A 72,089-nucleotide genomic window follows, 5' to 3' on the forward strand; every position below is an offset into this window, starting at 1 on the left:
TGAGAGTTTCTGTTTGAGTCCCTGTGTCATTGACTTCTGGGTTATGTCTGAAACCTAATGAGTATGTAGTGGTGAAGAGTAGAGCTCAGCTCCATCTTCCTCACAGTGCAACTCTGAGGATGTGACCTCATCATTCTTGTCTCTAGGCTGTAAAGATGTAATTTGGGAATCACAGTAATAACTTTATCTGTGAAGTTTATAGTAGGGACTCAGCACTGCTGGATATTATCATCACTATTATCAGTGGTACTATCTCCCTCGGGAACTGGAAACGCCCTCATCTCAGGTTGCACAGGGAAGCGGTGCTCTAGTCCTGCTCTGACGTGTCACAGCTGTGCAACTGGGGCAGGTCAATCCACACCTAACCCAGTGCCATCACATGGAGGGATTTAGATCCATTTGTCACTGAAGATCCCATTTTTCTATATTAGTACGAAAACAGAGCCTTGAGTGCAACACATTATCACCTAGCTGTTTAATAATATTAGTGGAGTGAATTGAATAATAAATAATCCTCATGCTTGAATGTAGGTAATAGAAGAGTCACCAGAAGCTGGATGAGCGAGATTAATAGGACCATTATTAACCATCTGGTTAGGACCTGGACAAGCAGGCTCACCTGCTGTGGGACAGTGGAAGGGATGAGACAGCATCCAACATCTGTTCATCTTGAATAACTGAAATTTGTTACGCACTGAGCAGCTACCAGCCATTAACACCTCCCCCCATCATGTAGCAACCACCATTCTGCTCTGTGCTTCTGAGTTTCACTATTTTAGATACATCATATCAGGGAAATCCTGCACTATCTGTCCTTGTGTGAGTGGCTTCTTTCACTTAGTGTGATGTCCTCCTGGTCCATCCATGTTGTCTCATGTTGCAGGATTTCTATCTTTACTCAGGTGAATAATATTCCTTTGTATGAACATATCACATTTTCTTTATAAATTCATCTGTCAGTGGACATTAACGTTGTTTCCACATCTTAGCTATTGTGAATAATACTGAAATGAGCATTGGAGTGCATTTATCTCCTTGAGATCCTGATCTCAATTCTTTGAGATATATAGAAAAAAGTGGGGTTGCTGGATCAGCGGTAGTTCTATTTTTAATTTTTTGAGGAAGCTCCATACTGCTTTCCATAAGGGCTGTACCAATTTACATTCTCACCAACATTTTACAATGATTCCCCTTTTTCTCCACTCTCACCGACACTTGTAGTCCTTTTTTTTTTATCATAGCCATCTTTTAAGGTGTGAAATGCTATCTCATTGTGGTTTTGATTTACATTTCCCTGATGTTTAGTGATCCTGAGCACCTTTCATTTACCTGTTGGTCCGAAGACAAGAGTAGGCATTTCTCCAAAAAGTAGTGAGCTTCAAGAGGAGAAGCTTTTGGAGGTCACCATGATTCACAGCTCAAGATGAACCAATCACTGGTTGAGAGGGAGAGGGAAAGATGGCGGTGGGCATCATGTTGAGGGATTGGCAAGGTCCCCCTCATGGCTGCTGAGGTTCCCCTTGAAAAGAGGTGAGAGTATGAACTGTGAATGGAGTGTGGACTAATGGGTCATGGAGGCCAGATATTTGAGGATTATTTACTGCCTTTGTGGCTTTCATCGTGAAAGTGAAAGGAATCCTGAGCTACACCTGGAACCACAGGAATGTTCCTGGGTAATATTCAGTCCCGTTTAGTTTGGTGTTGCTGGATATACAGGAGATTCACTATCCCATTGTTTTATGTGACAGGTCCAATTGTAAGCTCTGTTTCATCCATAAGGGATATGAATGGAACTTACTCGTTATGTAGTGATGAGTTCATGAAGTTCTGGGGGTACAAGTCAAGGATTTGGAAATCTGTGATTGGAAAGGTGGATGTAAATAACTAACATAAAATAACAGAATATAACAAAAACACTTAGTGTTCTAAAGAAGCATAAATTTTCTCCTCAGCCAGTCCTTAAAAACCACAGAATAATTCAAATCATTACCCTGTTAGATTATGAGCCACCTCAGCGTAAAAAGTTAGAAAGTGGCCAGCCTCCTGGATGAAGTCTCATTCTTCCCATCAGGGTTCTGCATCTCTGTGACATAGTTCTTATAAGCATGGCAGGAGAAAGGGTCTGTTGGGACATTCCTGGTCATTCAGAAGAATTGCCCCCTCCCTTCACTCAGCCCATTGTCATATCTGCATGTAATTCTTGGCACAGCTCTCATTTTGTCCACACGTAAAGGCCTGTGTGCCCCTGCCTATATAAGCCAACCCCTCCCACTTATTGTTGTGGGTGCACATTTCCATCCAGCCAGCCACCACTCGACATTTCCTGTAACTCCCAATAAACCCATATGTCTCATTCACTGTCTCTGGGTCTTTTCTTCAGTCTCTCTGAAACCTATTTTGCAATGCTTACCCTACTGGGCACACAGCCGATTGCTGAGCTAGCCAGTTAGCTGAGGAAAGCCCTCTGAGTGTTGACATTATGGGCAATAGGAAGGGTAAATCTGTGGTTACAATCCTGTGTTGGCCGGTGTCCTTCCTATGGGGGCCGTTCACCACCATCCCTGATGGATGAGGCCCACCGTGTGAGTATGGAGCTGCTCCTCAAATGCCAAAGGGCCTCAGGGAAGTCCTGAGGGTGATAGGTTCCAAAGCTGTTGCTACCACTGTAGGGTGGGCCCTCATCACTGTGGGATGGCTTACAACCAAGACAGGGTAAGTCCTGGGCATGATGAATGGTGAGAAAAAGAAATTGAAAGCTTGGGCAGTTACAACTGCTATAAGATGTCATGTCCCAACCATGGGACAGCTTACAATAGACTCTTAGATGAAAAAAAAGAAAAAGGTATTTATGGGTGGAGCCAGTGGCTCTGATCTTGCTCTGACACTAGTGCACACACCTCAGTGACTGGTGGCCAGGGCTCCCTGTCTCTCCCGCCTCTGCGGTGGCTGTGCAGCTGCCCCTGAGCCAGCTCCAAGCCTCTGTGTTCTCCTACTCCCTGGGTTTCCCCCAGCACCCCCAGTGACAGTCTGGGAACTATCTAGCCACCTTGAATACGGGAAGGCCGAGGTACCCCATCTCAGCAATGTTTTGCTGGTGGCTTGGCTATTGGGGCACCAGAGGCCACATGTGGAAATAACAATGTGTTGGTCTACAGGAGCAGAAGGTATTTTGCTTTTATGGGTGGAAATGAACAAAATGGCTTCTAGTGTTTCTTACTCTCCCCTGCCTCAGTGCCTTTGTAGCGCCACCTGGTGGACAAAGCCCCCTGACGTTGCCTTGTTTCATTACATTGATGATGAAGACTTTATAAACTCTGACTCTTTTGGAAACCTCCAGGAAACCTCCCACTCCTTCATCGCCAACCTATGCCAATGAGGATTGAGTGGCTAATTACAACAAAGTGCAAGGGCCTGGGTTGTCTGTCAAATACCCAGGTGTTGTCTGGTCAGGTAAGACAAAAGTGGTTTCTGGTGCTGTTATAGAAAATATACGGGCTTTCCTAACACCCGCCACACCAGAACAACTACAGACCTTTCTGGGTTCATTAGGTAACTGGCACCCTTTCATTCCTCATTTATCCCAACTGCTTCATCCTCTTTATAAGTCGGTGGGAAAAGGTGCTATCTAAGACTGGGGTACCACCGAGTCAGAGGCCTTCATCCTAGCCAAATTAGCAGCAAAACAATTCCAGTCCTTGAGTGTTCTAACACAAGGACATGTGTGTGAATTGTACAGTTCCATTTACTCAGAGGGGTTTGGATGGAGTCTGTGGCAAAGGCGAGGCAATCAATGAGTGTCTTTAGGCTTCTGGTCCCAATTGTGGAAAGGGGCTGAAAACCGATATAATGCCGTGGTGCAATTGAGTGATGCCTACTTGGCCAGCTAGGAGTTGGAGCCCATAACCTGTTATCTGCTGTCATAGTCTATACTCACCTGCAGATTGTGAGGTGGCTGTGGGGTGCTTTCCGGAAGCCCCACTCAGGAACAACGCAAACAAGGTTGGCAAAGTGGTATGCATGCTTACAACAATGAGGGGCCCTGATGAATAGTCCTCTCAGGGCAGAACTGCACGCCATCCTGGGTCCAGTAACCTACACCACAGAAGAAACAACCCCATTGGACAAGGTGCCCATGCCTGACACCCTGTCAAATGTACAGGAAGGAGAGGGACTGATTCTGGGGGAGGCCTGGCACACAGACGGCTCCACGAGTGTCAACCCCTGCAGCCCTCGAACAACAGTATGTGGTTGGACTCTGGCTCTGGGGACAGTAGTCAATGGGCCAATTTGTGGGCTACCTGGATGATGCTGACTTGTGAGTCTGATACAATATCTCTGTGCAAGGACAATTGGACAGTCTATAAGGGCTCACCCCGTGGATGGCACAATGGGAACAGCAAATGTAGACTATTAATGGTTGCCTTTGGTGGGGGCGGAACTCTGGGATGATATTTTGCAGCTGATCTGTGGAATCACGATAACAGTATATCACGTGTCTGCACATCAGACGACAATGCCACCAGGAAACCAAGAAACACATGAATTAGCTTGCATCTGCTTCATAGAGGAAGTGCCAGTCAAGAGACCGGCAGAATGGCTACCCAAGCAGATTGGACACAAAGGAGAAAGGACCCTGTGGGCCTTCACCAAGGCTTTGGGCCTCTCCCTCTGCTATGCTGATGTGGTACAGGTCTGTCAGGTGTGCTCTTCCTGTTCCTTGCAGAGACCATGGCCAATTCTCTGGGACACAGGTCAAACCGTCAGTGGCAACCGGCCCACTCAATGCTGGCAGGTGAACTACCTCAGGCCCTTGCCTTGTTCTAATGGCTGCCAGTGTGCCCTTACTCGTGTGCACACATCTAAAGGACTGTTTCAGGAATAACCTAGCAAGAGGGCCACACAAAGACCACCATACGAGGCCTGGAACACCTCAACACCATGTAAGGTGTCCCCATGGACATCACTAGTGACCAAGATATGCATTTTACTGGTCAGCAGGTACAGACCTGAGCTGACCAAATGGATATTCATTGTCATTTTCACCTGCCATACAATCCCATGGCCACAGGGCTGGTGGAAAGAATGAACAGCTTGCTGAAACAACAATTAAGGACACAAGACAGGACCCTAGCCCACTGGATGAGATGCCTGTAAACTTCAGTATGTCAACTGAATGGACATGAGTGATGTATCTGACCCACTGCATATCAGATGTTGACGCAAGGACACAACATGAGAGGACACCCGCAAACAAGTGTCCACCAAGCAGAAAAGCTACAACCACTTGCTCTTGTCTCTGCCACAAGAACTCCCAACCAGGACCCATGTGGTCACTTAGCCCTGGGACTGGCAGGTGGGCACCGACTGGTGTGGTCTCTTAACCCCTTGGGGGAACAGGCTTAGAACAAGCTGTCACAGTAACACCCTTCATTGTGGGAAGCATACCCAAAACCTCAAAATTTACTCATCTAGGTCCTCTGATTCCCCAAGGCACTTTCATCCCTTCCTTCTGGTGTGTTGTTGTTCTTCTCTTATCCTATACAACTGCCCTTGCAGTGCCCACACCAACTGGACAGGTGGTGTGGTATTCTTGTCCTGGTCTGAAACCACAGGCTGATACCATCCTGAATCAACACTGCCACTGCATGTGTCTTCCTCGATGGTCATGACCTCCCTGTTCTAGTCCCCTCTAATTTTCTTACTTTTTGTCCTTATGACAATTTCTGCCAACCTCTTTGCTGCTTGGGCACAAAACATTGTTAACATACAAAATCACTCAAACTGCTGGGTATGCAGCAAGCTCTCTCTCTCTTTGACCATGACGCTTGGATTCCATCCCTCCATTCAACACGGTGAAAAGTGTTATTCGGCACTGTTGTCTTTTGAAATTGAATTTGTTCTCTTGCTGTGCTTTCTATTGCTGCCGTAGTATCTTGTTACAGTGCTACTCTATGTGTCTGTCTTAAGGGGATCCACGGAAAAATGGTTTGTTAAGATTGAGGAATGTGGGGTGGAGTGTAGGGGCATTAACCTGCATGCCCTTTAACAGGCATGTATCCTTCTGGCCCGGTTTTGTGCGCAATGTCAAAATCCTGGCAGGATGCCCCGTTGATGGGATTTGTAATTATCCAGGCCCAGGCCAGCCTGGATCTTGCCTTATCTCTCTCAAAGACCATCATGTCTTAAAGGAACATAGAGCCCCTCCACGTGAACTATTGTTCCTGGTAATACTGCCCGTACCGGGGCCAGGCCCTCTTGGCAAGCACATAGAATTGTGCCCCTTGACTGTATAAGCAAACCCTACCTACCTGTGGTTGCAAGTGCACGCTTTCCTCCAGCCAGCCACCACTGGGTATTCCCTGTAAGGAACTCCCACTAAGCCTACGTTCCTCTTCACCATCTCTTGGTCTTTTCTTAGGTCTCTCCACAACCTGTCCCACACCGCTTACCCAACTGGGTGTGCAGCCAGACAGCAGTAAGTCTTGCCTTTTTCATAATTTCCACTAAACTAACCATACATAGTAATGGAGAGGTACTAAAAACACATGAGATATTTAACCCAAAGTCATTAAGAGTACAAAATAACTGTGGTGTCTAGAGGGACATGCAGGAGGCTGAATACCAAGCTGGTGCTCACAGTTGTGTCATCTCAGTTCAGGCATCTTCTGTGCATCTATTGTAGTTATTATAGACTCCCATGGAGAACCTTGACCCAACATCACTTGTGGATGGATTCTACCTCATATCTGAAACTGGGTGTTATCAAGAGGGTTCTACTGTCACTAATTTAAGTGCTCATTTGAATGTAGACTTACATGCAGTAAACGCAGCCCAGTCGGCAGACTCTATTGCATTTATAAAGACTGTCAATCAGCCAAAGAGCAGAGCATAAATAAATACACAGAGAGCAGGTGTGTTTGGAGTAGCGCAAGACTCTGTGATGCTTTGGAAATAAAGTTTTATTTTGTTCTTCTTTACTCTTCCACCGAAACACATGATATTTTAGGTTGAGTCAGAATTTAGGACAAAGCTGGTGCCATGTGCCCGCTCAATGGCAGTCAGCCAGGAAGAATCCTCTCACTTGGGGGGGGGGTCACCTTTTATTCTATCAAGGTCCTGGACTGATGCACTGTGGCCCACTCGCCTTCAGGAGGGAAATCTTTTGTATTAAGTCCACCAATTTCAAAGTTAATCTCATCTTAAACACTTTCACAGACACACCCAGAATCATGTTTGACCGATCTCTGGGCACTCTATGAGGCAGTCAAGTAGACTGTCTGCCTTCTGTTAATGTGACTACAGTTTTGTTTTTTGTTTTTTGTTTTTTTTTTCTGTTACAACAGATGCTTCTTATTCAAATGCTAAAGAGGTAAATGTAGGATCATGAGTCCAGAGAAGTCCTCTCATGGAAATCACTATATGAGGAGGAAGCCCCGGACCCTGACAGGAAACGAGCCCCTACGTTCCATCTGTTCCTGTTCCTGGAGAGAAACACAGAATTGGAGGATCCTGAGGGCCCCGTGCAGACCAGCACCTCTTGTCTCTCTGCAGGGAGTTTTGTGTCTGGGGTCACGGTGACTTCCCCTCACTGTCTCCTGCACAGCAATATACGGCCGTGTCCTTGGCTCTCAGGTTGCTCATTTGCAGAAATAGGGTGCTCTTGCTGTTGTCTCTCGAGATGGTGAACCGGCCCTCCACAGAGCCAGCACAGTTAGTGCTACTTCCACCATTATTAATTCATCCAACCCAGCGCAGTCCCTTCCCTGCATCCTGGTGCATCCAGTATACCAAGGAGATACTGGAGTTGAATCCAGAGGCTCCCCCAGACTCCACCAGCTGCACCTCACACTGGACACCTGCAAACACAGAGACATCCTGGTCAGGAAACTGTCTCTCATCCACTTGTTCTGTCACTTGTATCCTCTCACATACTCAATGTCTCTTATTCTCTGTAAATTACCTCTTAAAGTAGTAACAAGGAAAACCCATCTCAGCCTAAACTCCAAGGAGAGTTGTCTGCATTCAGTCGTGATTACTGAATGGGAACACCTGGGAATCCCAAGGCCGGGGCTCCTCTCCCCGAGCTTCTGGGTCTGGGCTGGGCTGGTTGTCATCAGCAGAGGGAGGGGCCTATTTCCTCTGATTATATAGCAAGTCCTAAGGCTGGATATCTCAGAGAGAACAGTGCCCCAGAGCATATGTGAGCGTCCTGGGGGAGTTTTGTGACAACTGCAGCATTCAGGGAAATACGACCTTAATATATGATTGTACCAAGATGACCACAGTGCTTGTTAGATGATTTTACTTTTACATATGTATACAGATCGTGTGTTGTCGTGTCACTTTTAATTATATTATGCAGCTACAAAACTACACACAGAAGAACAAATGGGTTGTGCAGTGTGTTGGAGTGCACACACCTGAAATGTTTCTGAGACTGTGCTCATCACTGGACCTGACTGCTCGCTGGCCCAGCTCCAGGACAGAGCTGGAGACGCCCAGTGAGGATTGCAGAACCCCCTTCCTGTAAGGAGAACGCGTGTGATCCTGCTGCATCCTCCTCTTACCTAGAAGATGTAAAGAGATCCTATTTCACACAGGTGCATTGGAGTCTGCCATTTCAAGTGGCATCCTCTGTGCCTATAGCTCTCCTTGTCTACCAGTATACGCATTTGCTTATTTGTAAAAATTGTATCCACGTATAACTGACAGGTGACAAACTACACGTATTTACCAGGCAAATTTTAAAAGTGTTGATACATGCGTACACCTGTGCAACCATCACCACAGCCACACAGTGGTCTGGTTCCCACTGAAACGTTTCTGATTACCCCTCTGTCATTTCCCCTCCACACTGCCCCTCCTCCAACCTGGACACCAGTCAATGCATCCATGTTGTATGAACCAGGAAGGAGTGGATTTTAATGCTGAGTAGTATCCCAATGTATGAATATTGCTCAAATTGATTTTCTGTTCCCCTCTCAGTTGGCATCTGGGTTGTCCTCAGAGACGGGCTTTCTAGAGAAAATTTCTACTCAACTTGAAGACACAGAGAACTGAGTAAAAATTGGTTTTATTCCCTTTTTACTATATGTTTCAGGTGTACAACAATATATTTTGACATCTGTTTACACTACAAAACGATCTCCCCAAGAAAGTCTAGTTACCATCTATCACTCTGCAATTGAGCCCCTTCACCCTGTTCACCCTCCCCCTGATCCTTTCCCCCCAAGAACGCACTGATCTCTTCTCTGTGTCTGTGAGTTTGCTTTCATTTTGTTTTGCTTCTTTATTTGTGTTTTTTACTAGAATCCACTTTTGAGAAATCATATAGTACTTGTTCATCTGATATGTTTTCATTTAGCATACCTCCCTCAAGTTTCATTCATGTTGTCATAAATGGCAAGGATTTATTATTTTTCATGTCTGAGTAGTATTTCATTGTGTAAATTAACCACGTCTTCTTCATCCACACATCCATTGATGGGCAGTTAGATTGTTTCCATGTTTTGGCCACGGCAAATAATGCTGCAATGAACATAAAGGTACATACATCTTTCTGAATTAGTCTTTCATATTGGTAGGAATGTAAGTTTGTGTAGTCACTCTGGAAACAGTATGAGATTCTTCAAAAAATGAAAAATAAAATTACCATATTATCCATTCCGTTATTCCACTGCTGGATATTTGTTCCAAGAATGCAAAAACACTAATTCAGAAAGTTGTTGTTATTCTTAAAAGAAAAAACAAAAGTTAATAAACTTGGAAATCTGCCAAGTAACAAAGTATCTTCAACACATCCGAGATTGAAGGCACTGGGCAAACAACAAAGAAGAAATCTGGAAAGACAAGTGCCTTCAAGGAGAAACAGGAACCATTGATTAGCTCTCCTGGGTCATAGTTTGCCAGATTACATGCAATCCTGAAAGAAGTTTAAAATAGAAACATTTAATGAATTGCTAGATGACAAGTATATTAATCATGATTCTTCAGAGAAATAAAAGTAGGAGATATATATCCAAGAAGTAATCCCTGAACCCACAGGAAGCCCCTTTTCCACCCCTCTTTGCACCTGCTCCTGGGTCTGGTCTCTGTGCTCTTGGGTGCTGAGCAGCCCTGGTGCTTCTGAGCATCCCCTCGTAGTCATGAGCACCACCTCCTACATTCAGCCCCTTGTGTCTCTCTGCCAGGAGGTTTGAGTCTGGGCTCACACTGACTTCTCCTCACTGTGTCTTGAATAGTAATACGTGGCTCTCTCCTTAACAGTCATGGAGCTCAGCTTCAGGGAGAACTTGTTCTTGGATGAGTTTCTCGAGATAAAGATGCAGCTCTTGAGGGATGGATTGTATGCTGTGCTACCAGCAGCATTTATGTACCTCATCTACTCAAAGCCCTTCCCTGGGGACTGACAAATCCTCATCCATTCATAACCACTGGTGAAGGAGAATCCATAGACAGGACAGTTGAATGAGATGGTCTGTGAGGTCTTCACCAATCCTGGGCTCAACTTCTGCAGCTGCACCTGAGACAGGACACCTGGTGACAAAGGGAATCATTCCCTGTCAGTCACATGCAGTCTCAACCATCCACAATGACCCAGGTATGACATCTGAGACACTCCTTTTGGAGAACTGTCACCAGCTAAATGAGGTCCAACAATTTCAGCTTCTTCTAGACCTCATCCTTGTCTACTCTAGAGAGTGCATCTTGTCTAAGCAGAAAGCTATGGGCTTCCACATCCCAAGAGTGGCTTTGACCCTAGAGCTTGAAGAGAGATTTGCATGTTCAGAGCCCTGTCCTTACAAGAGGGGAGTGATGTCAGGCTGCCCATGTTCCTTCCTGAGTTCTTCCAGGAGATTCTGAGAGATTCCTTGGCACTTTTCCCCTCTACCCCAGACTGTGCCAGCTGCACTTGGGTGCAGACAGCTGTGTGGCAGATGCAGCACTGAGGTCATGAGCTCCCTCCTCCCTACCCTCAACTGGACACCAAGCTTTCAGTATTGACTGACTTGGAGAACAGCCAGGAGGAAGGCAAGGGCAGTGGCAGAGTCCATCCTGGAGGAAGAGAGGAAGTGACAGCACTGAGGACCCAGCTGGGTAGTAAGGGAGATTCCACTGTGAGGGGGAGCCTGAGGTTTAATAGGTGGTCTCCTCACATGGTTTTGCTTATGTACCACCCTAGACTCCAGGAGAAACTCCAAGGGTTCATAACCCAGAACTCCAAAGCACAGGGAGAGATGCTTATCTGAGCCTCCTGGTAGAGTCAGGATATGGTCCAATAACCCCCTCCCTCCCCACCCCCACAGTCTGTAATAACACCTGGGGGCCCTGGACAACACAGAAATCCTGGACTGAGAAGTATAACTATCAGTGTGCACAATGTCCTGAATACTGGTGGGTCTCACTACATGGTCGTCATACCAGCATCTCCTGAGATCCTACTTGGGTTGCAGAATCTCAGGTCCACCCTAGATACCCTGAGTCTGAATCTCTGAGAATGGGATCTAGGCATCTCCATTCTAATATATTCTGCAGGTGAGGCTTGTTGCACAGAAGATTGAGGAATACTGGCCAACTAGTAGCTACGGACTGAAGCTTAACCTTCAACTCCCCACCCCAGTAGGAACTGAAATAAACAAAACATCACTTTTTATGTGTTATGGGCTGCAATGTGTTCTCCCCGAAATTCATATGTGGAAGCCCTACCCCGAAGACCTCAGAATATGACTGCATTTAGAAATAGCATCTTATTGGGTGTAATCAATTTAAAGTGAGGTAAATGGGATCGAATCTAGTGCAATATGACTGATGTCCTTATAAGAAAAGGCAATGAGGACACAGGTGCTCACAGAGGGAAGACTCTCTGAAGATAGAGGGAGAGCACAGCCATCTGCAATCCACTTAGATAGGCCTCCTGAGAAACCAACCCTGCAGTCATCTTGATCCCAGACTTCTGGCCTCCAAAATGTACAAAAATAAGTTTCTATGTTTAAGTCAGCTACTCCACATTCCTTTGTTATGGCAGCCCTAGCAAATAAAAAACTATCCAACCAGCAACTTTTGACTCCTCTGGTGTTAGGTACTTCAGCTGTAAGGAAAGTGAAAGGTAATCAGAATGTGTTGGGTGCATAGACTCTTGGAGTTTTCCTCAGAATGCAAAACAGGCGTGGATGGGACAGGGACATGCCTGGGAGCAGTACATGCTACACAGTTTAGTCTTTTTCACTTTTTAAAATTCTCTGGAAGAAACATTGTCAAGTGCCTAAAATAATAAAATCATAAATATTGAAATAGAGGGCAGGAAACTGTTTCCTTCCATCCCTGCTGATCTGTGTTGTATAGTTTCTCAGTGAATGGTATTCAGATTTAGGTCCCCAGGGAAGGATAACCCAGAGAACTTCAGTAAAATCATGTACTGGACTAAGTTTCTATGTTTCATAATAGCAAATTGAGTGGTGAGGAGGCCTTGATGTTATGGAGGTCACTACCCACGAGGAATGGAGCTCATGTCCTCCAGGACTTTTTGAGAAACGACATGATGACCTGGGTCCCTGATGCTTGGCCACTTTTACCCTGTTGCAAACTCTGTTCCTTGATGGTCATCCCCTGGAGGCATAAGGTCCCTGTACACCAGGGCTGCACTGATATGCGGCCTCAGAGTCATGCTGCCCTGGAGAAGGCTGTGCAACACCTGGGAGCCCTGTCAGCTAAGGGTGAATCACATTCACACAGAACTGTCAAATACAACTGATGTTGAAACCTGTGTTGGCCCCTGAGGTCATGAATAGAGCACCAGCAATCCACTATAGGCTGTCTTTAAATTTCAATTTTTAATGTGCATCCATTGAGCCTCATGTTCAGTCCACTCTGTCATAAATTCTTTGATTATTTGAGACAATACCCAGCCCCAATGTCCATGGAAGTCATAATGTGAATCTTGGTGGCTCAGGGCACATTGTCCACTGCTGCTGGTAGCACTGAGGTTGTAATTGACATATACCAGTCCCCTCTCCCACACTCAGTCTGCATTTCTCTAGGACCTGGAAAGCACTTCTGAGATTGGATCACTATGGTGCTTGCCCAGTGGGAAACAGTAGGCCAAAGGATGGCCCACACCTTGAACACTGAGTGTCCATTGCCCTTGGAACCAGGCTACCATCAGGTGTTTGGTTGATGCAATTATCCATCCTAGGGTTGACTGCAATAAAGAAACTCACAGATGCTGCCCAGTGCAGAATGATTACTCTGTCCCTGTGGGTTGTGACAACCTGAGCCCCAAAATGGAAGAGGAGTCACTTATCACCACACATATGATAACACTTTCTTTAGGGGCTGATCCACAGTCATGAGGAGTCCAATGGAGGATGCAGCACTCACAGCCTCAGGTTCAGTAGAGCCCTCAGTGTGCCTGCTGAGGAAGTATCCTCCATGGGAACAAGGATCTTTAATCCACTGCAGCCTAAGATGGCAGAGACAAGAAGAGAAATTCTGCAAGTGGTCACCATGTGTGTTAAGAGGAAATAACCATGCTCTACCCACTGGTCTCCCGATCCTTGTGTTCCATCTCCTGGGCTGCGCACCCTGTACTCACCATTGTCCTGAGATATTCACAGCATCTTTGAGGGCACAGATACCTATAGTGGACTTTGGTTTAGAGCTTATATTAACTCCTGGAAAGAAATGTCCTAAATTATCTGGAATCAAATGCACAGAGTCTCATTTGTAGACACTTGAATCACTCCCTCTGTTTTCCTATCAGGGATCTGCTTCTGGGAAAACCAGAAAGATTCAAGACCACTGGAATCCATGCTCATGTTCTCCTGGTCAAACATTCTATACATCACTAACAACCAGATCCCTGCATCGTGTCATCCTGCAGGATCTCCTAACAGGGAAGGAGTCATTCTTCACACAGGACAGTGGTTCTGGCAGAGACACTATGAGCATAGCAAACCGACGTCAGGATGCAGATCAATTCTGGTTGTGATAGACTGCTGCCTCCCAAAGTGGATGTAGTCCGAAGTAATCAGTTAGATACCACACGGATGGTGGGTTTTCTCGTGGGATGGGACTAAGCTGTCAGATAGGTGTAATATCTCTCATGATTAGCTCAGACACTCAGTGGGAGGAGTGTTAAAGAAAAAAAAGAAGTATTCTCACACTGGTTAAGAAGAGTAAGGCAGACAATTCAAGGGTGCTGGTACAATGGAGTTCTTCAGGAGGGGAGAGAGATTGGGTTACACTCTGAAGGAAAGAAGGAAAAGTAGTAATTTACAGCCAAGGAGTGGGTTGGAGGTTAGTGGATGGAAAATTGCTAAGAGGGAACAGCAGGGGTGAGGGGATTTCTAGCTTATCTGACCTGGGACCATTCTTGCTGAAGGTGGGCCAGGATGACCAGACGTCACCTTGTGGATTGTGGGGACGAGAAACTCAATTAGCTGTTGAAAATAATCAAATACTGAAGGTGGGAGATTCTGGTCAAACCAACTTAACAGGATTTTTTCGAAAATTTTTCAGTGAAAAGATGGACAAAAACATCCAAAAGTTGAGGCCTTTTTGGGAAGGATTCAGAGTAGCCTGATTAATGTCTGTTCCAGGAGGGACGCTTCACGAGGAGCTAGCTGAGCTTAGTTGGAGGGAGCTCTGCTCAGCCTCCAAGGTCCTAGCTGATATGCACACAGTGGGCCCAAAATATTTAGAGCAGATCTGACTGTACTCCAAGGACAACACACTTCCCTGGACCCTCTGGGCCAGCTGATCAACTCTTTCTTCATGGATTTGATGACTCATTTAATGCATGAATGCATTTATCGGAATTTGCAGTGTTAATTGTCCTGCAGTATCATAACACAGATAATGAAACTAGGCCTAGAGATATTATAACATTAAATGTTCAAGAAGATGTGGAAGAAACATAAAGGGATATGATGAAGAGGCCAAGCAGAGAGGCAGTGAAAGAGAGTGAAGAGATAATTTCCAGAAGATGTTGAGAAAGGCCCTCCCCAGCCACCTCTGCACCTGCTCCTGAGCCTAGAGCCCTGGGCTCTGTGCGTCCTGAGTGACCCTCTAGTCCAGCCCCTGCCCTGAAGGGAAGCCTCTTCTCTGGGCTCACGGGAACTTTACTTCTCAGTGTCCCTAGTCCAACATTAAAGGGCTGAGTCCAACAGAATAATGCTCCCCTGGTCACTTTGGTTACCAGCAGGTGTGCGAGCCTAGGACAGAAGCTGTGAACAGACAGGGAAAAGTCACCCCCTGAGCACTCTTGGGCCTGCAGCTGGGGGTCCTCTGGAGACTACGACTGCAAGAGGGGAGACTACTGAGATGCTTGAGTAGAAGGAGGCAGCATAGTAGCCAGCTGATTCGGGTGAGGCTGCTCTGCAGGGTCACCTGGCGGACGAGGCAGCACACCAGGATGAGAATAGTGCCACCGCCCTCTACACAGAGATGTTTGTACACTTATCACATACTCACCACCAATCCAGGGGCTCCAGCTCATCAGACAACCATTCCCGTCCACTTCCCTTCTCCGTTGCCTTGTGTCTAAAGTATTGGATATTCAAAAGCTGTGAGGCTGCAGCTCCATATAAAAATTGCATTGATTTGAGACCAAGCTGGATCTACCCCACTGTTTATGATAATTCAGAACAGCTTTCCTGGCTCACTTAACTTGAGTGAGCTCTTCTTCATTGAAACACCTTCACCACCAGGGATGTTCAAGTGCTGCCATGAGCTTTAATTTACTCATGTCAACATGCAGTTTATTTGGAGGACAAGCTAGACATTTCTTATGGAGGTAATGACGCCTATCATCATTGAAATGGCTGCCAGCCCCTAATCTTCCTTCTGTCTGTGCAGAGCTGAGTGTCTTCAAGAATATTCTGGACTCCAGACTGTCTCCTTGAGGGAGAACATTGAGAAATGCAAACGCCACTCAGAACCACAAACGGACAACTGGTGTGGTCCCTCAGCTTGCTGAAATGCTGAGTGAAATCACTAATATGTTGGGGCACTGAGTGACTATGAAGTTGTGGCCTCACCCCTTGTGTTTCTGTCTGAAAATTTGTAGATGGGAGACTGCAGTCGGAGCTTTATAGGAAAACTGTGTAATAGGATGGCAGCGCTCTTAGATGTTGTCATTACTGCTATTAGTGTTATCTCTGTGGGAACTTTCTCATGTTTTAAGGGTTTGCTATTTTTCTATCCATAATGGTTTATATCTCTTTGTCCATTCAGTTTTAAAAGTTATTGAGTGGAGTAAGTTGTCAGACACTGTTTTTTGATGTTTGACTGCTGACACATCAGGATTCACTGTTCCCTCTTCTCATTCTGCCCACACATGGGAAATCTGGTAAGAAATTTTGGGTTCTCCCTCTTTTGATGCTATTGGGAAATTAAACCGCAGATGCCCCTGCTATGTTCAGGACCTCACCCCTCTCCACCAATGAAGCACAATAAAAACCCTGAGCTAGTCTCCTTTCCAGGTTCTACCAATCATTTCTGACTTGAAAGTCCTACCAGGCTCTCAACATACACCTCAGTAGTGGAGGTGACAGATGTTTTACGTTCCCTTTGTGAACGTGAGTGACCTCATCTGACTCAGCTTAATATCAGGCTGTGTTGACGCCCCCCTGCATTTGCATGGTGTCAGCTGGAATAGATGCTGTGAGTGTGGTGGGAAGACAATGACCACCATCCCTGGGGGTTTTCTTCTCTTGCTTTGATTCGCAACGCGTCTGTTGCCTGATGTCCAGCCTGCACTTTATGCTGCTGCTTGATGACTGGTTCGTACTCTGAGCCGTGTTGGGCTGCATTGTTGAGTCCACCTGAGTCTCTTTTAAGATTTAAATTGCTGACTGACATCAGAGCTTTGATAATTCACTGGAATTTATGGACAGGAATAATCAACTCTAAGTGACTCTCTGCCTCTTGTACATGTGAGTATAGTTTTCTCCTATTTTACCAAATGTTTCTAATTCAGAGCCTGAAGAGGTAAACACAGAATCAAGAGGCCAGAGAAGAGAACAGCTGTATTGAGAGGAAGCCCCAGGCCCTGACAGGAAACCAGCCCTTAATCTCCATCTGCTCCTGCTCCTGGTGGTCCAGAGGAAGGCGCACTCTCCGATGCACGGAGAAGCCAACACTATGGCCGTGGCTAGTGAGAAAAGAAAGAGGTTTGTTGTGAAGTTAAGCAGCAAGGAGACGGGAGGCAAGGCTCTCAAATCTGTCTCCCCAGTCTAGGGTCAGGGTGGAATTTAAGGAGGTAGCGGCTGTAAGCTACAGATGGATGTTGGTTGATCTTGAGTCAGTCCCTATGTGGTAATAAAGACACTTGGGGCATTGGAACCCAGATTTTCCTTCTTGAAGGCCACAGTCAACCTGGGGCTATGGGTTCCTGACTGTCACATGCCAAGTGCAGGCCCTGTTATTGAGCAAGGTTTGAGTCATGAACAACTTGTTTTAAGGAATCAAAGCTAGTTTAAGATGGTCTGTTTCCCTGGGGCTGAAACACAGAATATGTGGGTTGCAGATTACTCTGGTGGTCCTGAGTGCCCCCTATTGTTCTTGAGTGTCCCCTGCAGCCCATTCCCCTGTCTCCTTGAAAAGACGTTTCTGTCTGAGCTCACACTGACTTCCCCTTACTGTACCTCTCGTAATGTAATACATGACCATGTCCTCGACTGTCAGCCTGTTCATTTGCAGACACAGAGTGTTCTTAGTGTTGTTTCTGGTAGATGGTGAATCTGCCCTTCACAGAGTCTGAATGCGTAGTATGCTCTAAAACTGCTACTAAAGGATGAGACCCACTGAAGTCCCTTTCGTAGAGCCTGGTGGAACCAAGTCATCCAGTAGCTACTGAAGATGAATCCAGAGGCTGCACAAGAGAGGCTCAGGGGCCCCACAGGCTGCACCAAGCCTCCCCCAGGTCTCCACCAGTTGCACGTCCCACTGGCCACCTGCAAACACCAAGACATCCTGCTCAGGAAACTCACACAGACACTGCTTCTCTCACTCACATAATCTCACATAGCTAATGTCTAAATTTCTCTACTGTTTACTTTTTAAAATAGAAACAAGGAAAGCCCAGCTCAGTCCAAACTCCATGGAGAGCCATCTGTGTTCGGTCCCAATCACTGAATAGCAAAAACTGGGTATCCTGGGGCTAGAGCTCCTCTCCCAGAGCTGTAGGGCTGTGCTGGGCTGGTTTTCATCAGAAGAGGGAGGGCCCTCTTTGCATGTCCTCTGTCTATAAAGCATGCTCTGTTTTAGGCATATTAAGAGAAAGCAGTGCCCCAGAGCAAATGTGAGTGTCTTGGGATGGTTTTGTGGCAATGACGACTTTTAGGAAATATGATATTCTATTATGAGATTGCTCTGTTATAAACACTTAGCACTCATTATCTTATTCATTTTTACATATGCACACTAAACATATGATGCAGCTATCAATTTTACGTCCATTTCAAAGATGAAAAACTACAAACCAAATCATAGACAGTTTGTGTGATGTGTTTGAGAGCACATATGAGGTAAGAGTGAACCCGGTATCTAGGATTTTGCTCCCGCCTGGACCCAATTGGTCTCTTGAACCAGCTCCATGACAGAGCTGAACTTGCCAGCGAGATTTGCTTAACCCGTTCTTTTGATGAGAATATGGCAGTTTTGCTGCATTCTAGTGTTTACTGAAAGAATGTAGAGAGGACCGGGTTTTATGCATATGTACTTCTAGGAGCCTCTAAGATATCTTGTGTCATTATATACGATTCTATCAACCTTTCCCTACTAATTATCAATTAATTTATTTGTAATATTTTTAAGGAGGAATACTTGACAAACAATGCCCTAAAAATATGTCAAGTGTACAATTTGTTAAGTATTGCCATATGTGCACACTTCTGGAATGATCATAATAATCAAATTTCTTAAGGAATCCATCACCAGTAAAAGTATCTCCTTGGTCCTCCGTAATTCCTCCTCCCACTTCCTCCCTTAACCAAACGTGGACACAAAGTCATCATATTTGAGTTACTTTAGATTAGTTTTCATACTAAAATTTATATAAATGAATCATATAATGTGTATTTTATTTGTATTTTTTCAGTCAATATCATTGCTTGTGAACACAACCATTTTTCTGTGTACCCAGCATTCATAGACTGTAATGACGGGAGGTATTCCCAGACTTATTATATGACAATGTGTTTGTCTGTTATGCTTCTGATTGATATTTGGATTGTTCCAGATTTGGATGCAAGAAATATAAGGGCTGCTCAGCTGTGGGCTGTACATGGCTGAGGACAACGTGGTTCCTCTTCATACGAGAACAACAACAACTATGCTGGAAAACTGCAATGGAGTGAACTGTCTTCAGTACATCAGATGATCGAATTTATGTTTCAAACAACAAAACTGAAATCTGGAGACAAACAAGTAGTCGACAAGAGAAACAGTATGGGGATAATAGCTTATCTGGGGCAGAGAGTGCCAGACGGCTTATAAACTAGAACAAGAATAAATGAGAAATACTTAACGGATTTCTTGAAGTGGAGTGTGATGAAGTTGCTGTAGTGGGAAAAGTTTAGGCCATGTAGTTAGGGACATTTCTATTCCCTTTAAATATTTCTCCTCTCGGATTGAGAAGTTTCCTAGAGAGCCCTTCACCCAAGACTGTTCTGTCTGGGACAGAGGAACAGCACCTACCGCTGACATGCATCCAGACCCACCTCACTGATCACCACTAAGTACTAAGTAATTAATCTGCAGAGAGAAAGCCACCAAAACTACTATCTGAAGACCCTAGTGGAAACCAATAGGAACTGCGAGAGGAACAGAGAAAACTACCACAGAGGAAATTTTAGCTCAGACTATGGTGTGACTTTTCATCCTCTATATAGCGCAAAAGAATTAAGTTTAAATTGCAATTAACTTTTCTTAACATTTCTTTCATGGGCCATGCATTCGTATCATGATATTTGTTTTTGACACTTCGTTTTCTTCTGAGACATATCTTAAGCCTCAGATTCCTCTTTCAGCACAACTTTAGGGATCCACCATCATTGTTGAGATTGGTTATTGAGCCTGACTCCTGTCTGCACTTGGTGGGGTACCTGGGAAGAGTGATTAGGGCTGCAGCCTGATGAAGTTGGAGTCTAGGGACATTCAGTGACAATTTAGAAATAGAAAACAGAGGGAGATGGTGGGTGGGCTACTGGAGGGAAGCAGAGAGTGGGCAGGGCTCAGGACTGCGTCCAGCTGGTTCCCATGTTCCTGGTCTATCCCGTGGGGAAGCTGAGAGATGTGGCCCCAGAGCCGCTTTCAGAGGCACATCCAGAACATGGCCCAGCAAAGCTGTGGGTCTTTTCATCCTTTTCTTATCCTCATGCTCGTTTCATGGGAAAATATGAGTGCTGCATCCCCTTGCTGGTTGCTTTTCCATCCAGGAGACTGAGATACAGCTACAGAAGGAGGCAATCCTTGATCCTCAATGTCCACCCAAATGGATAATTAGCAATAGCTTAAACTGTAACAAGGAGAACAAAGAACTCCATGGGGAAGACGTCCTAGGGGGATGCTCACAACATGTGAGGTCAGTGTTCACCCCTCTGAGGGCAGAGAACATGAGCTCAGCACACAAAGTGCCTGGACTGTGCTGGTGTTTCTCAGGGACGAGGATAATCCTCAATGTGTTGTCTTTGTCAAGCCAGAAAAGCAGTGATGTGGATTAAGCCTGCCCCAGCTAGAGAAGCCCAAGGTGACCTGGCCTACATGCCAAACTATATGACCCAGTGGACTTTTTTATGGTATGAATTAGGACTGCCCCAGGGAGAGAAGCCCGGGGCATCCTCACCTGCATGCCGATCTATATGGCTAGATTCATATCTAAAGTTATATGACCGCACAATAACCAGACCCCATCTGCACTGAAATCATTTAATGACTTTTTACATCATCTTTTCTTATTTCCAGTAAAAATAAGTCACGTACCCATGCCTTATAAAATTAGCCCTAACCTTCAACTCAGGGCAGCAGAAGCTCTGACTGCCAATGGGTCGTGTCCCCATGCTATTCCACACTATTCTCTAAATAAAAGAGCACTACTGCCAGATCTTGAGAGTCTAAGAAATCTTTCTTTCAACTCCTCGGCTCACCGACCCCGCATCAGCAGAACCTATAGGAAGTTGAAGGAAAATTTCCTAGTCTCTAGTTCTCTCTCATCTGCACACAGGCAAGTTGACAGCCTTGTTTGTTGGCTGCACTGTGAAAATGAGAAAATAGAGAGACAAGAAGAAAACAGGAAATTTCCCTGAAGGCAGCTGAGACCTTGGAGAGGATCTCCCTGATCCCAAAGGAAATCCCTTCCCCACCCTCCTCTGCACCTGACCCTGCCTCCAGTCTTTGTGTTTAGTAGGTTCTGAATGCCCCCTGGTGTCCTCAGCACGCCCTGCAGCCCAGCCCCTCCTTTCTCCTTGTAGGGAGGTTTGTGTCTGGGTTCACACAGACTTCCTCTCACTGTGTCTCTGGCACAGTAATACACAGCTGTGTCCTCGGTGGTCACGGAGCTCAGCTGCAGGGAGAACTGGTTCTGGGACGTGTCTGTGGAGATGGTGATGCAGCTCTTGAGGGATGGGCTGTAGTAAATGCTACCACTATAATATATGGAGCCCATCCACGCCAGCCTCTTTCCTGGGGGCTGACGGATCCAGCTCCAGTAGTAACCACTGGTGATGGAGTAACCAGTGACAGTGCAGGTGAGGGAGAGGGTCTGTGAGGGCTTCACCAGTCCTGGGCCCGACTCCTGCAGCTGCACCTGGGACAGGACACCTGGGAACAAGGAGAATCAGTCTCTGTAAGTGACATGCAGTCACAACCATCCCCATAGACCCAGGTATGACATCTGAGAGACTCACCCTGGTAAGCCGTCACAAGACAAAGGAGAAGACCCAACAGCCTCATCTTCTTCTAGACTACACTCTGCCTTCCTCAGAGACCCTAGACCTGTCTGAGCAGAGAGCTGTGAGCTCCCACAGCCCAAGAGTGGATTTTAGGCTAGAGCTTCAAGAGAAATTTGCATATGAGTGAGCCCAGTCCTTATAAGTGGGGAGGGACTGATCAGGGTCCACAGTCCTTCGAGGGCCCCTGTAGGGTGTCTCTTCAGTGAGCCCAAAAGGCATGTTGGTCTCAAAGGGAGAGCACTTTCTCTAGGAAGTTGGGGTGGAAACATGTCAAAGACAGCCACACCTTTCTGATCATTGTTGGAACAGATGAGTAAATCAAAAATCAATTTAATCCCAATATCTATGAAATAGATGTTAAAAAGGATAAACGTTATTTCCCAACACCTCCACAAATCTAAAGAAAGATTAAATATGATAAATGTTAACAACTAATAGAAATACAATTTCGTGGAAACATAAATTTGATGTCAATTGTGGTGTAAATGCAATGACAAATAAAGGCCCCTCTTCCCGGAGATCAGATTTATTTTAATTTAAGCTCTTTTGACCTTCTTTTGATCTGAACAACAATGTCCAATGCACAGATTGGCTGGGGCTCCTCTGATTCCTGATGTTTCACTTGGAAGGGATTTGATTGCAGAAACCACTCTGTAAAGAATGAAGGAAGCGCCTCCATCCTCAAATGCACTTGCACCACTGCCAGGCCACCCTCTGTGGGACCTGCAGGAATGGTTTCTGTGGTTGGAGGGTTCCTGTTTTCCTCTGGGAAATCCACCTCAAACAGGAAGCTATTTACTAACTGTAGTGGTGATCAATTTTATAGAAAAGTTATAACATATCTGGTGATACTGCAGAGATCATCAACGACTTACATATGGAGTGGGTATTCAAATAACCATCTTGAAAATAACAGAAGGGCTAACTTGGAAGTTATCGGGATCTAATATCAGGAGTCTAATAAGAAATTTGAGAGATAATGTTCATAGTCCTGAAAGCATGTGCCAATAGGATAAATGCCAAGGTAGATGAGTACACTCTAAATAGATGGTAGATTAGATAGATAGATAGATATGTAGATGATAGATAGATGATAGATAGATAGATAGATAGATAGATAATCTGACAGATAGATTTTACAGAATTTTTAAGACACACTATAGGGTATTGGCAACATAGACATCATCTTCGCAAACCATAAGAATACAACAAAGCATCCACAATTCTGAATATTTAAACATCATATTTTCACTCTTAAAACAACACGTGATGTACTTTTGGAATAAGCATAATTCTAGAAAAAGGGATAGTCCTTTGAGGCTCCTACTCTCTTTACGGTAAGAGTTTATGATTTTAATTTTTTTTTTTTTTTTGTGAGGAAGATTGGCCCTGAGCTAACATCTGTTGCCAATCATCCTCTTTTAGCTTGAGGAAGATCATCACTGAGCTAACATCTGTGAAAATCTTTCTTTATTCTGTATTTTGAACGGTACAACAGCCTGGGCTGATGAATGCTTTCTAGATCTGCTCCTGGGATCTGAACACGTGATCACCAGCTGCCAAGCAGAATGTGTAAACTTAATCGCTACACTAGTAGGCTGGACATTTATAAATATGATTTTATCTGAATACCTACACTGTTGGCATAGGCAGGCTAGAAGATTTCGTACCGCTTTTGAGGCGTTGGAGGTTGTATAATTTTGCCTACGGGTCTGTGATAAATCATCCTTACACACCCCAATGAATAGATCAGATGAACCTAATTGCACACATCAGAAAGAATCACACCTTTAGATGGAAATGAGGTCAAATAAGAATAGAGACTACACATCTGTATAATCCAACATCTTCCCATTATCGAGCTGGTGATTCCAGAGGAGTAACTGACAGATTTTCCCAGGGTCTGATGTCATAAAGGAGAATTGGGACTCAGAGGCAGGAAAACACAGACAGGGCCCCAGGCACAGATTTGCTCACAAGACCAAAAACTTCAGACCCTGACAGGAAACCCCTCTATCCTGAGCCTCTCTCTGTACCTGCCCTGGGCCTGGGACCCATTGTCAGAGGGTCCTGAGTGCCCCCTGCAGACAAGTACCTCCCCTCCCCCAGGGCTCTTGCTGCTTCCCCTTCCTGCTGGTCTCAAGATCCTACATGTCAGGGGGTCCTGGGCTCTGGGATGATCAGGAGCAAGAGCTCCATCCTTCTGTGTTCTTACAGTGTCCCTCTACTCTAATATTTATGATCATTGAAATCTCATGTCGGGTGACCCTTCTGCCCACCAGGAGCATCCTTGTTGTCTTCTTTGGGGTAAATTACTGTCTCTCCTTTAGGATTAAGCAATGAGTTTCCTGTCCATTGATCAATAAGACTCGGTATAATTTGTAATAGTTAAAGAAGCCACATAGGTAAAGTTTTCCATACTCTATCCATCAATCACCTCGATTTCATTTTTTAAATTATTCTAACGTCTATTCCATACCAATCAGCCAATGCTATAGTCATTTTCTTAGAGACTATTTTCATTAACTGAACTACATATCTACCTATTGATAGGAAAATCCATTATCCACAACCTCTGAAAAAGTACCAAGGTAAGACTGGCCAGAATACACAGTGTTGAGAGAAAAATTTTTGAATAAAATTTCATTAATATTTATCATATAAGTGGGATAATTAGACCTTTGTGGAGGAATAATATAAATATTATAAGCAGACACAGTCATGTGAACAACATCATAATCAAGATAGAGGATATTTGCATCACTTCACATAAATACATCATTTCCACTTCCAGTCAACCCCTTTCAATTCCACAGCCTTGGCCACCACTGATCGTCTCTAAGTGCCTTCAGTTTGCAGGTTCCATAGCAGACGGATGGACGCAGACAGTGTGTGCACTTTGGAGCTGGGTTCTTTCATGTGGGGTGATGTATGTGAGGTTCATCCATGTTCCTGTATGTGTTGCTTTTTCCCCATTTTCTTTCTATACAGCAGCCATTGTTTATTCATTCCTACATTGGACGATGTCTTGGTTCATCCCACTTTGTGTTGTCTGTAAATAAGGCTACCATACATACCTGCATAAAACTTTTTGTGTGAAGATAGATTTTTAGGTTGTTTTATTTTTTATTATTGAGGCTTGATTGACTTACCAAAAATTGTGCATGTTGAATGTATACACATTGGTATGTTTTCCAATAATTACACACTCATGAAATCATCACCAAAACCAAAAACATCAAGGAAGGCATCACCTCCAAAAGTTTGTCCCTGCCTCATTTCTCTGAAAAGAACATTTAGCATAAGACCTATCATTTTAACAAAAATTTAACTATATATTACAGTATTGCTAACCATAGACACGGACCATCAATTCGTATCTCTTCCAGCAATATATGAAACATTTTAATTGTTGGGTCACATGGCATTTTTTGGGTTAGATCTTATTAGAAAAGGGTAGATTTTCCCAAAGTGGGGGTGCGTCTTGGCATTCCCGCCAGTAGCATCTTGCCCTATTTCAAACTCCAATTTACATGGGAGATATGATTATATCTTTTTTCTCCTGTTACAGAGCATGGAAATGCCTGGAAAATATAATCTTAGCTTGGAGATCTCCCTGTTCAGAACTCCCGAGCACACGAGGAGCACAAGTGACAAAAGTCATCTCTAGACTCTGGGTTCAGCTCCCATCTATTTTCAGCTCAGGCTTCAGGCTTTGATTTTAGGGGGCTGTATCACTGCATGCTTTGTGAAGGCATCCATGAATTAGTGGATCTATTGTGTGAATTCTTCTGGACTTTCCTCATGATCCATTTTTATTTGATCACATGAATAAACTCATATTTTTCCAAGGCAGAATGTGAGCTGACTAGAGTAGGCTAGCTTATATGTATATATATGTAACAGATCTAAACAGGTGAAATGACCTACATGACAGAGTGAGTTAATCCTGTTCACCTTGATGTAGAGATAATGGACCACCTTCATGATTAGTGGATATAGAAATGTTCTTCAGAATAAAAGAGGATGCTACTGCTGTTGGAAGCCCAAATGGCTCCATATTCTATGCAACCCTGAAAGCAATCCAACACATGAGGTTATCTGAACTAAAAAATCTCAAAACATCTGATCACACCCAGCCTATATCTAATCCTGTTAGTGCATATTTCCCTGAATATTGAAAGATGTTACATCAAAGACTCTTTACATGGTCTCAAGTCACCAGCAGAATGACTGCACAAAGTGAGTGAGGGCTCACTGTAAAATTAATACAATGTTGCCATTCTCAAAAATTAAGTATTTAATGACAGTGAGAGCAGGTTATTACACCCCTAATTAATGCACAATTCCTGTTATTGAATTCTCTACAGTTCAATGACTTTGAAAGGATTCCCAAATCTTTAGGCTGTATATCCCTCAAGAAATTGTCACTTTTTATTTTAATACCATATTGGGCTTATCCCATCATATGTCCTGGTTGGGGGTTGTGGAAGTGACGTGTCTCCTATTGGTCACTCTGAACCAAGACAGGCTGCATGACGCTTGCACATTATCAAGATTTCTTTCCATCCGTCAAAGATTTTGAGAGGAGCAGCGCACATTTAATGTCAGTGCTTTGCTCTAAGTACCGAATGTGAATATAAAGACAGACAATGAGAACACCTGGCAGCATTTGCAATGTCCTTTTTAACTGCAAAAGTTGAAGTAGAACTGGTAGACTAGATACGTACGATTGATTGTCATTAGCTCCTTAAGTGTACTATCAAACTGATTTATACTTTCAGAGAATGTAAGGGAGTATAAAGTCAGATAACAATATTCTTAAAATTTTTACTTAGAGTAATACTTACTGTCTACTATTTATTCAGCTTCTGAAGTAGCACAATTAGCTCATTGTTTTTTCTACATTTCAAAAATTTTCTGCTAGCCACACTTCCAGTCTCTCTCAGTCCAACTTCAGTTCTTTTACGTAACTTTAACTCGCAAACATCTGAGTGTATACATGGGCTGCCACTGTGAGAAGCGGAGTGCCCAGCACACCCACTCGATTACCTGATCTCTGTCTTACCATAGTCACCCGTCAGCCATCTACCGTGACAGTTTACGTCAGGTGGTTCCATCTGGACATCCTCCAACATAAGGACTGTGAGTTGTTAGAGGTTCCTGGGGATCAGTAGCTGGATGTGCCCCACCTGACACAGGCCAGTCTTGTAAAAGTATGTGTGTGACCTTGCACCATATGTGTGAATGACACATGGACTCTGCATGGCCAGCTTAAGACCACCTGAGTGCATCCTGCCCCGGGTATTCATGAGTGCATCCTGCCCCGGGTATTCATGAGTGGGTGGATATCTTAGATAAATGTTGGGAGATGAACTATTGGCACATTAATTCAAACATGCTTATTCAACCTCCTTCCTGTGCCTGGTACTGTGGGGGCTGCAAAGGGTGAGTAGGGCTCCAGGCCCATGGAGCTCAGGCTCTAGGAGAGATGCAGTGAGAATTTAGACAGTAGAATACAGAGGACGATATTGGGGTGGGTTTCCACATCCACCCAAATAAACGAGGAGCAAGAGGATAAGGAGTTGTAGGGGAGAGAGAGACTCTGGTCTTGTGTGTTGTGAGGGTCATTTGTGCCTGAGAGAAGGAAGGGCCCATGTGGGGACAGTGTGTGCCAGGGTGAGTAGAGAGCCTGAGTTCAGGACACAGGTGTACGGACTGTACTGGGGTCACTGCTTGTGGGAAATGTTTCACAATCACAGAGTAGTTGAGAGCCCTCAGGACGTTCTCTTTGTCAAGAATGAAAAATAGGACATAGGAGAAATTGGTGAAGCAGATGTCCCTAGTCACTGGAGATGTATAATTAACAAACAGACAATACCACTTCCTCATTTTTGAGCTGTGATGAGAATCTGAGAAATTAGAGCTCAAAGGCAAAACTCGAATTGTCCTTGGAAGCAGCCTATAGAGCTTGGAGTGGAAATCTCTGGTCCCAACAAGAATCTCCTTCTCCACCCCTTCTGAATCTCATCTCTGGGCTCTGTGGGTCCTAAGAGCTCCCTGGAGGTCCTGAGCGTCCCCTGCAGCCCAGCCCCTGCTGTCTCTCTGCCGGGAAATTTCTGTCTTGGCTCACCCTGCCTTCCCATCACTATAACTCTTGCACAGTAATACATAGCCCAGTCCTGGCTGGTCATTGAGCTCAGCTTCAGGGAGAACTGGTTCTTGGATGTGTCTCTGGAGTCAAGATTCTCCTTGGGAAGGAAGGCTCAGCGTGTGCACGACCACTGGCTACCAGGTACCTTATTGACTTAGTCCCTCTCCTGAGACCATCACCAAACCTGAGCCTACCTCCTGAGCTCATCTGGGACAAGACACCCAGGGAAAGGCAGACACAGTGAGACAGAGGAGCCCTCATGTTTCATCCTCTTTTCTGCCAATCTCTGAGACACTCACAGAGGAGAGTTTCCATCAAGGAGAAGAACAGCAAGGATGTTGTGTCCATGCTACTCCTTTGTTCACAGACTGATACCCAGCCCACAGACACAGGAAACACTAGCTTTCCCATTCTGGGCTGTGATTTTCCTGGAAGCCTTGGTTTTCATCACAATGCCACCCTTGACTTTTGGATGTGTGACATTTATTGATTGTCTTCTGTCTGAGTGATTTGATGCCTTTCCTTACCAAAACGTTACAGTCTTACACTTGCTACAAATGTGCTTGGATGTATGTCACCAACCTGAGGCATTCTAAATTTTATATGAACTGACTGAGACACCCTCCTTATAGGAATCATCATGAAATAATTCTGAAAGTGATTTTCTCTTCTCAAATACTACAATATCCTTCCCACCCCAAATGGTCTGGAAGGGTCAAAAGAACTAGTGACCTCCTTAAATTAAAATCAGCAAAATTTCAGCAACCTCTGAACTCCCCTTGCCAAAGGTCCTCCTTCTACATTGTGGAATTACAGTTCATCCTGCAAGGACACATTTGTCATTGCCCTCTGACTTAGCCAGTGCAGGGTTATGTATTCAGGGATTCGTCTCTGACACTAGAGTCTTCTCTATTGCATAAAGACAGGATAAATATTGCAAGTGAGTTATATTAGTCAGGATTCTACAGAGGAACCGAACCAAAAGGACATATGTGTACATATATATGGGGGGGAGGGAGAGAGAGAGAGAGAGATATTTACTCTATGGAATTGGCTCACATAACTTGTGTGATCGTGGAATCTGGCAAGTCCTGGATATTGAGGATGAGTGGTAAACCAAAGACCCAGGAGAGTTGGTGGTATAGTTCTAGTTGCAAGACCAGCAGACTCCAGACCCAAGAAGAACCGATGTTTTGGTAGGAGTCTGAGGCAGGAAAAAAATCAGTGTCCCATTTTGAAGGCTGCCAAGCAGGGAGAAGCCTCTTTTACATGAGGGTAGGTGAACCGTTTGCTCTATTTAGGCCTCAACTAATTGGAAGAGACCCACTTACATTATGAAGGGCAATCTCCTTTACTCATATACGGAGTTAAATGTTAATCTCATCCAAAAACACCATCACAGACACACCCAGAGAAATGTTTCAAGAAAAACGTAAGCACCACAGGACCCAGTCAAGTTGACACATAAACTTGACCATCACATGAGCCATGCTCACATCCTCTCCCACCATCAAAAGATTCAAGCTGCCTCCCCACATCGTGCTAGACATCCTCCTCAGGATCTACAGCCATGATGTGTCTCTGCTCAAAGAAACATCAAAGAAAAAATGCTTCTGAATCTCATTGAAGAGACATTATTGTGTGTGTTTACAACAAAGACATCAGTGAAACTCCAGAGTCAGTCCCAGGATTAGCATGTTACATTTGAGGAAGCAATTCAGCATTCCACACCTTGGAGGGCTACTCCAGTACAAGGGGTCTACCTTAGGATTCTCAGAAATCTTTCAGAGGCAACAGATATTTGGAAGCAGACAGTTGACCCACAGCCTTTGGAAGAAGCAAAGAAATGAGACAGTGAACAATCTCTCCTCAGATGTCGGAACAAGAACTCTCAATAATAGCTTTATTATTGTTGCTGTTGTTGTCGTTTGCTTAGTTATACTTGTTCTTTTCATTTGTTATGGACTCCGATTGCTTTGGACCCATAATATGCATGTGTCTTTCTTTTCCCCCTGTTAGTACAATTTTTAGGTGTAACAAGAGTCCGACTCCAGGTGTTGATGCTCCCCTGTTGACGAACTTCAAGCCTTCCCCTTCCTTCCTCCACAGCTGCACCACATCTGGACAAGCTGACAAGAAATCTGGGTGTGTTCTCCTTTGTCTCTGGTGGGAGAGTCAAACCACACAAGCCCCTGCCCACACACAAGGACACGCAATGCGGTCTCACTCCCCAACCAGAAAAAAAAAGCCCTGAGCCAGTCTCCTCTCCTGGCTTTCTGAAGCCATTTCACACCTGCTTGAGAGGCCTGCCCTGCCCATCCTAGAGTGCTCCATTATGTAGCCATCAACACGGTCCCGTCCTCTTGATGTGTGTGGGGCATCATCAGAGTCGAGATCTGATTGTGCTTTGAATGCAAGGCCTTCTTGCCTTTGCAGAAGCCACATCAATTGCTGTTGTGTGCAGGGTGCTAGGACACTGACAACCAACAACTGCGGTCTTTCTTCTCCTGACTTGGAATGACCACTGCTCTGATAGCTTTTGGCACATATGCACTTGGAGCTGCTGTTTGCTCCTGGCTTGTTCTTTGCTTTGTGCTGTTCTGTGATGCACTGTAGAGTGCTATAGGTGTCTCTTGTAGCTTCAGCAAACCTAGGTCAGCACTTTCCATATTAAATCTGCATGAAGGGACTGGTTGGGATTGTGTCCCTCACCAAAGTGGCACTTGGTTTTGAGTGTAGTCCCAGACTTATTGTTATTAGAACTAATTGTGGTGTTGACTTCACCCTGATCTGTGACTGACACTGGGTTCAGTGAATTCCATCCTCGTCTGTGACTGACACTGGGCTCAGGGAATGACTCCTACCTTGTGACAGTTTTCTGTCTTAACCAGGTATCCGTCTCTTCTCCATGCCATGCAGAGTCCTCAGAGAAAAGAAGATGCCCTCTGCCTTGTTTGGGTCATTGGGAATCCCTTATTGAGTCTCAGAGGAGAAGCTTTGGGCTTCTAACATTCACATGTCTCCAGGAAGATGGCACTAGGCCCGTTCAAACTGCCCACGATGCTGCTGCCTTTGCCTCTGTCAGCAGAAGAGATCGTTCTCATAACAAATAAATACAATCACAATTTTCATGTTGTTAATTTTCAGAGTTATTACAACTGTACTGTTCTATGTGGAAGACAGTTCCTCTAACAGGTCCTGCCACTGGCAGCCCCACAAATGGCCTTCTGCACTTCATTCTCCTTTACTGGTGATCATGGCTGGATCTTGGAACAGCCTTTTCCTCCTCTCATACCAAGTCCTCCTGGGAGACATTAGGCTGACTTGTGTACTGGTTCCTTTAGTGAATTCTCAGCACATTCTCAGGTCAAGTGCATTCTCCATTGTCCTTGGATAGACTGTGGTGCATGTGCACTAACCATACAGGCCTCACTTGCCAGTGTCTTGAACCCATCAGACAGGAGAATGACCTCCTTTGTCACAATGTCCATGTTTCTCACACACATATGACGTGCTCATCATTCTTGAGTCACCCCAGCAACCCACAGCATCCTCTGCAATGTTGATTCTACATAAAGAGAGCTCTCCAAGACCTGCAGGCACCTTATCCAGGTTTTATATAAATGAAACAGGTTTTTAAATCAGACAAAAAATTGAAGGGAAGAAGAAAATATTGCAAGAAGACAAACAGAATCAAAACCCCTGAAGGTTCCATATTGAGATGTGGCCCTAAGGTTGTCCTTTTCAGTCCCTCCTAACCTGTGATACACAATGAGGCAGGATCATTCATGACCATGTTTCTGAGGCCATCACCATCTGCAGAGCTCTTGGAAGACAGCAGAGCCTCACACAGTTAATCCAGTGTTTCCTACTGGAAATGAGGACATGTGTGTGTCTCCAGTCAGACGTGGGAGTTCCTCAAGAAGGGAAATGTCTCCATGAGGTGAGTGATTTCCCTAATTTTCCACCCAAACCCCCATGATTCAGGAATACAAACTTTGAAGAAATTTTTATAAAGCAAGTGTGGTTTAGACACAAATCTTTATTCAATAAATGAATTGTGTTCCTGCCTCATAGTGATGGTATAACACAAAAAGTGAGTGATTTTCTCATCAAGGATGGAGGGGATATATATGAGAGGAGAGTCAGGGAGAGCAGTGCAGGGAGGACCAGGGAGCTCTGGGACAAAGGCTCATCTGGGGTGGTCACTTCATGCAGCAGTGAGTCAGCTCCAGGGAGTTTTTCCATCACGCCAGAGCCACAAGGACACTATCAACAGACAGCTGGAAGTCATCCTGGAGAGCTCAGAGCACACAGGGTGTCCATGCTCAGCTGTGCAATACACTGAATGTAAATAGTAATTCCTCCCATGTGAAGGAAAATCATAGTTTTCTATTTTCCAAGATCAGGATCAAGGAAAACATTTACAAGATAAATAAGTGAGGGCCAAACTCCTTTCAATTCTTGTATATTTTCACTGTTGAAACCTTATCAAGGATTACAGAAACTGTGCAGTATCACTTTTTTCAAGACTCTATAATTTACTCTTAGTCTCCATGAGCCACCTTCCTCCCCGCTCCACCCCAGAGGCCACATGGAGCTCAAGGACAAAGACTGCCTTGACACCAGGACTCCAACTATTAACATGCCATTAGTTAAATTACTGATCTATTTTTGCCCAAGAGCCGTATAACACTGTGTTAGATTAACACTCTGGGCGAGCTTAGATTATTCTACAAGTTTCTATTAGCACATTCAACTAAAACCTGCCAAAGGTAGACTTGCATTTCAACTGTTTTGCAATACTGGAAAGGGAAGTTTCTTCAAATTATACACAACATCAATCAAAACAATTCATTATGGGCCTGGCCTGGGGGTGTAGTCATTACGTTTGTGCACTTCGCTTCTGTGGCCCTGGGCTCACTGGTTTGATTCTGGGCGTGAACCTGCACACTGCTTGTCAGGCCATCCTGTGACAGCCTCCCACATACAAGACAGGAAGACTGGCACAGATGTTAACTCAGGGACAATCTTTCTCAAGCAAAAAGAGGAAGATGGCAACAGATGTTAGCTCTGGGTCAAAGTTCATCACAAAACAAAATAATGATAATTCATTATGTAAAGGGGAAGGAGCCACTTCAAATAAACTCCACTCAGACTTCTCCGTCTAAACATGCCCCCATTAATTCTTCATGCCAGGAGGATTTAGAATCACAGCACATTGGAGTCTCATGTCAAGGAGTTCCAGAAATGTTTCTTCTCCTCCATGGCCATAGTGGCCATGTATGTGACTATGTCCTGGCACCCAGCTGGGGGCAGGCCAAGGATCTTTGCCTTTCCTCAATCCTCATATCGTTTAATAAACTACACCCTCACCCATGACTATTCAAGTTCAAATCTCTATGGACATTTTACCTTCTGGATTTTCACATTCCTCCAGAATAAATAAAGATGTATTTAGGTCTGTTAACAGTTGGGGAAACTGCAGTGACTCCTGCTGGTCTGCTGAGGTCCTGATAGTGGTGCGCTGAGTCCATTATGCGGACACCATCACAGTCTGCTTTCTTCAGTCTATTCCTTCATAGCCATTTATAGACTGTCCAGTGTTAGAATCAGTACACTGAGTATCCCCTCTTTCTTTCACAATTGTCTTATGTATCAGTCCCATTTTCTTAGTGTCACAGAAACAAAAGCAGAAGCTGAGCCTACATAACTGTATGGTTCCTGAGATGTTTTCATCTGGAGAGTAACATACTGCATTGAAAAGAGGGGAAGGACAATCCTCTTTCTCAAAGTGAACAAACTTTAGAGCAGCTGTTATCCAGCACACACACATACTTGACCCATTGTGAACCACATGCTCTGTGTTTGTACGATCTGCACAAGCATGTGTTTGTCAATACTAAGCTGTGAGGTCCGTATCAACTCAAATATGCCCCTCCACTCTGTAGCAGAAGTTCAGAAGTTCACTCATAAGTTGGTCACTCTCACTTCCATTTTAGTAAAGAGTATTCATTAATCTGACGACATCAATCCACAAAAGGAGATGACTCCTTCATGCAATTTCCCCAAGGTTTCAGTAGGTTCATCACTCTCCTCCTCAGCCTATCGCCTGGATTACCTCCTTGGTGATCGCTGGGTGGGAACACGCCATCTGTTGCAGCATTAGGCTCCCCTTTGGTTGTGGCTGTGGGTCTAGCACACATAGCGTAAAGTGAGAAATATCCAAGCCAGGTACAGTGCCAGCACACACCCCAGGCCCTTTCTTAGCTGTCTCTTTATCTATTGCAGGTAGATAGGAATAGGATATTTTGTGTTTTTTCACCATTATACTGCATTTCTTTAATATCCAGGGAGCCAATTCCTTAGGAGTTGTGCAGATCACTTCTAATTCCAGTGGTCTCTTCGACCTCTAGCAACTCATCACAGTCCAGCGGCAGTCTCAGCCCATGGATAATTCCGTAGCCATCCAGGCATCAAAGGATCATTGTCCTCATTCTAGTCATCCTTCCTTTTTCCAAACAGTGCTTTACCAAGGTTTCAGTGTATCAGGATTTTTGTAGCAAATACCACATTTGATGCAATTTTGAAGAGGTCCCAACGCCTTTCCCAGGTTCAAATGTCATAGAAATACACACAGAAGTCAGAAAAAAAGTTTTTCTGCTTGTGGCTGAAGTGTATTGCAGTAAAGTATACACATTAAAATTATCCAGGAGAAGGACCCTGTGGTGAAGTTCAAGAGAAACCAGCCATAAACTCTCAGGTGTCTTCTCCCAGTAGACTCTCATGGGACCGTTTCCTTCTCTCAGCATTGTGAACATCTGAAAACCAAGGAAGCTCACCTGATTCTTGGGTTCAGAATTGTGTATTGTGCACCAATCATAGAGGAATAGAGCACCTGAAAAAAAGACATCTGATACTCAGACACAAGCCCCATGAGCAAAAACAAGTGTTTCTGATAAATCAGTATGTGATCAAAACTAGTAGAGGACGTCTCAAGGACTTAGTATCAAAAACACTGCTATCAGGAATAACATTCCAAGGACTCAGGCTCATCTCCGAGGAACTGATCAAGGGCCAGTCATCAGGAGAGGCCTTTCTCATGAGTGTGCAGAGATTGAGCAACACACCCATGCTGAGTTAGTTCTTTCCTTCACACAAGTCCAGGTGTGATGGGTGCAACACTGCCATAATTTATGGCCTGGCCTGTGAGGGAGGGGCAAAGGAAAGCTGTGGAATATGGAAACCCATGCCAAGGCCACATGGAATGGGAAGTGGTGTTGAGGGCCTGTGTTGGGACCAGATGCAGATCAAAGACATGAGTTCAACCAAGGCAGTGACATTTCCCAAACGAAGTTTCCAGAAAATGGAGTGTGCAGTAGCAGTGGACATGCACAGTCTCTAGATGGGGTGCAACGGGACAGGAGGTTACAGGGGTGCAGACTCAGAACAGAGAGATAGTAAAATGGACATTCCCTAAGACAGCAGGTTTAGAAGCAAACTATTTCACGCCTTCTGTGTTGGCTTCCATCAACACCTCAAAGATAAATTTGAGTGCATCTCCCCACACCAACAAATGACTGACTCTCAGAGTGAGGGAAGGAAGAAGGGGCATTCCTATGAGAGGAAACATTGAACCTGAATAGTCCCTCTGCCCTGCCTGTCCTGCCTTCTCTGCAGCTTGGAGGTCCTAGTCCTTGTCCTGTAGGGGGAGCCACACTCAGCACATAGAACACTGAAGAGACTCCTGATGCATTGTCTACCACAAATCTTGCAGTTACAAGGAGGTTTTCTGTTTACTTATCATCAGTGTATTGATGATGCTTTTGGGTAAATTAAGGAAGTAAAAGGCACTAAAATTTCTTTCAAATTATCTCAAATCTACCAATGTTAGGATAGTATTCCCACTCTCAGCCCCAAAGAAATGCACTGAGAAATACAACAATATTGTTCAGAGGCTTCTGGACACCACGTTGAAATTCCTACATAGAAACTGTATAGTAAAAATTAAGAATCCCATTTGTGTCCATTTTGTGATTTTTCTAGACCAATTAATCACATTCTGAGTTTAGATTTGGACAAATATATGGTAACAACCTCTCTCTCCAAACTTGCCATGAAATAAGGGGCAACCGGTGTCTAGAAATTGGAGATGAAGATACGACCTATATTGATTGTGGTGGTGCAGAATGGAGCTTTGTGTGAAATGGCAACAGTGCATTGCAGAATGGAGTGTGGTGTGGCATGGTGACGGTGGATTGCAGAATGGACCAGTGTGTGATGTGTTGATGGTGCAGAGTGGAGCTGAGTGTCATGGTGACGGTGGATTGCAGAATGGACCAGTGTGTGATGTGTTGATGGTGCAGAATGGACCAGTGTGTGATGTGTTGATGGTACAGAATGGACCAGTGTGTGATGTGTTGATGGTACAGAGTGGAGCTGAGTGTCATGGTGACGGTGGATTGCAGAAATAAGTTGTGTGTGATATGCGTTGTGGAATGTATCTGGGTGTGATAGCTGGTCACATTACTTGCTAAACCTCACAATTAGACGTCAGCAGCATTCACTGACAGCAGAGGAGACTAAAGTCCCCTCACATGGGGTAACACTCAAGTCTATACAACTTCAGCTGAGAGTCTCTTCAAGCTCGGAGGTGTGTAAGACAAGCTTTTGTTTTGATTCCACAGTCAGATAAATCTCTGCTCTCCCCCTGGGGGTGGTCGAGAGTGTTGTGGAGAAAGACACAATGTTTTTCTACCCAAGGTCTCTGTACGTGGAGGGAAATAATGAAGATGGACAACAAGTATTCTCACACTACATTTAAAAATTCTTCATGAGAAAGCAGCCCTAGGCCAGAACACTGCATAGAATTAACAAGTAATCCATCCGGGGTAAATGTGGAAATTAAAATTGTCTGCAGATGTCAGCCAAAAGAAGCCATAAAACCATGTTTTCTTATATAAAGTTCCATAAACACTGTGCTGGTCCTGAGAATGCTCTTCCCTTACCTGCAAACACAGGGAGCACAATGGACCGGACACCCACCTGCTGTTCTCTGAATCCACAGCCTGGTTTGTGCTGAAGACACACATCCTGTGGGGCCTCCTAGACAGTGACTGAGCTCGGGCGTGATACTGAGGTAGATCGTTCCCGGGTGACAGTTCCCCAGATGGGCAACTTTGGCTCCGGGACAACCCAATGGTCTTGGTGGATTCTCCTCACACAGTATAGAATTTTAGGAAATTTCCACCCAAACTGCCTGCCTTTCTCCTTTACCAGGGGTCAGACTTGCTCCCTGAGCTGACAACTCTCCAAGCCTCAAATGTCCTTCTTCATTTTTCTGCCTGCATATATGATTCTTTGAGTTTGGTGCATGCAGGAATGTTTTCTCCTATTACAACAATACTTCTCAAATTTAGGAACGTCAGTTGTAGGCACAGAATCATAAATCTAGAAATGTTCTCAAGGACAAACTCTAGATTGAGAAGAAGCTGGAGATGCTAACAGGAAACCAGCCCTGATCCTCCATTTGCACCTGCTCCTGGAGCTGACTCTGTGGCCCATTGATCTGAGCACCCTCTGGTTGTCCTGAGCACCTCCTGGTGGTCATGAGCACCCTCAACATGCAGCTCCTCCTGTCTCTCTGCAGGGAGATTTGTGTCTGGACTGCCACTGACTTCGCCTCACTGTGTCTGGCACAGTAATACACAGCTGTGTCCTCGGCAGTCACCGAGTTCAGGTGCAGGGAGAACTGGTTCTTGGATGTATCTATGGAGATGGAGATGTGGCTCTCAAAGGAAGGTTTGTAATCTGTGTTCCCATTAGAATGTATGTGCCCCATGTACTCCAGGCTTTTTCCTGGGGGCTGGCGGATCCACATCCAGGAGTAATAGTCTGTTGTGATGGAGAATCCAGAGACAGCACAAGTGAGGGAGAGGGTCTGCGAGGGCTTCACCAGGTCTGACCCCTATTCCTGCAGCTTCACCTGGGACAGGACACCTGTGGACAGAGAGAATCAGTCCCTTCTCAGTCACATGCACTCTTGAACATCACCATGGCCCCATGTCTGACATCCAGGACACTCACTTAGGGGAGCCATCACCAGACAAAGGACAAGTCCCAGCAGCCTCATCTTCGTCTAGGCCACAGCTCTGCCTTCCCCTGAGACCTCAGCCCTGTCTGAGGAGACAGCTGTGAGCTCCCACAGCCCAAGAATGGATTTTACCCATTACCTTGAAGGGGAATTTGCCCCTTCAAGGACGCCCAGTAGGACACCCAGTCCTTTTAATTGGGGAGGGTATGAGGTCAGAGTCCAAAGTTCTTCTCAGGACTTTGTGGTATCTCTTCTCTTGGTTGTACTTGACTTTTTAGTCTGGGATGTGAGGACACTTTGTCTTCCTGGCTCTTGTTCAGCAGATTTGATGACTCACTGCATATCTGCAGTCAGAGATACATACCCTCAGGTCTCTGCCCCTCAATCCCAACCAGGTCCCCAGACTAAGTCTCCACCATCCACTCAGGTTGTGGGTCTTGGCTCCTCCAAGCTGAGTGCAGAACAGCTCCTTCTTTCTTTCCATAAATCTCCCTTTGTGATGTGGTTCTCATCACACTGAGAGTTTGTTACCTTGTTACACCATTGTGTTACAAGAGTTCAAGGTGTGCCTTTTGCTTCATCCATCTTGTTCACTTGTAATGGGAGAAGATGTCATATGCTGAAAGCTTCAGGTCACCCCACAGGTTTTCCTGATCCATCACTCACCTGAAAGTTAGCGTATATTCTTTACACACTGAATGTGGTGTGCCCCACCCAGGGACAACATTTATTTGCCATTAGCCACATGAGCAAGAATGTGAAACCCCCACTACCTTGTCTCAGACGTGGAAACTCTGAGCCCTGTTCACCCCAAAGTTTCTCTGCAGGGTAGGCTGAGGCTCCTCTCTTTGGGATTGTAGATGTGACACCTGCGCTCATCTCCTTCCATTCATCTACCCTGTGGAATTCACACCTTGACTGTTTCTACCTTGAGCAAGTTTGACTAAATTGCTTTTACAAGTGTCCATTTATCCAAGTATGCAACTCAGAATTGCCCCAAAACACAGGTTATTGATAGTGTGAGGGAAGAGTGGTCAGGAGGGATTTGTCTTATAGAAAAATGTCATAACTATTATTTTCACCCAGTACACAGTCCTTCAGTAAGTAGGGAATGGGGTGATGCTATTCAAACAACTTCCTTGTCAAAAATGAATGAGTGCTATGCTAGAAGACACTGCAATCCACCTTTAGGTGTCTATTAAGGATGTCTACAGATATCATTCATAGTCCTGAAAGGCATATGCTGAGAAGGTAAATGCTGAGCTAGAAGGCTAAACTCTGAATACACATGAACATATATTTAAGGATCATTGCAAAAAATTTTAAGGTGTTTGGTTAGTCATGGTTAATTGCTTCATCAAAATCGAAGAAAGGTATAAAGATACCCATAATGGCTACCTTTTTAAGAGTCCTATTTTCACACAGAATTAGAGATTTTGATGCCAACATTGGCAAATCTGTATATATAATTGTAGAAAAATGAGAGTCTTCATAACGCTATTTGTCACATGTTGAGCACTATGACTTTAATTTTATCTGAGAAGCTATGTTCTCCATATAGGCAGCTGGGAAAGCCTTCATTCTAGAAGCTGGAGGCTGTGTGCATGTGTTCAAGTCTCTGCACACACTTCCCTTAAGACAGTCCACAACATATGTCAGAGGAGTCTAGCCAATTTCATCAGAGAGAGTCACAATTTTAAATGGAGAAGACATAACAATGAAAACAAGGATGAATAAAGAAGAAATAGAGAATTTGAACAGACCAAACATGAGGAAGGGGATTGAAACTGTAATGAAAACATTCCAAAAAATAAAAGTCTGGGAACAGATGGCTTCTCTGGAGAATTCTGCCAAACTTTCAGAGAAGATTTATTACCTATTCTTCTCAAACTATTAAAAAAAATTGAGGAAAAGGGGACTATTCCTAATGCATTCTACCAGCTCAACATCAACCTGATAGCAAAGCCAGACAAGGATAACACAAGGAAGGAAAATTACAGGCCAATATTGCTGAAGAACGTAGATACTCAAGTTCTCAACAAAATATTTGCAAACCGTATACAACAATTCATTAAAAAGATCATACACTATGATCAAATGGGATTCATACCAGGGGCACAGCCATGGTCCAACACACACAAATCAGTCAACGTGATACACCACCTTGACAAAATAAGGAATAAAAGCCATGTGATTATGTCAATAGTTACAGAGAAAGCATTTGACATGATCCAACATCCAGACATGAAAAAAACTCTCATTAAAATTGATATAGAAGGAAAATTTTCAACATGGTAAAGGTAATATATGACAAATCCACAGCCAACATTGTACCCAATGGGGAAAAACTGAAAGTCATCCCTTTGAGAACAGGAACAACACAGGGATGCCCACTCTCACAGCTGTCATTCAACATAGTGCTAGATGTTTAGATCACAGCAATGAGGCAGGAAAAGGAAATAAAAGGAATCCACATAGACATTGAAGAAGTGAAACTCTCGCTGTTTGCAGATGACATGATTTTATATATGGAAATCCCTAAAAAATCCATTAGAAAACTATTAGAAATAATCAACAACTACAGCAAAGTTTCAGGGTACAAAGTCAACTTATAATAATCAGTAGCATTTCAATAATCTAACAACACACTAACAGAACAAGATCTAAAGGAGATAATCACTTTTACAATTGCAGCATAAAGAATAAAATATCCAGGGGTAAATTTAACCAAGGATGCGAAAGATCTATACAAGGGAAAATATAAAACACTACTGAAAGAAATAGATAACGACATAACGAAATGTACAGATATTGCATGCACATGGACTGGAATTATAAACATAGTTAAAATGTCCATATTACCTAAAGCAATCCACAGGTTCATTTCAATCCCAATCAGAATCCCAATGACATTCTTCATAGAAATAGAAGAAAGAATCTTAAAATTCACATGGGGCACCAGAAGACCCTGATAGCCAGAGAAATCCTGAAAAACAAGAACAAAGTTGCTGGCATCGTTATCCTTGAGTACAAAGCTATAGCAATAAAAACAGCATGCTAGAGATATGAGAACAGCACATAAATGAACGGAACAGAATTGAAAGCCAAGAAATGAAACCACACATATACTGACAGCTAATCTCGGCAAAGGAGCCAAGAACGTATAACACAGAATGAAAGTCTCTTCAAAAAATGATACTTGGAAAACTGGACAGCCACATGCAAAGAATGAAAGTAGACAATTATCTTTCCCCATGCACAAAAGTAGACTCAAAATGCACCAAAGACTTGATGGTAAGACCTGAAACCAACTTCTTAAATACATTTAGCTTATTTATCTTTGCTATATTTTAAAGATTTGTTCCTAAACATGTCTTCAGTTATACAAAATCCACTTCCAGCCGTGCTTCAGGTCTTTTCCATAAATTTAAATAATTCTTGACTGTGTATCTTGGCTGGTCTCTGAGATGTGAGAGGTGAGCAGCACACTCACTCTGATCCCTGGCCTCTCTCTTATCATAGTCACCCATGAGGAGTCCACCATGAAGCTTCGCAGAAGGTGGGTCCATCTGGACATACTATATCACAGCGTGTGTGTTTTTGAGGGCTCCTAGGGTCAGCAGAAGGCTATGCCCCCAACCTGACACAGGCCTGTTATGCAATAGTGACCGTGGGACATAGAATCATGTTTGTACAAGGTGAGCTCCGCAAGGTGACTAAGAACAGATTCAGGCCACCTGAGTGTAACCTGCTATGGATGTCCACAAATGGACAGAGACAATAGGTGGCATTAGAAGATGAAGTGGTGGCATATTAGTGCCCGGATCATTTTTGAACCTCCCTTCTCTACCTGGTAGTGTACGGAGAGCTGGGAGGAGTGAGCAGGGCTCCAGCCACATGGAGTTCTGGATCTGGCACAGATTTAGAGAGAATTTAGACAGTAAAATACAGAGGATGATGTTGTGGTGGGTGTCCACATCCACCCATGTAAATGAGGAGCCAGAATTTAAAGAGTTATGGGGGAACGAGAGCCCCAGTGTGGCAGACTTCCTGGGGAGGCTGTTCATAGTGCCATAGGGTCATGTGTTCCTGTCTGAAGCACGAGCCCATGTGGTGACAGTGTGTTAATATGGGGGAAGAGACCCTGAACTCTACACAAAGGGGGTGGATTACATTGGTGCCTGTGAGAAATGTTTCCCCATCACAGGAGAGATGAGAGCCCTCAGGATGTTCCCTCTGTCAAGAAAGTAAAACAGGTCATAGAGGAACTTGGTAAACGAGTAGTCACTAGTAACCTTTCATATGTCATCTCCAACAGACAATGTTACTTTTTCATCTGTTGGCTGCACTGAGAATATGGGAAATTAGAGCCAGAAGAATAAAACACAAAATGTCTCTTAAGGTATCTGAGGGAGCAGAGAGGAGATCTCTGATTCCGAGAAGAATTCCCTTCTGCATCAGCCTTCTGCACCTGATCTCTGTGCCCTGTGGTCCTGGAGTGCCTCCTGGTGTCCTGTCCTGAGCACCCCACTACTGGTCCTGAGATCCCCCAACAACCCAGCCTTTCCTGTTCCCCTGTGGGGAGGCTATTGTCTGGGCTCACACTGATTTCCCCTCACTATCTCCCTTCCCCTGTAATACATGATCGTGTCTTTAGTGGTCAAATGGCTCAATTGCAGGGAGGACTGGTTCTTGATCATATCTCTGCAGATGTAGTTGCAGCTTTTGAGGGATGGGCTGTAGTTAGTGTTCCCATTATAACATTTCTGCCCAATCCACAGCAGCCCCTTCTCTGGGGTCTCATGGATCCAGTTCCATCAGTATCAGCTGGTTGTGATGGAGAATCCATAGACAGTGGAGGTGAGGGAGAGGGTCTGTGAGGGCTGCACCAGTCCTGGGCCCGACTCCTGCAGCTGCACCTGGGACAGGACACCTGGGGGCAAGGAGAATCAGTCTCTGCCAGTCACATGCAGTCACAACCATCTCCATAGACCAGCATCTTTTCATATGCCTGTTGGCCATCCGTATATCTTCTTTGGATAAATCTCTGTTCAGATCTTTTGCCCATTTTTTAATTGGGTTGATGGTTTTTATTGTCGAGCTGTATGATTTCTTTCTATATTTTGGATATTAACCCCTTATCTGATGTATGGTTTGCAAATATCTTCTCCCAATAATTAGGTTGTCTTTTCATTTTGTTGATGGTTTCTTTTGCTGTGCAGAGGCTTTTTAGTTTGATGTAGTCCCATTTGTTCATTTTTTCTTTTGTTTCCCTTCCCCACTCTGACATGGTACTTGAAAATATGCTGCTAAGACCAATTTCAAAGAGCGTACTGCCTATGTTTTCTTCCAGAAGTTTCATGGTTTCAGGCCTACCTCCACAAACAAGAGAAATCCCAAATAGGCAATATAAAAGTACATCTAAAGGTACTGGAAAAAGAAGAACAAATAAAGTCCCAAGTCAGCAGATGGAAGGAAATAATAAAAGTCAGAGAAAAAATAAATGATACAGAGACTAAAAGGACAACAGAAAAAATTAATGAAACCAAAAGCTGGTTCTTTGAAAACATAAACAAAATTGACAAATGCTTAGCTAAGATCACCAATAAAAAAGGTGAGAAAGCTTGAAGAAATAAAATCAGAAATGAAAGAGGAGAGATTACAGCAGACCCCTCAGAAACACAAAAGATAATAAGAGAATACTATGAAAAGCTATATGCCAAAAAATTGGATAATCTAGAAGAAATGGATAAATTCTTAGAAAGATACAACCTTCAAAAAGTGGACCAAGAAGAAGTAGAGAATTTGAATAGACCAATCACCAGTAAGGAGATCGAAACAGCAATCCAAAACCTCCCAAAAAATAAAAGTCCAGGACCAAATGGCTCCCCTAATACCCATCCTTCTCAAACTCTTCCAGAAAATTGAAGAGGAGGGGAGGCTTCCTAACCCATTCTAGGAAGCCAACGTTATCCTGATACCAAAACCAGACAAGGACAACACAAAAAAGGAAAATTACAGGCCAATATCACTGATGAACATTGACGCAAAATCCTCAACAAAATTCTAGCAAATCGAATACAGCAATATATTAAAAAGATCATAGATCATGACCAAGTGGGTTTCATTCCAGGGGCTGCAGGCATGGTTCAATGTCCACAAATCTATCAACGTGATACACCACATTAATAAAATGAAGAATAAAAAACACATGATTATCTCAATAGATGCAGAGAAAGCATTTGGCAAGATGCAGCATCCATTTATGATAAAAACTCTAAATAAAATGGGTAGAGAAGCAAAATACATCCAAAAGGGCATATATGATAAACCCACAGCAAATATCAGTCTCAATGGAGAAAAACTGAAAGTTATCCCTCTACGAACAGGAACCAGGCAAGGATTCCCACTGTCACCACTCTTATTTAACATAGTGTTGGAAGTCCTAGCCACAGCAATCAGGCAAGAGAAGAAATAAAAAGGGATCCATATTGTAAAAGAAGTAGTGAAACTGTCACTCTTTGCACCCAGCATGATTTTATATCTAGAAAACCCTAAAGAACCAACTAAAAAACTTTTAGAAACAATAATTCAATACTGTCAAGTCACAGGATACAAAATCAACATACAAAAATTGGTTGCATTTCTAAACACTAACAACGAAGTAGCAGAAAGAGAAATCAAGAATGCAATCCCATTTACAACTGCAACAAAAGGAATCAAATACCTAGGAATAAACTTAACCAAAGAGGTGAAAGATCTGTACACTGAAAACTATAAAACATTATTGAAGAAACCAAAGAAGACACAAAGAAATGGAAAGATATTCCATGCTCTTGGATTGGAAGAAGTAACATCGTTAATATGTCCATACTTCCTAAGGCAATCTATAGATTCAACACAATCCCTATCAAAGTACCAAAAAAAACTTTTCACAATAATAGAACAAAGTATCCTAAAATTTGTATGGAACAACAAAAGACCCCGAATAGCCAAAGGATTCCTGAGAAAAAAGAACAAAGCTGGAGGTATCACACTCCCTGATTTCAAAATATACTACAAAGCCATAGTAACTAAAACAGCATGGTACTGGCACAAAAACAGACACACAGATCGACAGAACAGAATCAATAGCCCAGAAATAAACCCACAAATTTATGGTCCGCAAATATTTGACAAGGGAGCCAAGAGCATACGATGGAGAAAGGAAAGTCTCTTTAATAAAAGGTGTTGGGAAAACTGGAGAGCCACATGCAAAAGAATGAAAGTAGACCATTCCCTTACACCATGCACAAAAATCAACTCAAAGTGGATTAAAGACTTGAATGTAAGACCCAAAACCATGAAACTTCTGTTTTATATTCTATTGCAACGTCTTTTTAGATAAACAGGTTTCAATTATATTCATTTAATCTGTTTCTTTCTAAAAGTTTTCCTAAAATAAACTTCCAAATATAAATCTTTTTTTAGTTTTCATTGAAACCAATGTATTGCCTTTTGGGAGATGTTCACTTTTTGTGTCATTTCTAAGAACCACTAGGCTTATCGGAGTCTAATATATTGTGTTCCATTGATCTGTTTCCCTCTCCACCAATGCTCACAGTCCTAATTAATGTAGTTATATAACAACTGTCTTCCAACGTTTACAAAGCCTTCAATAATATGTAAAGATGACAAAATCTATTGATGGGAATGGGTTTCTGGAGGGTCCTGAGAAGGGTTGCAGGTAGAATCTTTGTCTCCTTCTCAGTCATTACTGTGGGTATGAGGCACCACACAAATTATTCTCAGGATTTAGATCTCTTCATCCTTTGATATTGATGGAAACAAAAAGCAGGTGATCCTATTCCTGGACGTCAAGGACTCTGGGGATGGTGGAAGTCGGTTAGCTTGAGACTCAAGTTTGTGCACTTCCTGATGATACAGACCCATCCTCACTCTCTCATTGTCTATATTGATCAATGTTGTTGGGTTTGAATGACCATGGCCATTCACAACAAGGACAGTGAATCCAATCCCAGGACAGGACTAAGCGAGTTCTTGCTTCTCCTTGCTCAGGGAGATGCACAGAAGCTGAGCCCAGATTACACAGGACTTGGGCAGGTGTTTAGATCTCAGCCCACATGACCTAGCTTGAGCCGTCCTTCTCTGTTCTGGTGGAAGAGCAAGAAACAGGGGAAGCAAAGATCTGTTAAAAATATAAGACTAGAGATGAGTAGAAAAAAGGGAAAGTACCCGTTTCCTGTAGTAACATCTGGATAACATCTGGATGATTTGAATGAATAGGAAACGTTTTAAATTCAACAGAAAGGATATGCCACACACCCTAATCCACCACATAACATTTCTTTATTCTTTCTTGAACCCCTAACAGAGGCACTGTTAAGTAGTCTCCCTCAGGTCTCCTCAGAGAGATGAAAAAAGACACTGGGGAAAGTCACAGCCCAAAGTCCTGTGGCTCCCAGGGCGCTGACTAGAGTCCAGCGGGAAAGCCATGGTGTCTAACTTGTTCTTCTTGACACCCTGCCCTCTGCCCACATGAGACAGAGATGTTCTGTCTAAGGCATCTACCTTCTGAGTTTGACAGACAAGAAGAGACCCCAGATCTTGAGGCAGGAGACATGCAGGGAGAGAGAGGAAGCCCCACACTGAGAGGAAACGCCCTCCTCAGCCTCCCCCTGCACTTGCTCCTGAGGCTGAGCCCCCTTGCTTCCTGGATCCTGATGGGATTGCAGCCCAGGCTGTCCTGGCCGCCTGTGGGGCAAATTGGAGTCTGGACATCCCTGCCTTCTCCCTCTATCTCCATGTCTGGTGAAACTTGCTACACAGACTCTGTTCTGTAAGATAGTAAGAAATGCACCAATGTATACGCGTCATTACCATATATCTTATTTATGTAAGATGTTGACATTTGGGGAAATTTGGAGATGGTTATAACAGAACACTCTGTGTTTTCTTTAGGAATATTTGTAAACATATAATTATGCCAAATCAAAAGTGTATAATACACAAAAAGGTCACAGTCAAAAGTAAATTCACAAAACGTGTGGAATAGATTTCTGGGAATGATAGCATTACAACTGAAATTTTGAATATTTGTTTGAGGAGATAATGTCAAATGACCATCTAAAAAAGTGACAAAACATATCTCTTCAGAAATAAATGTGAAGCCCCTAATCCTACACTTCATTGATAAAAGTGCTATTTATACATTTATTTTAATGTTTTCATATGCGATGGGTGAAATGGGTTATCAGTAGTATTGCTATAATCGATCATCAGTATGTGTGCATTCTGTTTTCCTCAAATTTATACTGATATTTTGTTAATTTTATAGTGACATTTTCTTTTCCAAACAAATTTAAGTTTTTTTTTTCATTATCAGTATGACACCTCTGTATACCTTAGGCATTGCAGTACACCGTTCAATATCTCTCTATGATTGTTACACTGTATCAGTTTCTACTATTTTTAACATGTCAAAAAATTAGATTTATGTAATCAGATAGTTTTTGAATGTGTTTACAAACCTGACAACCTGCTTTCCCAATATGTTTACTTTTTATTTCCTTTTCATGTCTTATTTCATTAGTGCAACCTTCCAGTACAATGTTTAAAACGGTTCATGAGCATGGACATCTTGCATTTTACCCGATCTTAGAGGGAAGGTATCTAGTTTCTCACCATTAAGTATGATGTTGTCTGTAGGTTTTTTTGTAGTTGTTCTTTATCAAGTTGTGGAATTTCCCTTTATTTCTAGTTTACTGTGAAGATTCTTTTACCCTGAACAAATGTTGACTTAATTTATTTTCTAACCAGCCTTGTGTACCTGATAAGAATCCTACTTGGTCATGGTGTAGAATTATTTTTATATATTATGGGATTCAATTTGATAACATTTGTTGAGGATTTTTGCATCTACACCTAAAAGAGATATTGTCCTATAGTTTTCTTTCCTTGTAATGCCTTTGTCTGATGTTGACATTGGATAATGCTGGCCTTATAGAATGAATTAGAATGTATTACTTCTACTACTGTCACCTGCAAGAGATTGTAGATAATTGGCTTAACTTATTCCTTGAATGTTTGGTCAAATTCATCAATGAAAGTATCTGGCCTGGTGAATTCTGGTTTTGAATGTTATTCGTTGTTCATTCAATGTCTTGAATAGATACAGATCTATTAGTATTGTCTTTTCTTCTTGTGTGAGTTTTGGCAGATTGTGTTTCTGAAGGAATTGTTCATTTCCTCTAGGTTGACAAAGTCGGTGTATAGAGATTTTCACAGTATCACTTTATTATCTTTGTGATGTCCAGGGAATCAGTAGCAATGTCCCCTTTCATTTCTGATATTAGTAATTCCTTCCATCCCTCTTTTTTCTCAGTTAGGGGGCTAGAGGTTTTTCAATTTCCTTTATCTTTTAAAAAAACAAATTTACTTTTTGATTTTCTCTTTTATTTTCTGGTTTTAATTACATCATTTCTGTTGTGTTTTTATTTCTTTCCATCACCTTAATTTGCATTCACTTTGTTTTTCCTTTCCTAGGTTCCTATGGTGGAAACTTAGATGGTTACATTTGGATGGTTCTTCTTTATAAATATATGCATGTAATGCTCTAAATTTAACTCTAAACACTGCTTCTGCTTCATCACACACTTTTTGATAAATTGTGGCTTCACTTTAATTTACTCCAAATTTAAATTTATTTTGAGAATACTATTTTACCATGTATTTTTGAGAATGAGTTGTTTAATCTCTACATATTTGGGGAATTTTCCATGTATCTTTGTTATTGATTTCTAGTGTAATCCCACGGAGCTCTGAGAGCAGACGCTGTATGATTCCCATTCCTTTACATTTGTTATGGTGCGCTTTATGGCCCCGCATGTGGTCTATCTTGGTCAATGTACCATATGAGCTTGAGAAGCACGTGTGGTCTGCTGTTTTTACGTAAACTTGTATACAGATGTCAATTGTATCTAGTTGATTGATGGTGCTATTAGTTTCCACTATGTCTTTCCTGATTTTCTGCCTGCTGGATGTGTCCATTTCTGAGAGAGGGCTGTTGAAGTCTCCAACTATGGAAGCAGATTCATATTTCTCTTTGTAATTGTTTTATGTTTTGCCTCACATATATTGATTTTCTATTGTTATATAAAAATAATCGATACACTTAGTGGAAAAGAAAACAGATCAGTGATTTGTGAATAAAAATATTTACAAAATTAAGATAAAAGAAAGGCATGAAATAAATACAAATAGTATGAGAAATCCCTTTGAAAAAAATAAGATCACTGTGACACTGCTCTACTTTTATCTTACAATTCAGTCTCTACTAATATATCAGCATATACAGTAAAATCTCCTCCCTTATGGATCCAAGGAGAATCGTCGATTTTTCAGTCTGGTCTGCTTTTTGCTTGTTGTTAGGTCAGAATGGCTACTTCCAAGGTCTTAATATGTACAGCTGGAAACCAAAGTTCTACACAGGATTCTTTATGTTATTACGTTTATATACATTTAATGCATCCTATATTTCTATGATAATAATTTCATGTGAGATACACTTATCTTACCAATAAAATAATTAACAAAATATGTAGAAATGCCTCATAGGAAGCTGAGTAACAAGGAAAATTCAGGATTTCACAGGAAATATTCACTCCCCTGTGCACCTCCCTCAGTGACTCTTCTCTGTCTTCACTGTATACTGAGAGACACCTGGTGTCCTGAGCACACACTGAAGCCCAGTCCCTCCTGTCTACTTGCAAGGAGGTTTGTGTCCGGGCTCACACTGACCTCCCTTCACTGTGTCTCCCACACAACAAGACACAGCCATGTCCTTAGTGATATAGAGCACAGCTTCAGTGAGAATTTATTCTTTGATGTGTCTCTGGAGATACAGAGTTGAGTGCACAGAGATGGAGCATAATTTGTGTCACCATTATGACATGTTAATGACAGTCACTGCAGTCTGTTCACTGGGGACTCATGGATCCATTCTCCACAGTGACTATTGATTGTGATAGAGAATCAAGAGACAGTGTAGCTGAGGGAGAGCGTCTGTGAGGGCTTTAGCAGTCCTGGGATTGAGTCCTGAAGCCGCACCTGGAACACAATATCTAGACACAGGACAAACACTGAATCACCCACTTCAAAGACATTATTTCCATTGCACCTTCCTAAGACCTAGGAGAGGCCCACAGCTGAGATCTGCCTACAAAACAAAGAATGCCTAGAAGGATTTCATGTTCCTCTCCATAACAATCTTGAATACCAGATAACTCTTTCCAAGAAGATGAGGACCTGGCTCTGGGTAGCAGAGGCGATGTCTTCACTGGGAGCCCAGGGCAATTTTGGCATGTGAGGGGCACATTTGTGTATAAAGATGGGATGGGTCATGACTGGTCCCTCTCTCTGGGGCCCTCCTGGGAAGCGCTTGTTGACTGAGAACCAGACTGGACATGCCTTCTGTATAAATGACCATGGGTTCTTGCCTTCCAGAACAGGAGTGGTTGCTCAAAGGAAGTGTCAGAGGGCATGGGGATGTGACATTAAGCACCACAGGACTTATATTCTCTAAATGATTTTTTTTCTGAGATGCATACATTATTTTTATGTATATCTTACATTCTTTTATTGAGTCCATAATAGTTTACATCATTGCGGTTTCAGTGGCACATTATTTCTTGTCCATCCCCATATAAATGCTCCTCTTCACACCCCATGCCTACCCCGCACCCCCCTTCCCCTGAGCTGTTCTTCTCTTGAACTTCCACTAAATTGTTATTTTCCATGTGTTTGTTTATCTTCCACATATGAGTGAATTAATGTGTTGTTTGTCTTTCTCACTCTGGCTTATTTTGCTTAACATAACGTCCTCAATGCCCATCCATGTTGCTGCAAATGGAATGATTTTGACTTTTTTATGACTGAGTAGTATTACATTGTCTATCTATCTATCTATCCATCTACCTGTCTATCTAGATAGATATACCACATTTTCTTTATCCAATCATAAGTCGACCGGCACTTGGATTGCTTCCATGTCTTGGCTATTGTGTATAGTGCTGCAATGACCATAGGAATGCATGTTACTTTGGATTGTTGATTTCAAGTTTTTTGGATAGATACCCAGTAGTGAGATGCCTGGGTCATATGGTGTTTCTATTTTTAGTTTTTTGAGGCATCTCCATACTGTTTCCACAGTGGCTGCACCACTTTGCATTCCCACCAGCAGTGTACGAGGCTTCCCTTTTCTCTACACCCTCTCCACCACTTGTTATTTTTAGTCTTAGTGAGCATAGCCATTTTAACATGTGTAAGGTGGTATCTTAGAGTAGTTTTGATTTGCATTTCCTTGATGATTAGTGATGTTGAACATCTTTTCATGTGCTTGTTGACCATCTGGATATCTTCTCTGGAAAAATGTCTGTTTTTGTCCTGCCCCCATTTTTACATCAGGCTGTTTGGTTTTCCTACATTGGTCAGTTGTGTGAGTTCTTTATGTATTGTGGACTGAAATTCATTGTCAGATTTATGATTTGCAAATATTTTCCCCCAAGTGATGTGTTGTCTTTCTGTTTTGATCCTAGCTTCTTTTGCCTTGTACAAGCTCTTCAGTCTGATTAAGTCCCACTTGTTTATTTTTGCTTTTGTTTCCCCTGGCTGAGAAGACACGGTATTCCAAAATATCACATTAAGTTCAATGTCACAGTGTATACTACCTATATTATCTTCCAGAATTTATATGTTTTCAGGACTTTTCTTCAAGTTTTTCATCCATTTTGAGTTTATTTTTGACTATGGCTTGAGTTAATGGTCTACTTTTACGCTTTTACTAGCAGTTGTCCAAATTTCCCAACCCCATTTATTAAAAAGACAATCTTTTCTCCATCATGTGTTCTTATCCCCTCTCATGGAAGATTAGCTGTCCATAAATGTGTTGTTTTATTTGTGGCCTTTCAGTTCTGTTCCATTGATCTGTGTGCCTGCTTTTCCACCAGTGCCATGTCATTGTGATCACTATGACTTTTTAGTACACTTTGAAGTCAGGGATTGTGATGCCTGCAGCTTTGTTCTTTTTTCCCAGGATTGCTTTAGCAATCCGGAGTCTTTGGTTGCCCGATATGAATTTTAGGATTCTTTGTTCTATGTCCATCAAGAATATTATTGAGATTCTGTTTGTGATTGCATTGAAACTGTAGATTGATTTAGATAGTATGGATATTTTAACTAGGCTTACTCTTCTGACCCATGAGCATAAAATCTCTTTCCTTCCCTTTATGTCAACATCAATTTCTTTCAATAATATCCTAAAGTTTTCCCTGTATATGTCCTTCACCCCCTTGCTTAAATTTATTCTTAAATTTTTATTCTTTTTATTGCAATTTTATTGGAATTATATTCTTGAGTTCTTTTTCTGTAAGTTTGTTTAAATTAGAGTATGAAAATGCAACTGATTTTTGTAAGTTGACTTTCTACCCTGTAACTTTACTGTATTTGCTGATTATTTCTAATAGTTTTCCAGTGGATTCTTTAGTGTATTCGATATGTAAGATCAAGTCTTCTGCAAACAGAAAGAGTTTCACTTCTTCATTTCCTATTTGAAGTCATTATATTCCTTTCTTTTGCCTAATTGCTGTGACCAATACCTCCAGTGTTATGCTAAATAAGAGTGGTGACAGTGGGCATACTTCTCTTCTTCCTGTTCCCAAAGGGATGGCATCCTGCTTTTGCCCATTGAGTATGAGGTTGGCTGTGGTTTTGTCATATATGGCCTTTGTTATGTTGAGATAATTTCTTTCTATCCAGATTTTCTTAAGAGTTGTTATCATAAATGTCTGTTGGATTTTGTCAAATGCTTTCTCTGCATCTATTGAGATGATCATATGTTTTTATTCCTCATTTTCTTAATTTTGTGTATCACATTGATTGATTTACAGATGTGGAACCATCCCTGTGTCCCTGGTATAAATCCCGCTTGATAACGATGTATGATCTCTTTGATGTATTGTTGTACTCATATTTCCAATAGTTTGTTGAGGACTTTTGCCTCTGTGTTCATCAATGATATTGGACTGTATTTTTCCTTTTTTGTCCTATCCTTGTCAGGCTTTGGTATCAGAGTTATGTTGGACTCATAGAATGTGTTAGGAAGTGTTCCATCTTCCCTAATTTTTTGGAATAGTTTGAGAAGGATAGGTGTTAAATCCTCTTTTAAAATTTGGTAGCATTCTCAAGGGGATCCATCTGTTCCTGAGCTTTTATGCTTTTTATTACTGTTTCAATCTCTTTATTTGTGATAAGTATGTTCATACTATTTATTTCTTTATGATTCAGCTTTGGAAGGTTGTAAGAGTCTAAGAATTTATCCATTTCTTCTAGATTGTTCATTTTGTTGGCATATAGCTTTTCACAGTATTCTCTTATAATCTTTTGCATTTCTGTGTTATCCATTGTAATTGCTCCTCTTTCCTTTCTAACTTCATTTATCTGAGATTTCCCTGTTTTTTTTCTTTGTATGTCTGGCTAGGGGTTTGTCAATTTGGATTATGTTTTCGAAGAGCCAGCTCTTTCTTTCCTTGATCCTTTCTACTGCCTTTTTTGTTTCAATTACCTTTATTTCTGCTCTGAGTTTTATTATTTCTCTCCTTCTGCAAACTTTGTTTTCTTTGATCTTCTTTTTTCTAATTCAGTTAGTTTTAGTTTGTGATGTCTTATCTTATTTGGAATTTTTCTTGTTTGTTAAGGTGAGCCTGTCCTGCAATGAATTTCCCTCTTATTAATGATTTTGCTGCATCTCATATAAGATGGTATGGTCTTTTTTCATTTTCATTTGTCTGCAGATATTTTTTGATTTCTCCTTTTATTTCTTTAATGATCTATTGCTTGTTCAGTATCATGTTGTTTAGTCTCCACATCTTTGTCACTTTCTCAGTTTTTTGTCTTGTAATTAATTTCTAGTCTGATATCATTGTGATTGGAAAAGATGCTTGTTATTATTTCAATCTCCTTAAATTTATTGAGGCTTACCTTGTATCCCAACATATGCTCTATCCCGGAGAATGTCCCATGAGCACTTGAGAAGAATGTGAATTTTGCTGTTTTCACTTGAAGTGTTCTATATATTCTATCTATATATATTAAGTCCAGCTGGTCTACTTTTCATGTAATTCCACTGTTTCCTTGTTGAGTTTCTGTCTGGATGATCTGTCAGTCGATATGAATGGAGTGGCGTGGTACCCTACTTTGGTTGTGATATTATTATTTTCTTCTTTTAGGCTTGTTAATAGTTGCTTTATGTACTTTGGCACTCCTGTGTTGGGTGCACAGGTATTTAAAAGTGTTATATCTTCTTGGTGGATTGTCTCTTTGATCATTCTATACTGCCTATCTTTGTCTCTCTTTACCGGTCTTGTTTTGAAGTCTACTTTGTCTACTGTAAGTATTGCAACACCTGTTTTCTTTTGTTTGCCATTAGCTTGGAGTGTCCTATCCTCTTCTATCCCTTCACTCTGAGACTGTGTTTGTTGCTGGAGCTGAGATGTGTTTCCTGGAGGCAGATTATTGTTGGGTCTTCTTCTTTAATCCATCTAGCCACTCTGGGTCTTTTTATTGAAGAACTCAATCCATTTATATTTAGGGAGATTGACACATGAGGGCTTAATGCTGCCGTTTTGTCACTCGTTCTCCAGTTTTCCTACATTTACTTTGCTTCTTGTCCCATGTATTTGTGTGTAGCAACTGAGTTACGAAGTATTTTATGTTGGGCTTTTCTTTTTTTTTTTTTTTTTCAGTTTTCTCCTTATTGATTATTTGTGTAGCTGTTCTGCTTTTTTGTTTAGTGGTTGCCATGCAGTTTGTATGGAAAATCTCTTGGATAAAGTAGTATGCCTTCTTATGGCCACTTATTTCCTTAGATTATACCAATTCAGTCCCCTACCTCTTCCCCTCCTAGGTTGGTTTTGTCACGTCTTATTCCATTTTGTGTTGTGAGTTTGTGGTTAAAATGGCAAGATTATCTTTGTTTTTGGTGTTTCCTTCCATTTATCTTTAATGTTATACTTAGTATCTGCTAACCTGTCCTCATGCTTAACTAAAATGTTCACATTCTGTCTACATATTTATCTCCTTACTCCATGCTTTATAAACTCTTTCTCCTTTTTTTTCTTTTTTCCTGGTATGAGGGCCTACTTATGAGTGAGATCTTATGGCATTTGACTTTCTCCCTCTGACTCATTTCTCTCAGCATAATACCTTCAAGGACCATCCATGTTGTCACAAATGGCCAGATTTCATCATTTCTTATGGCTGAGTAGTAGTCCATTGCATTTAAATACCACATCTTCTTTATCCATTCATCCTTTAATGGGCACCTAGGTTGCTTCCATGTCTTGGCTGTTGTGTATAATGCTGCAATGATGATAGGGGTGCAAGTATCTTTATGCCTTTGTATTTTCAAGTTCTTTGGATAAATACCCAGCAGTGGAATAGCTGGATCATATGGTAGATGTATCTTTAATTTTCTGAGGATACTCCATACTGCTTTCCATAGTGGCTCCACCAGTTTGCACTGCCATCAGCAGTGAACAAGTGTTCCCTTTTAAGGATTTCTTGTAGTGGTGGTCATGTGGCTATGAACTCTCTTAGATTTTCTTTATCTTGGAAAGTTTTTGTTTCCCCATTATAAATGAAGGGAATCTTCACTGGATAGAGTATTTTTGGGTGATTTTTTTTCCTTCAAATACTTGAATATGTTATTCCAGCATCTCCTAGCCTGTAAAGTTTCTTCAGAGAAATCCACTGAAAGCCTGATAGAGGTTCCATTGCAGTTTATTTTCTTCTGCCTTACTGCCCTTAGTATTCTTTCTTCGTCATTAACTTTTGCCAGTTTCACTACTGTATGCCTTGCAGTATGTCTTTTTACAGTGACGTATTTAGGAGATTTGATAGATTCTTTCATTTGTATTTCCATCTCTTTCCACAGGTTATGGAAGTTCTCTGCTATTATTACTTCAGATAAGCCTTCTGCTCCATTCTCCTTCTGTTTTTTTCTGTGGAATAACTGTAATTCTTATGTTGCTTTTCCTAATTGAGTCAGAAATTTCTCAGAGGCTTTCATTTATTTTTAGTCTTAATTATCTGTCCTCTTCCATCTGGAGCATTTCAATATGTCTATCTTCAATTATACTGATTCGCTCCTTGATGATGTCCACTTGAGTATATTCTTGAGTATATTTTGTATTATCTCATTGATTCTATTGTTCATCTCCAATATTTCTGATTGTTTTTCTTTATAGTTTCAGTTTCTTTTGTGAAGTAGCTCCTGAAATCATACAATTGTTTCTGTACAATCTTTTTTAACTCATTGAATCTTTTTATGATAGCTATTTTGAATTCTCTGTCATTTAGATTACATATTTCTGTGTCTTCAGGGTGATTTCTGCATACTTGTCACTTCCATTCTGGTCTGGAGATTCAATATAATTTTTGATACTGCTAGATGGTGTGGTTCTGTTCATGTGCATTTTGGTATTATTTCGTCATAGTTACTACCTATCAGCACTGGGTGGGATTTAAGAGCTGCTTATTCTGAGACCTCTGCCTTCCACTAGGATCCCAGGAGATGGAGCTGACGCTGAGTGTGTGGGGCGACGTGCACATTTTTCTGCATACCCTCTGGGGTTTCTTGCTCTGCCCTCGTTATGTACTCTTTTGGTGGACATAACGTACCCTAGGGTTAGCTTGATGAAGTCACCCCCACCATAGCTTTCCCCTCAGGAGGGGGCTTTCACCTAGCGTGCGACAGACCTCCAGGATCACTGATTTTCCTGCAAAGGGGTGCCCACCTCCACCTTCCTTCCTTCTCGGAGCTGTGTTCAATCCTCAGCTCGTAATCTTTCAAGGAGGGATCAATGCTTCCCCATACCCAGTTACACCAATTCTGAGGGGAATGCCAGCCTCTCCACTTTCCAACATATATTCGTATGGGTCTGTCATATGTCTTTTTTGTTGTGTGGATCTTCTCTGTTGAAATATGAATGGCTTCTCCTTTATTGTGGAGGGGAGAGTTCACTGGAAGAGCTCACTCTGCCATCACGCTGACGTCACTGCCTCTCTCATTATTCTATGTGACAACTTCATGAAGCTACATCCATGTAATAACAGCTAGAACTGGGCCATCTCTACAGTCTCCCACTTGTCCCAGCCTCCTGGGGCAACTCCTTGGCTCCCTGCAGACCTTGTATTTCTCTTGCTCTAACTCTCGACTTCCTTGTTGAATGTTTACTGTGTGCTGCTTCACTAGTCACAGGACCAGCTTTCCATATTCCATCTCACTACATTGGCATTTTTAGTAGAAATTTAGTGAACACAGTTTAGCAATGTATGTTCTGTTACTTTACTTTTCCTCAATTCTCCAGCTGTCAATCCATGTCTACACACATCATAGGGCAATCGCCCCAACTCTGGGACATCCTTGAAGACACCCATTCTTTGCTGATTTCAGTCTGGTTTGGTAATGAAAATTGAATTTTAATTTTCGTACGTTTTTCATTTCCATTTCCAAATTTTACCAATATAACAGAACTTGGATATTAGTGAATACACATCATTCTATGCCCTCCTATTAATTCTGAACAATGTGTCAGTAGTCTCATGGGTAGTTTCTGGGTTAGCCATCTTTCCATCTCTGCAGAAAGGATGGCTTTTCTTTTCCAATTATGGTAATATAATTTATTCTGTATTCAGTTCCTCTTCTACCTTGGCCCCATGAACAGTGCTGCATAACACTTGTGACAGGATGCATCTCTGCCTAGCTCCTTATTCTACCTTACATGACCCAGCCATGCACTAGTATTTATAACATGTAGCAAAGGCAGTATGTGGATCCTTGCCATATGATGTGATTTCTTTTCTATTTTCGTTTGCTATGATGCATCCTTTAAATAACAACTGAATTTATATAGATTTTTCTGTTCCTATTTAGGTTAGCAAAAGTCTCTTTTTTTCAGTCTAATGATCTAAAGTACACTGACATATTTTAAGAAATCAAACAAAATTTCAAGACAGTGATGGAAATGTTTTGTTATTTTTAGGGTTGTCTCAATTGGCCATGGTTTCCCGAGGGATGAGAGGAGGGTTTCCATCTTGAGTCCAAACTTCAGTTTCCTCCTTCTTCTCCTCGTCATATTTTCTCTAGTAAATTATAGATTTGAAAATTATTCGCAGCTTTTCCTTTGAATGCACCTTTGTAGACTTCATTGCCTGAGGTTCAACTTTAAATTTATTTTATTTTCAAATGAATTTACCTTACATATAATTTTAGCTTAAATTATTTTAGAGTGATGTCTTCAGTAAAGGGCCTTCTATTCCACGGTCTACACAGTGACAAGCAATCAATCAGAAATAACTAGATGTATGAAGAAACTGTGATAAATGAATAATGACCATATGAAAAGATGAAAGAGGAGACAGAATGTTGAGTCCAATCTGGAGAAGATAAAAACTTCACTATAAATGTATTTAATAAGCTCAAGAAAATATGAAAAACTGCTTGATAAAATACGTAAAAGAATGGATGTGTAAATCAATAATTAAATTGTATAAGATGGATCAAATGGTCATTCTAGATATAAGAAATACGATACCTGAAATTAGCAACCAAAAGACATTGGATGAGTTAACATAAGAAGATTAAATTCAAGAGGTAATGAAAAATAAGTGAAGAAAAATCAGTCTATATATTGTATCATTTTAAAACACATTTTACTGCGTATAGGATAATACAATTTGCTTTTTATCCTTCCTTTGAAAACTAGTATACTTAAAAAAATATTAAGGAAAAATTCACATAATATACAATCAATCACATTAAAAAGAGCAAGTGAGTGGCATTTAGTGCCTCCAGCCTGGTGTGCAACCATCACTACTATTTAATACCAAGCATATTCATTAAAGGGACACCCCATATGCAGCAAGGGTCTACTCTCCATCTGCAACCTCCCTGCCACTCGGCATCAACACTCTTCTCTGAGCCTGTGAATGATCTTTTCTGGACATTTTATATGAACGGAAATGCACATACACACCTTTCCAACCAGTTTTAAGTGGTGTTTTTCTCTATTCAGTGTTTACTTGGTTACTGCAAATATTTGGCCTTTACCTACAGCTCTGACAAAATTGAGTTTGATGGTGTTCTTTGAGTCGTTTATTCCTGTGGAGGAGATGACCCTGGTTAATGCCTACATGACCATCTGTATTGGATCAGTTCCATTCTATTGACTATGACTTCCTTTCTGAGGTATATGGAGCAGTTAGATCTCAGATTTTACTACACAGAAGAAGCATGTGGAGCCGTTCTTGCCAGAAACCCTGATTTGATGTCTCCTCTTCATAATTTTCTATCCACTCACCACTCCCTGTTCCTTGGCCATAAACATCCACTTGTCCATGTTGTGTTGGCATTGAGCCTGGTTTCCAGGACTGCTCTACAGTGAGAATATACACAGTGAGTTTTGTTTTCCTCACATTTGAAGGGTACCCTTCTACTCATGGGGATGTTTATACATTTATCAAATATCCACCACAAATCCAGGGGCTCCATATTGTCAGATAACCACTCCAGTCCATTTCCTTCTCCAGTATCTCATGTCTAAACTATTGGATATTCCAAGTTTGAAGAAAGCAGCTAAAAGAAAAAAACTGCATCGAATTCAGACAAAGCTGGGAGACTCCACTGTTTATCGTAATTCAGAACAGTTTTACCAGTTCACTTAACTGGAGAGAACACTTCATCAGTGAAACAGCTTCCTGACCAGGTATGTTCAGCACTGCCATGGACATGGATTTACTCATATCAAGTTATTTTGCAGTTTATAATTGGGACAAGGTGGATATTTCCATGGAGGGTAATCATTCTTATAATTATTGAAATGGCCGGCAACCCCTATTCTTGCTTCTTTCTGTACACAGCTGAGAGTCTGTAGAACAATCTGGACTCAGGTCTCCCTCCTTGAGGGACAGCATTGAGAAATGCAAGTGCCACTCAGATCACAAACTGAGACAGCTGGTGGGGGCCACAGAGCTCATCAATATGCTGGGTGAGGTCACTGATATGAGGAGTCACTGTGTGGTTGCAGAGATGTGAGCTCACCCCTTGTGGTTGTGTCTGAAATGATATAGATTGGAGATTGCAGTGGCAACGATGTATGCACACTACACAGTAGGACGGCATTGCTATTGCCTCCGTGGGGGCCTTCCCAGTTTTTTAGGGACTTGGGTTGTTTTCTACCCACATTGGATGCTTATCTCTTTTGTCCACGCACTTTTTCTAGTTGTAAGTGGAGTAATTAGTCAGACTATCTTTGACATTTGACTGCTGATACCTTTATACTTCTTCCTCTCTAGTCTCATTTTGTCCAAATATGGGAAATCTGATGAGAAAGCACAAGTTCCCCCTCCTTTGATGCTTTGAGAGATTCAAACCCCACGAGACCCTCTGTGAGCAAGACCCTCACTCCTCCCCGACATCGAACCATAATAAAGTCCCTGAGCCAGTCTGCTTTCCGGACTCCATCAATCCATTTCTGTCCTCATGGAGAGCCTGCCATGCTCTCAACAGACAGCTCAGTGACGGGGGAGACAAACGTTTCTATTCCCTTGGTGAGTGGTGTCATCTGACTCCACTTCTACATCAGCTGTGGTGCGGGTCCCTCTGCATCTGCACGGCGCTCCTGAAATTGATGCTGTGAGGGTGGGGTCAAGACAATGATCCCACCGCTGGGGGTCCTTCTTCTCTTGCTTTGGACTCATAAGGCCTCTGTTGTCTGAGGTCCAGCCTGTACTGCACACCCCTGCTGGCTGGCGGGCTTGTGCACTGAGCTGTGCTGGGCTGCATTGTTGAGTCCAGCAGAGCCTCTGTTATAGATTGAGCTGACTGACCTCAGAAGCTTAGTAGTTAATTGGCATTTGTGGAAGGTGTAGTCCACTGTGGGTGACTCTGTGCCCTCTGTGTTTGTGAGTACAGGTTTCTCCTATTGCAACAATGTTTCTATTCAGAGACTGTAGAGGTAAACACAGAATTCTGAGACCAGGTAAGTTCCCCAGGGAAAACTGCTATATGGAGAGCAAGCCCCAGACGCTGATAGGAAACCAGCCGTTAACCTCGATCTGTTCTTGCTCCTTGGAAGAAGCACAAAATTACTGGGTTTTGCTCACAAAGTCCTCCCGGGCAGGAAACTATCTCACACCCCCTGTTTGCCTCACTCACATCCCCTCACATACTCAATATCTCACTTTCTCCATAAATTAACTCTTAAAATAGCAAGAAGGATTTTGCTTGTGTCCTGCATGCCCCCTGGCATCCTGAGTCGCTCCTGAAGCCCAGCCCCTCTTCTCTTGCTGCCAGGAGGTTTTTGTGTGAGCTCACACTGACTTCTCATCACTCTGTCACTCAAACAGTAGCAGAAGGCTGTGTCCCCGGCTCTTAGTCTCTTCATTTGCAGATACACTGTATTCTTGGCATTGTCTCTGGAGATGGTAAATTGGCCCTTGATGGAGTCTGGGTCATATATGCTATCACCATTACAATTAATGGATGAGAGCCTTTGCAATGCCTTTTGTGGAGCCTAGTAGACCCAGCTCACAGCACAGTCATCAAAATAATCCAGAAGCTGTGCAGGAGAGTCACAGAGATCCCAAAGTGGTACCAACTGTCCCTTACACTCCACCACACACCTGCAAACGCAAAGAGATCCTGGTCAGGAAACTGTCTCACATCCACAATATCTCATTTTCTCCATAAATTAACTCTTAAAACAGCAACAAGGAAAACCCAGCTCAGCACGGACTCTGTGGTAAGTCATCTGTGTTCAGACCTCATCACTGAATGGGAACACCTGGCAATCCTTGGGCTGTAGCTCCTCTCCCAGAGCTGCAGGTTTGGTGCTGGGCTTGTTTTCATCAAGAGAGGGTGGATCCAATTTGCATGTCTGCTGGCTAGATAGCAAGCTCTGGGATTGGAATTCTCAGAGAAGACAGTGCCCCAGAGCAGAGGCAAGTGTCTTGGGCAGGTTGCTGGCAATGAGAACATTTGGGAATACATGATATTGTATTATGAGGTTGTTCTGTGACTAACAATTTGCACTCATCATCTTATTCATTTTTACATATAAACACAAAGGATCTGATGTAGCTATCAATTTTACCTCCATTTCACAGAATAAAATCAGCAAATGGAAGCATCGAGGGTTGATATCATGTGTTCAAGAGCACACAACAGATAAATGTGAGCCCAGTATCTGGGCCTATGTTCCTCACTGGAAATGACTGCTTCCCGGAAATAACTCAATTACAGAGCTGCACATGCCCAGTGAGGTTTGCAGAACCAACTGCCTCTGGTGAGGACATCAGTGACTTTGTGTCATTTTAGTGTTTACTCAAGGAATGTAGAGAGAACCAGGGTTCATGCATATGCATTTCAAGGAGTCACTAATAATATAGTGTCATTATCTATGAAACTAACCTTCTTTCCCTACTAATTAACCATTACTTTATTTGTAATAGTTTTAAGGAGGTGTAATTGATATATAATAACCTGCACATATATCAGGTGTGCAATTTGATATGTATGGACATATGTGCACACTGTGCAACCGTCACCATAATCAAAGACTTGAAGGAATCCATGACCATGAAAAGTCTCAGCTTGCTCCTCTGTAACTCCTCCCTCCCACTTCTTCCCTTAACTCAACTTGTAGACAGCCAGCATTTGTGTTACTGTGGGTCATTTTTTATTTAGTAAAATGTATATAGATGGGTCACATAGTGGGTATTTTATTTGTTTTTTTTTTTTTTTATCTAGGCATTAGTGCTTATGAATGCAACCCTTTTGTTGTGTGTATCAAGCATTCAAAGATTGTCATGTTTGGTAGTATTCAACGAACTAATAGACCACAGTGTGTTTGTCTGTGAAGCTTCTGGTAGATGTTTGGTTTGTTTCTGGGTTCTGGCTCTTCCAGCTATAACTGACCCTCAGCTTCAGGATGTGCACAGCTTAGGAAAAAGGGTGTTCCCATCGTTACACCGCCAACAACTCTTTTGTCTAAACTGCAAATCAGGGACTTTTTTTCAATATATCAGATAATTGTAATTATACTACAAACAACAAACCTGAAATCTGGGGAGAAACAAGTTGTTCCAGGAGAAAAACTATGGGGAAGATAGCTTATCTGGGACAAAGAGTGCCAGATGGTTTAGAAACTAGTATAAGAATAAATGAGAAGTACTTAATGGATTCCTTAAAGTGGAGTGTGGTGAAGGTGCTATAGTGTGATATCCTCAGGGCCCGTATAATTAGTGGGATGTCTATTCAATTTAGAACCTTTTCTTCCTGCCTTGGGGGCACATCCCAAAGAGCTCCTCCCCCAAAATTGATCTGTCTAGGAGAGAAGAGCAGCATCTACTGCAGAAATGCACTCAGATCGACCTCACCCCTCACCACTACAGTGCTAAGTAACTGATCCACAGGGAGAAAGTCATCAAAACCAGAAGCCTGAGGCTCTAGTGGAAGCCAACAGGGACATGGAGAGGAACAGAGGAAACTTGCAAAGCTCTGGCATGAACCTCCTTTCTCTCCCTAAGTAATAAAAGCCTAATCATGCAGAAAAGAGCAGCAAAAATGGAAGGAAGTTAAAGACATTCGAAAATTATGGCAGCTCTGGGAGGTAATATATTGGAAGGAAACAAAGACACTCTCTCCAGGAGAGGGAGTAGGAATACAAGGACCAGCATTGCCTAGGGAGAAGGGATAAGAACTGGTGCAAGGCTACTCTTCAGACCCAGAGTCACTATAACTGCCCAGGAAAAAGTCGCCTCAGTCGATCCTAGAATATGTATACTAGGGGTTGCCTATCTCCAGCAAAGAAAGAAACAGGTATCTTGGGCTAAAAGTAGTTTGTGGCATTTATGGACATTATTTCTGACAACTGTGGCAGGACACTGGCTTAATTGCCCTGTAAAGACCTCAAAGGATAAACTAAGAATAGAGTGTGAACTTAGGGCAAGTGGAGGCCATATGTTTGATGAGAGTGGAGACTCTGTGTTATACTTATTGTGAAAATAGAAGCCTGATCTACACAGAGAAAAACAGCAGTGCTCCTGGGTTATGTTTATGCAGTTGAGTTTGGTGTCATGAACATAGAGGAGTTTCATTGCACCATTTTTTTTTCATTCTGTAGATGCTCTTGGAAGATCAGTTGCAAACCTAGAAAAAACTCAATTCTGAGTAAGAATTTTTCACTGAAGTTCAAAATAAATGTTTTGGAGTAATTAATTTTAGGTTATGAAAATTTTGTTTTTGAAACCTTGATGGTAATCACTAATAATTGCAGCAATAATTATAAATTTGCACTCTAATGTGTTACTGTGACTCACATGCCACACAATCATTACTTTCTGCAATCATCCAGAAGGGCTGAAAAAATAGCATTCCTAGGGTAGAATTAGCAGAGCTTCAGAAATCCTTTAACTGCCTTGTCCAGTGGTATTTCTACTAGCACCTATGGCATTTTAGAGCCTCAAGAACACATCAGTTATCTTCCTCTGATGCAGAGAGCACCATGCATTTGAGATGTCTCCTCCATTACTAGTCTCTGCCCTATTGCCTTAGACATGGCACATATGGAAAAGGATTCAAGCATTAACCCATTCTTGTCACCAACAGATTAAGGCTGCCTCTCCACCACATCTGTTTAACAGTGTCTCATGATATTCAAACAATTAATTCTAGCTATTAAAGCAACGCTGAGAAAAACTGCACTTGGACCTTATCAGGTAGATTTAACAACAAAAGCAGCAGTCAAACTTCAGAGAGTCAGCCTTTGGGTCCATGTTTCACAAATGTGTGTTCCAGCAGCTGTAACAGGGGATCATAGACTGAGTGGTTTGTAAACGAGAGAAATTTATTTCTCACAATTCTTAAGGAGGATGTCCAAGATCAAGGTGCTGGCCTCTTTGGTGTCTGGTGAGAGCCCTCTTCCTAGATGCCTGGCTTTCACATGTAGCCTCACTGGTACAAAGGGGCAAGAGAGCTTTCTCAGTCCTCTAAGATGAGGGCACTAAACCCACTCATCAGGGCTCCACCCTCATGACCTAGCCCTTAGCAAATGACTCACCTTCAGATACCATCACATTGGTCATTAGGTTTCAATGCATGAATTTCGGGGGAAACAGAAACATTCATCCCATAGCAGCAACTAAATGGTCTGCTCATAATTCCACAGCTTGGAAGCCACTCCAGCAGAGCACCTCTAACTGAGGATTCTCATAGATCCTGTAGAAGCTTCTGATCCTTGGAAGGAGAAAGCTGACACAAGACCCTCAGAACACCTGGATGGCCTTGGATAGTGGATAGCTTCTATCCAAGACATTGGACTAAGCACACTGTCTTATTCTAATACTGTTTTGTTATTATTATTATTATTATTATTGATTGCTTAAATATCAACTGTTTCATAGCCCTCAATATGAAGGATACAAAAGGAAACCTCTAGAAGGAAACATAGGAGAATCTCTTCATGAACTTGGGCTATGTAAGTATTTCCTTCAAAGGAAACACGAACACAGTCATAAAAACGATAAATTTGAGTGCCTCGACAGTAAGCCTAAGAAGAAACTGTCAGGGGAAAATGGGCCAGTCACAGACTGGGCGAAGACTTTAGATATACATATTTTCACGTTTACATTGACTTAGGTTAATATCTAAATTTATACATTTATATTTATATCTCCATAAAAGGAATTCTTTCCATAATATATATTTTAAAGAGTATCAATCAAAGGGAAAATGACAGACCGGTACAAATGGACACAGAGCTTTAGAAAACATTCAAAAGATAGGCCATCCACAAGGCCAACAAACCGAGGAAAGGTTCTGGACATCATCGTGCACCTGGGGACAAGACTGGACGCTGACGACGCCGGCGAGCGAGGCCGGGAAGGTCCGTGAAGGCGCCCGCGGGCACAGGCAGCGCCTGTTAGGGGAGCGCGCTGAGCGTCTGCGCCCCACGCCCCTCTGGTCCAGACCCCAGAGACGGGAGCGCGCTGGCTCGGCGAAAGCCGCCAAGAGGATGTCCCTGCCAGCTGGATGAGTGTCCCGGGGCCGCGGTCCCAAGTGACCGCGAAGGCAGCGGCGGGAAATCCCGCGCGACTCTGCTGGAGCGCTGGCGGGTGGAGTCGGCGCCTGGTCCTGGGCCGAAGCGCAGGGGCTCCTCCTGGAGGCCCTCTGGGAGAGCGCGCCTCGCCCTTCCAGCCTCTGGAGGCGCCTGTGTCTCCCGGCCGGTGGTCGTCCCTTGGCGGTGCAGCACTGGATCCCCGTCGCGTTGTCACGTCTCCTAGGTAAACTCTGACATCCCTCTTACTACAAATCGACTGATTATGTTGGGCCTGGGACAATTCAGGAAACTCTCTCCATCTCAAGATTCTTAACTTAATCGCGTATGAAAAGTCCCTTTTACCTTGAATGGTCACGTACAGGTTCCCGGGGTTTGGACGTGGGCCTCTTGGGGCGCCTCCTTGTGCCTACCTCTGCAGTATGATCACAGTGGCTCCGGATGGGAAGGAACGCAGATGCCCGTCTATCTGAGAATAGATAAATAAACTGTCATACGCGCTTAATAGTGAATACCACAAAGTAATTAAAAAAAGAACAAACATCTCTAGAGGCACCGGTATGAATGCGTCCTTTGAATGAAATAAGTCAAAGACATGTAACTACAAAAGACATTTTTTCATTGATATGAAGATGCAGCAGAGGACATCCTAATAATTATGGTAGTCAGAATAGAGGATCGTTAGCCAAGAGGGTAGTGGGGGTGAGTGGCAAGATGTCATGCTCCATGGTGAGGGCTGGATTCAACACAGTGATGGGTGCTGTGGTTACCGGGGTGTTCACATATATGATTGAAAGATTAGTGCACTTTACACATGATGCTGTAACACACCTGTGTGTGTGTATTGTACCTAAATTAAAAAGTTTTTAAAAGCCCATAAAATCTGAAAAATACATAAAAAAGGGTAAAGAAAGAAAGTTAGGAGTTTGATCTGTCAAAACATTTAATAAGATAAATACACATCTAGTATGACTCGGGGAAAAAAGAAAGAAAGCAGCAATTGCTCATATGAGGAATGAAGAAGGGGGCATTGTATATACGCAAACCTATGCTCATGGCAGCATTATTCACAATAGCCAAACTTGGAAGCAACCTAAGTGCCCGTTGATGGAGGAATGGATAAAGAAGATGTGGTTATATATACAATGGAATGCTGCTCAGCCATAAACTAAGAAGGCACCTTGCCATTTGAAACAACCTGGATGGATCATGAAGGTATTATGCTCAGTCAAATAAGTCAGAATGAAGAAGACAATTATCAAATGATTTCTCTTATATGTGGAAGATAAACCAACAAACATAGACGTGGAGAACATATTGGTGGTTACCAGAGGGAAAGAGGAGGAGGCCAAAGGGCTAAAGGGGGCATGTGGACTAGACAGACAGAAACTAGACTTTGCGTGGTGAACACCATGCAGTGTGCACAGAAGCTGGAATGTAAAGATGTGCACCTGAAATTTATATACTAATATAAATCAATGTTACCTCGATAAAAAATCAGGAGGCATTATGAAAGATCCTATAGAGATTAAGTGGAAACAGAGAGTCTAAATAAATTTAGGGAAATTATTGGAAAAATTAAATAAGTTATACTAAAACATTCACGAAACTTAATTTAGAAAAACTGACATAGGAAGCAATAAAAAATGTGAGTAGTCCAGGAGCTTTTAAAGAAATTTAATCCATAATTAGAAAATTTGCCAGCAAAAAGGAACAACAAATCTTCAGTCTCAGTTTCAGTGGTGTATTCCTCCAATTATTTAAGAAATAAATAGTAGCTCTCTCATGCAACAGTAAGAGAAGAAACACTCCCTACCTTGTTCCATGACACCACTATGAACTTGACATCAAAATCTGATGAGGATGTAACAGGAAGAATAGAGTCTACCATCTGTCACAAACAGTGAGGCAGAAAAAAACTAACGCATGAAACATTGACTCAACCCACATGTTAAAAGGGAAGTATGACATGACCGAGTAGGCTTAGTTTCAGGAATATAGGGACGATTTAACATCTGAAGATCAATGTCATTCACCACATTAACACGTAAAGGAGGAAAACATCTCCGTAGATGCAGAAAAATTATTTGATAAAATTCAAGATAGATTTATGAATAAAATCCACAGCAAATTTGACTAGAAGCTAACTTCCTTTAATTTGAGAAATAATGTGAAAAGTGATCTGGATATAACATCAATTTTCTGTTTTCAATGGAGACATATTTGATATATATTTTTTTTCCTGAGGATGATTAGCCCTGAGCTATCATCTGTGCCTGTCTTCCTCCACTTCACGTGTGGGTCGCCACCACAGAATGGCTGAGGAGTGGCATAGGGCCACGCCCAGGATCAGAACCTCTGAACCCAAGACACAGAAGTGGAATGCTGTGAAGTTAACCACTGTGCCACAGGGTCAGCCCCACAAAGACATCGTTCTTAATGGTGAAATATTGAACAGGTTCCTCTGTATATTTGATAAGGAGACGAAGACTGTCCCTCCTAGCATTCTGATTTAACATGGTTTGGACGTCTGAGCCAGAGCATACAGACATCTGGGGTCCTGGCAGGTAAACAAACATACCTCAGAGATTGCCAGTGAAGCGACACGACTGAGAGGACAACTTCCACAGGTGTGGACAGGATAGATAGAGCAAACAAGGGATGGAGATGCCCCTGAACAGCAACTGTGGGCGGCCAGGATGCCTGGATCTCTGGGGAGCTGGGTCAGGACCTCATGTCCAGAGACTTCATGAAGATGCAGGAAGAGCCCCCACCTCCGTCTCCTTCCCCACTGTGTTGTGCTGCTGGCTCTCTGTGGGTGAGCCCCACCTGAAGACAGCCGGCCAGGGAAGCATGAAGGGGGCAGGGGTGAACACAAACCTAAGGTGGAAAAAATCTCAAGCGTGCCCAGTGCAAGAATGAGACACTTCCTCCCTCCCTCTCCGTGGAGAGTTTCCTCAAGTAAGTCCTGTCTCTTCTTCTTTGAAGTGGGTGTAAGACTGAAAGCTAAATAAGCCTGTTTCCAGCTCTGTAACTTACCTGCAACGTTTGCTCAAGGACCTGGGAAGCGGCTCTTGGAAACAGAATCCTCTAGGAAGACAGCACCCCTGCCTCCCCGTTGCTGTGGGAGAGAGGGCCTAACTTCAGGGGCCACCTTGCTCTAAGTCGCAGTCCTGCTCCGTGTCATAAAGACATGGGAAGTTTAATTTTCCTTTGGATAAAGGCAATTAGTAAACTCAGATTGCTGCCCTGATTGCGAGGTGAATGCAGGATGGATTCATTGTGACAAATCGTGCTCTGAAGGTGCTACTTGAGGCTAGCTGCCCCTCTCTCAAAGATCTATTGACCTTGTTTGTGTGGATGGTTTTTCACTCAGAGCACATCTCTGTTCCATTATCTGCTGCATTGCCAATACCACACTGTCTTTATTACTGCAATTGCATGTCTCAAAACTGGTAGGTGATCTGATTCCTACAACTTGTTTTTCGTCTTCAACTTTGTTTTGTATTTTTCAGTTCTTTTGTCTTTTGTGCATTCAAGTTTTAAAATCAGTTGGTCCACATCTCCCAAACATCTTTCTGACATTTTGATTGATCTTCTGTGAAGTTTTTGAATCAATTGGGCCAGAGAATTGAAATCTTTCCTATGATGCATCTTCTAGTCTGCGGCTCCATTGATTAGCTCGTCTCTGGCTTATTCTGTCAGCATTTCGTAAACATCAGTCTTTAAGTGCATTGCAGGTGTGGTTACATTTGTACCCAAATATTTGATTTGATTTTGGGGGGCTATTGACAATTGTATTTTAATTTTAATTTTGATTCCATTCTTACATTGATAGTGTGTGAAAACAATAACTTTTCTGTATTGACCTGTGATCTTGCTAAAGTCACAGATTTACTCTAGGTGATTTTGGGGAAGATTCCTTTGATTTTTTTCATAGATAAATGTGTCCTGTGCAGCTGGAGACACCTTGCATTTCCTTTCATATTTGTGTTATAGTCAATAGAAGTAATGAGAGTGGACATCCTTGTCTTTGTCCAGATCTCAGGGGAATCATCCACGTTTTCACTGTCAAGGATGACATTAGCCATAGGTTCCCTTTATCAGATTCAGGAGCGCCCTTTTATCCCAAGTTCACAGACTGTTTTATCAGGAATGGATGCTGTGCTTAGTCAAATAGTTTTCTGTATCGATTGATACAATCAAGTGAGTTTTCTTCTTTACACAGTGTCTATGTTGGATTGAAGTGGTTGATTTAAAAACATTGAACCGGCCATGAATTGTGGGGATGACTCCTGCTTTGCCACGGTGGCGTGTTATTTTTCTATATTGCTGAGAGGAATTGCTGACACTTTGTTAAGGATTTTAGGATCTATGCTAATAAGGGATATCTGTAGTTCTCTTTCTTTGTGCTGGTTGTACAAAGAAGGCTGGTCTCATCAAACACATCGGAGGGTCTCTTTCTATCTCCTGGTTAATTTTTGATACTGATAATTTGTCTCTTTCCTTGTTGGTCTTGCTAGCATTTGACTAGTTTTACTGAAGTTTTCAAAGAGTTAGCTTTTGGGCTCATTCATTTTCTCTACTGTTTTTCCACTTAAAATTTCATCCATCTCTGTTCATCTTAATTTTACCATTGTTTTGCCTGAGTGTCATTGATTTTGACCTTCTTTTCCAAATTTCTTAAATTGCAGCTTAGATTATCAACTTAAAGTATTTATTCTGTTTTAAAACTAGCATTTAATACATTTCCCTCTAAGTACCACTTTAGCTTAATGCAATAAATTTTAATATTTTCAGGAAAGTTTGCCTTCAATTTTCAAATATGGTTTCAGTTAGTTCAGAATTCTAAGTTGATGACTTTTAAACTTCCCTTCAGTATTTAGAGTTGTCATCCCATTGTCTTCTGGCTTTGTGTTTTCATGTAAACTTTTGATGTTGTTATTAACTTTGTTCCTCTCTTCATAATGTGTTTTCTTTTTCCTTGCTGATTTTACTTTTTTGTCTTGTTTCACTGTTTCCAAAAGTTTGATTTTGCTGTTCCTGGATTCAATTTTCTCTAATCCTTTTCTTCTTGGCGTACTTTGGTCATTTTAGATCTGTTTATACTCTACATAAAGTTTTGAAAATGTTTGCTCATGATTTCTTCAAACTTTTTGTTCCTCTTCCCTCTCTCCTCTTTGTGGGAGTCCAAGTGCATGCACATATATTAGACTCCTTTTATTTTCTCTTACATTACTGACACCTGTCCTTTTGTGGACACTTTACTTGGAGCTCCATCTTGGGTGGTTTCTATTACTCTTCAAGTTTACTTATGTTTTAACCTGCAGTGTTAATCTAATTCTGTATATTTTTCATTTGAGATATTGCATTTTTTTTAACCTCTAGAAGTTCCAAATTCACAATAATTCTACCAAGGTCATTTTCTGTTAGACTTTGGAAATTAATAACAGGAACCTCACCTAAGTTGGAGTCAGGAAGGCCTGTAGGGAGCTCTCGTGCACCATCTCGCATCAATAATTACTCCAAACAGGAAGATACCTATGCTGCATCTCCAGGAGGTGCGAACTTTACTGTTGAATGAAGATTCCTGTCCCCACTGGGCAACAACCCATCCAGTGGAAACACTGCAGCTCAGCCAATGAGAAGCCATCACCACCCTGACCTTTTCTTTCCCTCCAATGAACATTCATTTAGAACAGTCGCCCGGACTCCACCTT

At 42.5% G+C, this 72,089-nt stretch overlaps 1 gene segment (V, D, J or C); it reads right to left on the bottom strand.

Moving 5' to 3' along the window:
• Positions 1–20,513: 20,513 nt before the first annotated feature.
• On the bottom strand, positions 20,514–38,236 carry LOC139045803 (immunoglobulin heavy variable 4-30-2-like). The segment is given in 7 exon segments: positions 20,514–20,558; positions 21,509–21,760; positions 27,150–27,157; positions 33,883–33,886; positions 36,185–36,207; positions 37,792–38,103; positions 38,191–38,236. Coding segments are annotated over 7 exon segments (690 nt in total).
• Positions 38,237–72,089: the final 33,853 nt, after the last annotated feature.

The sequence above is a fragment of the Equus asinus genome, chromosome 7 (assembly GCF_041296235.1).
Source record: "Equus asinus isolate D_3611 breed Donkey chromosome 7, EquAss-T2T_v2, whole genome shotgun sequence".
NCBI lineage: Eukaryota > Metazoa > Chordata > Mammalia > Perissodactyla > Equidae > Equus > Equus asinus.